Source organism: Odontesthes bonariensis, chromosome 4 (assembly GCF_027942865.1).
Source record: "Odontesthes bonariensis isolate fOdoBon6 chromosome 4, fOdoBon6.hap1, whole genome shotgun sequence".
Taxonomy (NCBI): Eukaryota; Metazoa; Chordata; class Actinopteri; order Atheriniformes; family Atherinopsidae; genus Odontesthes; species Odontesthes bonariensis.
In genome coordinates this window covers 25,362,741-25,416,206 of record NC_134509.1, presented here as the reverse complement: position 1 = coordinate 25,416,206, position 53,466 = coordinate 25,362,741, and the positions used below count along the sequence as shown (strand labels likewise).

Here is a 53,466-nt window from a genome sequence, read left to right as displayed (position 1 = left end):
TGCCTATTCACAAAGGTCTAAGTCACTCAAACAGTTTTAGTAATGCAGTACAATGCTGTGATAATGACAATTAGGTTTCAAGCATACTTTTGTTCAAACAAACTGTGTAGTAAGTGTTTTTTGTTCATGAATAGATGGATAAACTTGTCTTTTATCCTATTGTGGGCTTCTAACTGGTTTGTCAAGCTCTGTTTCATTCTGTAGATCCAGGTGTGTTCAAAGGACTTTACGAATTAAACTAACCCCTTAAAGATTGCCCATAGGTCACATTTTGCATTTGATTAACTATTGTGTCTTGATTGGTTTATCTCTAATAGAGCAGGTGGGAATGGATTCGCCCTTCACCTTGCTGACGAAAACCAAATTTTCCAGCCAACGCCACCAAAATTTGAATGGTTTGCGAGCTTTTTTGCATGTCATGGATTGTTAGAGCAAGAACAATAGTATGCCCTTGATGATCGGGTACCTTGGATTATTCATTACTACAGAGTACTCTGATCTAAAAAAAAAAAAAGTATTTTCTAAGGAGTAAAAGATGGAATGGAAACTATGTAAATGTTTTCTGAGCCTGTAACAGGTTTACTTTCGTGAAAAGGGCACCCTGAACGAGAACCTTTTGTAACATCACACAAACGCAGGTGCCTGTAAAGGGAGGGGCATGTTGACTGATGCCTGGGTCGGTCTGGAACATCACCAGAGAGTTCGAGAATCCTTTACAGTCGGTCAAGGATACAGTATTTGCAAGGCATATACGGAACTACAAGATATTTACTATGGACAGTGTCATAATATGACTTTTTAACCTTTTTTTTTCCCATTTATCTGCTCATCCAAGCTTAAGTATAAAGGTAAGAGTGTGATGTAACTTTGTGATCAATATTTACAATTCTCTTGTCAGTATATCGAGCTAAACCTTTGTCTGTAGGAACGTTGGCTGAGAATGATTATGAGGGTCAAAAGCTGCCTTTATTTGATAAGATACCTTTCAATAAATCTTGATAATAGCCTGATTATTGTTGAACCATTTACAAATGTTTCATAGTTAGACCAACTTTTAGATTCTTTCTCACTGCAGAACCACTGGAAAAGTGCTCAGCCAAAATACATTTAGAGATTTACTAACTTTGGGGGTTTTAAACAGATTAGAATAATTAGTTAACCCTTACTTATCCCAGTTAAAGGCTTTATTAGCAACTTAAAAAACAGATGTTTTTCAGCTCTGTAGTCTAAATGTTGGTGTAAACATTAACATTATTTATAAAGTATTGATAAAGGTTTAAATCCCATTCAGGTTCCATTCAGACGATGATTCCCACTATCTGGTCCTTTTAAGTAGAAGCTTTTACAACAATGATTTTCAGTGTTTGTGCAGTGGCCCAAACACTGGCATGCTGAGCTGTCTTTTCTTCCACTTTTTATACTTGTATTAAACTTCCAACTGTGCTTCTTTTCACAGATTTAACAGGTTCTGAATTAAAGGTCCACAACATCTCAAAAGATGGATAAATTTCGTATGATGTTCCAGTTCCTCCAGTCCAACCAGGAGTCTTTTATGAATGGGATCTGTGGTATCATGGCACTAGCAAGTGCTCAGATGTACTCTGCCTTTGAGTTCAGCTGCCCCTGTATGCCAGAATACAACTACACCTACGGGATCGGACTGCTTATTGTACCTCCTATATGGTTCTTTTTGTTAGGTTTTGTCTTGAACAATAATGTGTCAGTACTTGCCGAGGAGTGGAAAAGACCTACAGGGAGTCGAACGAAGGATCCATCAGTCCTACGCTACATGTTTATTTCCATCACACAGAGATCTTTAATTGCACCTGCAGTGTGGGTGTCTGTCACTCTAATGGATGGGAAGAGCTTCCTCTGTGCTTTCAGCATCAACTTGGATATTGAAAGGTTTGGAAATCATAGTCTTGTTTCAGGAATGTCAGAGACGGAGAAAATAAAACTGCTGGCGAGGATTCCCTGCAAAGACCTGTTTGAGAATCATGAACTAAGAGTGGCAGCATCAAGATACATCAAGTGTATATCACAGGTACCCTGATTTATTTTTTTTTCTTCTCTCCATTGTTTGTTTAATGGTTGTCTACGGTCAGCTTCTTCGTGACAAATTCCTGGAGACAAGTGATGTGAAACCATTTGTTACATAACTTGTTAGTTTTTCAGAAAGGTTCCCGAGTTAAAAGGCATTTCATGGTTTCCGTATACACCCACCCGTGAGGCCTGCATGATGTAAATGTAATTATTCTCACCAGTCTGCGAGGGTCTTCTAGGTTCCTCTGCAGCTGACTTCAACTTTATTGTCAAATCTGTATAGTACAGGACATACACAGGATTGAAATTATGTTTCTCTCAAACTCAATAGTGCAGCGCAGTGGTAGCATTTAACTTAACATTTAATATACAGCAGAAATAAACTATGGTAACCGGTAAACAGAGTGACAGCACAATGTGGATGTGTGTGTGTGTGTGTGTGTGTGTGTGTGTGTGTGTGTGTGTATGTATGTGTATGTATATATATATGTATATATATATATATACATATATATATATAAAGTCTCTGATATCAGTTTCCAGTCAGGAAATAAACAGGGTAGACTAATGGCGATTTTCCACTAGCTCGCTTCGGCTCGGCTCGGCGCGCTATTGCGTGTTTCCACTAGCACGCCGTACCTGCAACCGGGACGATTTTCCGTATCACCTCAGCCCTGGTTCCAAGCGGGCCGAAGCGTTACTAAAAGGTGACGTCAGCTAACTGCCTTCCACTGATTGGGCGATGAGTGTCGTCACTGGAAGCGTCATAACGGATAATTAAAACTAGCGTTAGCAACCGTTAGCTTACCTCCAAACGTCGTCTTTTTGAAGCTCGTAACAAAGCTTTCCGGTACTTTTCAATACTGTTTTGACTGGCGGCCAGGAGTCTTCTCTGGCTCTCTTCTCTTGCCTTCTGTGCGACAAAAAGCCACAGGGTGAGCAGCAACACGCGCAGCCGTGTCACGACGACCCCGCCCACGTCGAGGAGACACGAATTATACTCGTTCGTAATGGAAACACAACCAAACCGAGCCGTGGCGAGCTAGTGGAAAAGCCCCATAAGGTGGAGAATATCCTTTTTTGTTCACCATTATGCTCATGTTGGTGTCTGGCTTCAATAGTCTGATTGTTCACAAACTTGCCCGCGTACTACACATGTCATTGCTGGATTTCATTATGGGATTCACCAGTGAGCTTTGCAGGATGGTTTGCAGGATGTAAACAATGAAAATGGATACAACAAAGGAGGCTAGTACTAGCTTGATTGCTTGCAGCAAAAGTGTCAGCTGCAAGATAGTCGATGCCTTTTAAGGGCCCCTAAATCACAGATGTTGGAGGATTACATTGCCACTTATTGCATTTTGTGTATGTGTAGCTTTAATTTCTGAGGATGTGCCCAACCAACGCGTCACACAGATGCAGGGTATAAACACAAATGCAGAATTAAAAGCCAGTATATTTTTGGCTTCAGAAGATGAACAGAACAAGAACATGTGAGCTTGTTTGGTGAAAGAATTTGCAGGAAAATTGTCACTATCCACACCTCTAAAATGTACTGTAGACTGATAACATCCCCATGGACGGGAAGCTGACCCAAAAGATAGTATAAACAGCATCATGTGCTCTTCTGCAGAGTCGTAGTTTGGTTTGCTGATGTGGCAACCATGTACCCAGTCTAACCCTGACAACATGGCTAAAATTGTAATTCTTATTTATGTATTCTTTTTTTTATTGTAGCATTTTTATTCTCCTTTATGCTTTCACTACATTTAAGATTAAAATATTCTTTCTACTCTGTCAATTTTGCAGACGGGATAATAACTGGTGTTTGCAAAATAAAAAAGTTGGCCTCCAGTTCTCACAAAAATCAGCCCCATCTGGGATTTTATTCCATTTAAAATCATCTCATGGTTTCATTGCAATAAATGTTCATACATTATTGTTAGGGTTAGGGTTAGAAAGATAAGCCACACGTTCAAAAACTGAAAAAATATTTGTGTGTCAGAACTTTGTTTTATCTTCTGTTCTCTCCCAATTAATCACCTCACAACTCCCCAGTTTCACTGGTGTTTCTGTAGATAAAACTATGTAAAGTAGGTCAAGCTAGCTCCACATCCAGCTGCTACAGCAGTGACATGTTGCTAACAGTACAAACACTGTAGCTTCATATGTCATACATGAAGGTAGGCTATGTCAATCAGAAGAATAAATTAGTACTACAGTGCTTAGAAATCCCATTTTTTATTCATATTTCTGAATATCTACATGCAATAGGATTTTACAAGCAGGAATTTTACTCCATAACTCCATAATTGGAAGTAATTGTTTTCTGTATGACGTTGTCAATCTCTCACGTCGTGACAGAATTTTGGTCCACTCTTCTTTACAGTGTTGCTTCAGTTTGTTGATGTTCGCTGCCATTCATTTTTGCACAACTTTTCTAGGGTTCCACCACAGCATTTCAATCGGGTTGAGGTCTGGACTTTGACTGGATCATTACAACACCCTGATTTGTTTATTTTTTAAGACATTCTGTTATAGATTTGCTGCTGTGTATGGGATCATTGTCCTGTTGCAAGACCCAATTTCAGTCAAGCTTTAGCTGTCAGACAGATGGCCTCACATTTGACTCTGGAATACTTTGGTATCAAAGGGTGCGTTCATGCAGACAGACAGGGCTATCATTAAGTTGAATAATATGCAACTTCCTATGGTAGTTAAACAAATGCATGTGAATTGTAATGATGACATTCACACTGGTGATGGACGCATTGTACTATGACCTAACCTTAACCAAGTACTGATTTTATTTGGAACCTGGAACAAAGTGAAGTTCTTTTCAAAAACCAACCCGGATGTTACAATTTAAATTTAAATTTTTTTTTGTATTGTGTTTACATGGAACCAAGTCAACCAGCAAAATAGCATCCATGGAGGTCACAGACAGGGAAGAAGAATGTTTCCTAGTACTAATCATGTTTTATATCCTAAAACATGGCAACATAGTTTCATTGTCTAAACCCAAGCGGAATGGGATAAAGGTGTTTTACGAAAGTATCATCATGTTATTGACTGAATATAGCACTGAAGTTTAAAAAAATCTGTTGTCATATGTTGTTCTTAATCTCGTGTCACATGAAGGTATATAGTTCAAAGTACTGCACATAGCTGCACACGCTAATGTCCAGGTCCTGTGGCTGCAAAAACAAGCCCAGATCATCAGCCCTCCACCACCGTGCTTGACAGCTGGTATGAGGTGTTTGTGCTGATATGCTGTGTTTGGTTTTCTCCAAACATGCTGCTGTGCCTTATGAGCAAACATCTCCACTTTGGTCTGGTCTGTCCAAAGGAGATTGTTCCAGAAGTCTTGTGGTTTGTTCAGATGTAACTTTACAAACCTGAGCTGTGCTTTTTAGATAAAATAGGCTTTATCCTGCAACCCTTCCAAACAAGCCATACTTGTTCAATCCTTTTCTAATTGTACTGTCGTGAAGTTTAACGTTCAACATGCTAACTGAGAGAGTTCATCTCACAGTCTGAGCTCTTGTACGTTCATTCCTGGGAAGACTGACAACTGTCTTGAATGTTTTCCACTTGTGAATAATCTTTCTCACTAAAGAATGATGGACTCCAGATAATTTGAAAATGGCCTTACAACCCTTCCCAGATTGATGGGCCGCAACAATTGCTTCTCTACGATTATTACGAATGTTAAAGAGGTGCTCACACTTGCTGATGATCAGTTTATCGTGTGCATTTGTTCAGCAGTACCTGGCTGCTACTTACTGTCTTAATTAGTCTGGAACAATAAGGGGATACTTAGTTTTTCACACTGCTTATACCAAAATGCAGAAGCAGTTAGTCTCCGTTTTAATTTGCCCAATTTTCAGATCTTATAAGGACAAGATGTTTTCCCTAACATGTGTAAAATCTTAGGAATACAGAGGGTTAACATTTTTTTTTTTTTCATCTTCACTGTAGGTGTCTGCATTTATCGTTCATGGAACTGGGACCCATTTCAGTCCTCCATTAAAAAAAAAAAAAAAAAAACACCCATGCTGTTGTTTAGGTCTTTGAGTAGCCTGAGGGCCATCATAAAGACTTAAAAGGAACATGTCTCTTAAAAAGAAATGTCTGTCAGGAAGCTGCTAAATGTATTCTTCTCATCTGACAAGATGATTTCCGCTCAGCAAGATCACAGACACACTCAAGACTAGCAAGACGTCAAAGCCTAACAAAGCAACTTTTAACTTCTCTTTTCCATTTTTCAATCATGTAGTATTACTTTGACTGCTAAGAACTTTTTTGCTGCAATAGAAATACTAATGTCTGTATTTATTTGTCTATATTATTTTACAGGCATGTGGGTGGATGTTTTTGCTCTTGATGACCTTCACTGCCTTTCTGGTCCGAGCTATTCGACCCTGCTTTACCCAAGCTGCCTTCCTTAAAACCAAGTACTGGTCTCATTATATTGACATTGAACGCAAGATGTTCGATGAGACCTGTAAGGAGCATGCCAAGAGCTTTGCTAAAGTTTGCATCCACCAGTACTTTGAGAACATTAGTGGAGAGATGCAAAACTTCCACCATCTTCGCTCCAGGAAGGATGACAGTGGCGATGAAGATGAAGACAAGAAGAAAAGTGATGAAGACAAGCTCCTGGGTATCAGGGCACAGGATGACATGAACAAGGTTTTGTGGAACTGGCACTCCTGTAAGCCAGCTCTGGCTCTGAGAAAGGACCAAATTGATGGAGAAAACAATGGCAAACTGAATGGAAATATCAATGGTGCAGTAAATGGGTTTGCAAAGGGACACACCCCTGACGTGGAGAAAAAGGAATGGGCAGTGTATTACAGTAAGGTTTGAAGAGCTGAAAGAGAAAAGAAAAGACTGGCAAGTCAGAGTTGCCACAATCATTTTGTTCCAGGGACAACTTTGAGACTGCAAAATTAATCAATGCAGTCTGAACTTGTTTTATCTTCTGTTTTTATTCAATTTCAATGTACAGACAAGTTTGCTAATAATATTCAGAGTGCAACAGTCGCGTCAGAATGTAAGCCCATAACATGGAAACAACAGCATTTATATAAATTCATAAAGAGTTGTAAATATGAATAAATCTCACCGGCCATCCTTGAGGAGTAGTAAAAAAGTTTTGTTTGCACGCTCTTCCAACAGTATGGGTGCCATAACTAGGTTGAGTATTTCCAATTATGAAAAGATGTCTCACGTGGAAAATCTTGAGGGTGTTAAAGGGTAACTGCCAACAAAGTCTGGACCTGATTCTCTGAACACTGTCCAAAGTGTTTCAAGACAGCGTGAGGATATCTGTCTGAAAGGTAAAGTTTAACAGGAAGTGAACCTTTCAACAGGGTAATGATTCATAGCTACAAGACAATTAGAAATGGATGTTTATAAAAGACAAAAAACAGATTTCGATCCCTCTAAAATTGTGTTGAAAAATGATCAAAATATTTCACCAAGCAGATGTCAGAGACTCACGGACAACAAGAGCATTTGTATCTGAAACTGACTGTTGAGAACTGGTTCTTTCATCTACCTGAAGCCGGTTTGACTGCTTTAATGCTCTATTTGCAGGATTATACATTCACTCAGAAGAGCTCATTCAACATGAAGCAGCTCGAAGTCGTCTGTGCACATGCCGCTCTGGTGCTGAATCACTTTATTAGATTTTTGCATATTAGGTTTTTTACTGAGTAGTGTTCACTTAGTATGTATGCTTCATCAACTGAGACTCTGTATATGGCTTACCTCACTTACTTCACTGTTGTCTCTTCCTTATTTTTCTAATTTTTACCATTTATGTAAGTTTTTTCAATTTAAAACATAAAGTGTACAATAGCCATTTCCAAGATGCAAAAATGCCTACAACTTTATTTTTGCTACGGGTGGGTATACAAAACACGGGGTGAGCTTACTTTTGATTCTTTCCGATGATAATATGACACTTTAATATGATATTTTTGGCCAGTAAAAGATTTTAAAAAAAATTGAAAATGATCCTTTTTTATCCTTTTAATCTGAAGGCCATTTTAAAAGCAAATCTAATATCTTTAGACATGACAGACATCTTGCTCTCAAGGGCAGGAACATCATAAATACTCCCATAGCACAAAAATATGAAACATGGGTTGTATGGATAATGGTAAAAAGCTGAAGACACTTCTTTCCCTTTCTGCTCCTTGCTTTACACCAAGACTGTGTGTGAGAAATTACACAACATTTCACATTTGGAAAGTTGGACTCATAGTGGTAATCTTGCTTTGTCTGGTATGACCACTAGTTTTGTAACAATGGCTAACTTGACCTAAATATGGCTGTGCAAATAACATTATTGAGTCAGTTCCCTGTTCTGAGCAGAAAATTGATTCAGGCCTGAAAAGACTGAAAACTGTTGAGACCTAGATTTATGCAAAAAAAAACAGATGGTTGTGGCAGCCAAAACATTTACAAGTCCCAATGAAAACAAAACCACCATTTGCATCTCATTTGCCCCGTCCCTGTTTTTGTCGGTGGCACCCAGCTAAAGCCTATTTCACAAACACTGGGGGATTTCCTTTTTAGTCTTGAAAAGTGATTGATACATTTTAGATTGATATGTCTAGAGATTAATAAAAGCAAGGCAAGGCAAGGCAATTTTATTTATAGAGCACAATTCGTACAGATAAAAACATCCCCAATTCCAAAGCAGTTGGAACACTATCTCCCAAAGCTCCAACATCTGGTCTCCTCGGTTTCCAGATGTTTGCAGGCTGTTGTTAAAGGAGGAGGGGGGAGCTACACAGCGGTAAACATGGACCCGTCCCAACTTTTTGAGACGTATTGCTGCCGTCAAACTCAAGATGAGCTGAGGTTTTCATGGAATACTAAAATGTCTCACGTTCAACGCTTGATATGTTTTCTATGTTCTGTTGTGAATAAGATATTAAATTTCAAGATCAGCAAATCTTTGCATTGTGTCTTTATTTTCATTTTCAACCTTTGTGGACTTGGGGCTGTATATCCTGTAAACCTTTTCATAAAGTGATTATCTTCAGGAAAGTGTTGACACAGTGTTGTTTTCCTTAAACCGGGATTCACAGGAGAGTATGCTGTTACCAGAACCACCACCCCTCACATGCCAACAACAACACAACCCTGGAGTAACAACACGTCATATTTTATCCTGAAGCCTCTGAGGGCCCAGTAATACATGCAGAGTACCAAGTTCTGTATTTATGCTCATGCGTCTGTGCAGTCAATCCAGCTGTTCCTTAGTATTCATGAGTAATGACATTACTAGAGCTGGAGGGGGGAGGAGGGTAGGGTGAATGAAAATGGCATGTATCCCATTGAAACCTCCCCCACCCTCCCCCTTGCCCCCGAGGATTAGTGGAGCAGCACTCCCCTTGACCGTCTCACAGTTTGCCCAGTAGCCCAGCAGCTGTTCTCCTCCTCAGCGAATTGGCAGCCAGTACTGCTGGTGTGGGGGTGGGCGTGCACGCAGCGTCTTTGTCCAGGCTGTGATTCTTATGTTGGTATTCCTCACTTTTTTTTTTTTTCATCTGAGTTTTTCAAATTGATTTCTTCTCATGTCAGGATCTTCACCCTTCCAAGTGCTCTTTGGCTGCAAAACTGTGTCACGTTTCATTGTTACATCAAACAATGAAAACATTTTCAAAGATTCTCTGAAAAGCTCTAAAAATACAATCTGAGAATGAGTGCAAGGAGGAAATGGTGCATAAAGAGGCATCATTTCTTCTTTTCCTGACCTCTCTTTCACACAAATGGCTTTGTTTTGGTTGTCAGGACATCAGCCATGCGCATATTGCTGGCCTCCCTTGACTTTGCTGCAAGTGTGTCTCTCTTCTCCCTCTCACATATACATGCACAGGGGTGTGCGCACACAGACGCATACACATCAGCATGCTTGTAGGCGCCCTATTCGTCAGTGTCTGGCTCATTCTGCCTCGTTTCTGCCTACAGATTGGAGGACAGAGGCAGCGAGGGAGGGCTGAAGGAGAAGAGAGTTGCGAGGCAAAACGGGTGGTCACATGAGCAGAGATCTGTTTACAAACCCAAGGCAGAGCAGAGCAAGGGGAGGAAGGGAAAGGCAAATTGCAGGCTCTCTCTGAGCACCATTATGGAGTGAATGAGGAAGAGGGGAAGCCTGCCATGACAAAGCCAGCTGGAGGTGCGAGAGGCTGAATGCGATACACTTAGACACACACTCTGCCTTTGTTTCAGATTTTTTTTCTCAATCGAAGCAGCAGATGGTTAGAGGGAGAGTAGGATCCCCCCTACGCAGACACACACACACACACACACACACACACACACACACTCACTCACATACACATATCTGCTGACTGACACACAAACACAGTCACCAGCAGACCCAGCTAGAGGACTGTTGTTGACTGCATGGAGCTCTCCTCACTTTGTTTGGGCTTTAAGGGAAGCACATCTTTGCCTTCTAGACTGAACAGGAATATCAACTGCAAGATCAGAGGACTGGAGGAGGAGGAGACAGCAGAGGAGACGAGAGAAGTGTGAGACTTGTGAAAATCCCCTGCTAAAAAGCAGCTTTAGGAGGAAGACAAAGCACAGATTAATGTTGGATAATTACCTTCCTTGGGTGAGGACTGTCATTTTAAACACTGTATGCCATTGAAATTGGTGAAGGGACGACACTGCAGACGCAATAAGAAGTCAAAGAGGCCCTCTTCTGCTTGATATGTAAGTATTTCCTGTTAGGAAGCTGCTTGTGTTGTTTACAGCGTTATGATCAAGTGAGATACAACATTTCACAATGACAAATCCTCAGTCGTAGATGTTGTCAGGCCTCTCGAAAAGCAACCATTTCTTCTCAACAACATTTCTTTTGTTTCTTCTTCTCTCTGTTGTGTGATGACATCATTCTTGCTGGGCACATGAGGTCTCCAGTCCCGGTCACGACCTCACTCCCAAATCTCCAAATCTTAACACAGAGCGGTTAATCCAGATTTGGGAATGTTGGACGGTTCAGACTGCTGAGCCAACAAAACCACACCTCCTGAGGATTTCTGGAATCTGAAAATCTTGATGACTGTTTCTGCAGGAGCTAACGTAGCCAAACAAAGGAGCGATCCAGCTCAGGATAGCTGAATCCAGGCAACAAAACAGATTCAGTGTCCGAGGATCCAGCCCACAAGTTTGGCTTGTCTCCAGCCTTCTCCTGATAGGGCCTGAATTCATTGCTGCTGCCTTGGGAGTCAAATTTCATGCAACCATTCCAATGGTGTAACGGTAAGTGAGTGGATTTTGCTGCTGTTTTTTTTCCAAATACATGATAGTGCAGAGAGTGTCTTTAACTCAGCCAGAGGTATTCACACGATGGTAATTAAGTCAGAGCAGAGGCACAAGTAGGTGTTTTAAAGTGTGAGGTGAGAGCACAAAAAGGCTGTTTGTTTGACAGTTATCACTTTTCAAGATATTTTAGCCTCTCAACTTTTCCAGTGTTATACATCAGTTTCTTTTTTTTAACATGCAAAATACTTAATTCATAATTGCGCCTCTCATCATGCTACAACTAGTCTTCCCTACACTACCCCCAACCCTTGTAAATCCCCCAACCCCCAGCCACGTCAAATGGTCCAACTCATGCCCCCCACAGTGTGCAAGCTGTACCCATTCACTCAATTTAAAGAGAGTCACATGGACATTTAGAGGCTGGCAAAGAGCATCCTCGGTGCAAATTATTAGGAACACGTGGCCTGTGGAAGTGGGCCATCCTCTTCTATTGTTTTACCAAATGGTCCTCACCCCCGGAGTTCATTCTGTTTAATACACCCCCTGCAACAAATTTGCACATCTCTACGTACCACAAAGACACCACAGAGACCCTTCCATCCCCCAGCGCTGTTACACACACACTCAGACTGTGCTGGTCACCTCTGCAGAGTCTGTGGAACAGATGGTGGCTTGACGGAAGGGGTGTCTGTCCTTCATGTTTGTCTTGTTCACAGCCAATTAACGCAGAGTCCTACGAGCATCTCAGTTGCCACCACAGTGTCAGTCACAGCTCCATGGACATACCTGCATGTAAGCAGTTATTAGTCCACCCCAAATATATGATACTGTACCTGCAGGCACCAAAGACCAAAAGCCTGGTTGTCCTAAATCCTCATGGGGGTATTTACATTCATCTACATTTCATGGTAAATGATAAACAATCTCCCATCACTAAAATGAAGAACTCGGTGTTTGCAGGTTAGATAATATTATTGTGACACACTTTTTCCTTCATAGTAAAATGATTCTTGCTGTTCACAATTAGAGCAATTGCACACTGTAAAGTCTTACATTAAAGCTACCAGTTTAAACTTGAATCGTATTATCTTGGTTATAATTGAAACGTAAACAATTTTGCAAGATAGGATATTACTTTTTCCAACAGCTCTCTCGTTTGAAGATATAATGAGGCTCGAGGACATTGGCTGTAAACTAATTTCAAATGTACACATGTACAAAGAAAAAGGATTTAGTATTTTCTGTCATGGGAATCCTCACAGAGTTGGAGTTACTCAATAAAAAAAGAAAAGAAAAGCACACCAAGCAAATAAGGACAGAATATGAGTCAATAGGCGTATCTAAGCTAACATGTTGAATCTTTACCCTACAAGGTGACAAAAGCATGTATTTGCAAACTCTTCCTGGCAGGATGCCTTTGTGGTTTGGGTTCTCAACGCTCTGAACACTACTGCAGCATGACGTCTGACATCTATCACCTCCCACTCAATGTGTATGTCATTGTGCTGGGCATTGGCCTTTTCGTCTTCATGCTCAGCCTCATCTTCTGCTGCTACCTTTTCAGGTAGGTGGAGCACGTTAGTAGTAAGGAATTTCTTGCACTTTGAACAAGAATTGCAACACAATGTGCCACTGCGGTGTAAAATGAGCTCGTACCCTGGTAATGAGCTATTATCGCATTGCTGATGTTATGATAAGAGCACTCTTGCTTCAAATGTCTGCTTTTTTGCGCTGCAGAACTGCCTAAGCTGCGATCACAGTTTTTAACTTTTCAGTAGAAAAACAAAAATGTAACCACTTCTCTGTATATACGTATAATACATACAGCATAACTTTTTCAACTACAGAGCCTTCTGAATTGTTTGTCCTAAACTATATTGCAAAATCAAATTTATGCAGAAAATGTGAAAAGGATGCTGATAATGATCAGCGCAAGCGGTTCTCATCAACTCTGCAGTAGGACATGTTTCCACTGAGTGAATTAACCCCTTTCAAATAGTTGTTTTGATTTACAGCCACATTTTTGCTGCTTTGGTTCACTCTCACCGCTCTCATTGGTGTTAATTTCAAATGCAGCATGCAGCTGTTGTCAGTAAAAACCCACTAAAAGCCACCTGTCCAGCACCAAACTGCAGACAAAGTTAGCAACCAATTTGCTGACTGACTATTTTGTCCAAAAAAAAAATATTATAAGAACAGTGAACAGTATTTTCAAACTCTGTGTAAATGCCAAAATTGCAAACGCTTGTTGAGCCAGAGATGTTTTGGAACCAACCTAGTGGCTGTCAGTGGTACTGCAATTAGAGTACGTCCATCTTTTACAAACATGGTTAAGGACAGAGATGTATAGTAACGAAGTAGAACTACTTCACTACTCTACTTAAAGCGGAACTCACCCTTTAAACAACATCGTGCCCAATCACTATATTTGACCATAATATAATAGTGAATTGTGCTAAAATGCTGTATCTGTACTCTACTAGAGTATTATTTTTTTCTCCTACTTCCACTTTTACGTCAGTACATATTTTCAATGAGTTTAGTACTTTTACTCCGATACATTTTTTATGTGCTGCATCGTTACTCGTTATTATAAACATGTTAGGAATCATTCCAAACCCCACAGTCACGCTAGTTCAAGTCTAACGTCCCGTTCAGAGTTGATGGTTGCTATAACAACCGTTGCATCCAATTTTACTGTGGCGCGAAGTTATACATGACGTAGATCTAATGTGTGCAAACTGAAGGGTGAGAAGACCGCTCGTGCTGCTCTCTGCTCAGCCTCTTTCGCTCTGCTGCCTGCCTGCGTCGAGAGAAAGTGCTTTGTTTGAACCAAAGATGGAAGAACCAGAATCACCTTCAACTTCGAGTGATCGTGGTGGTGGCGGTGAGGAAGAAGACCACCCCTGGCCCGACTTACAGTCTCTGTTTTCATTCGCCGGAGCAATGCCGGTTTGGCATTGGTATTATCCGGGACCTATCCCGGCCCAAACCATCGACCTAGGCTGCTTGGCCCATGGGGAAAATAGTTGTAACTAATTTTTGTCACTTATCTTATTCTTGCATTAATATCAATTCAACTGTAGTCTGCATAAATTCACCATTGCAGCGCAGCCGCCTGCTGCATCACAGCAGATTAAATAGGTTTTACCATGTAAGGGAATTCTCTCCTCCCAAATGTTTCAGATGGTTTGGCCCATGGCTCGTCTTTTAAATAACAATGGCGCGACACAGAGCGCGTCAGTGATGGAGGGTAAAAAGAGGCCAGGTGGAACAGAGAGGGCTAAGCTCAAAAAAAGACAGGAGGTGGCAGCCAAATTGACAGATATCTTCTCAAGACAAGCTGGTAGGTTACTGAGAGATATGGATAATAGGCCTGGTTGTGAATTTGATCAAATAGGCTATAACGTGGCAAACGTTTTGCAATGTCAACTCAACTGTCATCTGACAGCTTTTGTTGTTAAATATGTAAAATCTCACAATTTATATGATTTAGAAGTGTATTCCTATATTCAAAGAAGATCCGAACACTTTCTTTACATTCCAGTTCTAATGAACAATTAACGCTTTATCACGCTTTATCTCCTCATCAACTGTAGCCTGCATTCCCACAGGCGCGCACATGTGGTTACTAACGCAATATTAAATAGGGGCGATCACATTTGTTGTTTGATATTTGTTATTAAATGCATCTCAAACATGCAATTAAAATAAATATAATTATTTAGAAGGGCTGTATGCAAATATTGTACATGGTTCGCGTGCGCAGGGACAGGGGCAGTATGGCAGGAAAGGGGCAGCGCGAACACGTTGGGGTGTTTAGTTGCCTTTTTTAATTACTGGAGAGTCTGCACGCGCGTTCTATCCGCGGGAATCAGCATCATGTTTCATGTTCAAGCCTTCCCCTCCCATTTATTATAATGTGAGCTGAGCCCGCTCTAGCCCGTGCAGGGAATAGACTGTTCTATTTTCAAGTTGCAATGAGCACTTATCCGGACACCGCGCGGGCACGACGCTTTGATGTGAAAGGAAGAATCTGTTTTCTTGTTGATTTCTATCCATTTCCGACTGAACACGAATGTTTTTTGTTTGTTTTATCTTTTTTCATGGACTCAAATTCCTCCTCCATATCAGAGTGGCCTGAATTTGAATTAAATTCCTGGACTGAGAAAATGGCCCACCCCGGCCCTGCGCCGGAGTGAAAGACAATTCATACAAAATAAAGTGCCTACTATGCCTCCCGAGAGATTGCGAAATATTGGCCTTCAATGTTTTAAGGTGCTCTTGTACATTACAGCCAAACATTTTGAATAATATAAACAATTTGATTTTCAAACTTTCGACTGATTTCTTTACAATACTTAATACTTTTACTTTCAGTACTTGAGTAGTAATTTTAAAAATAAACTACTTGCAGTACTTAAGTACAAAACATGTTTAATACTTTAGTACTTCCACTTAAGTACGGTGCTTAAAGAGCACTTCTACTTCTACTCAAGTCACTTTTTTGATAAAGCACTTCTACTTCTACTCAAGTCTGAATCGCTAGTACTTTATACATGTATGGTTAAGGACTTACAGACAGCTGGGAAAAAAAACAAGTAAACAAATACACACTTTATTTAAAAGACATTTAAAATAGATTATGTGCTCAATATAGTATAGGTAACTAATCACAGGAATACAATTAAGTTGCGCGGTTCAGATTTGGATTTCAAACATGTAGCAGAAGTAAAATAAATGTAAGCTGGGGCCAATTTAACCAGACTGTCGTGTAGTTATTGAAAGTGTGAGAAATTTAGTCAAAAATTGATTGTTATGATCGCATATGATTTTTAGTCCAAGTCTAACAGTCGAGGAGCACCCACTTACATTCTGCACAGACCTCTACTTGCCGTGATGGGAGCTACTGAGTGATGATACAGTTACGTCTACTGTACAAACAGCAGTGTTGTTCTCTGTGTGTCCCTCTCAGGTTGAAACAACAAGGAACGAGGGAGCAATTCAGCTACAATGAGGTATGCCACTGCAGCTTCTATCACTGTGGGTGAATATGTAACACGAGCCTCTTAGGCTTGTTATAAATACTGGTTGGCCTATAGGATCTCACACTGTTATTGCCAGCTGTGAAACTTAACACCACCCTTCATAGATGACCTTGACTCCATCCATGCACGATCACTCTGGTTTTGAAATGTTAATCCAGTTGCAGTGTGAAGCGGCTTCATATGTTAAACAGGTAGCAGGGTGTGACAGTGTGGTGTCTTGACAGGAGACAAAAATGTTTTCAGCCTTGGGGAAGGTTGAACTCCCACTGCAGCTTTCTGCAGCATGTAGATGGTTCTTTTATCTATGCAAGCAACAAAAGAGCACATACCACACATGCTTATGTTTAAAGCTAATGTGAGATAACAATGAACCCAGCTGAAGTGTTTGTTTTACACCACGGCTTTTTTTGTTCTGGTGTCTGATTGGAATTGGGAGAGCTTTAATAACAACACAATCCAACAGCTCTCCCCCTCCTCTCACTTTCCTTCACTGTAGGTGGTGTTGAAGGGAGCAAGCAAGAAACTGAGCCTTCTTGGAGTAAGTAACTTTTTCTGCTAAATCTTGTTCTTAAACAATGACAAATGTGCACATTCAGCGTTACCCACGATGTTCCCACATCAGTTCAGATGCTCCATAATGAGATGGGAGGATTCATTCGGTCGATTAACTCAGTCAGTTTCTCCTTTCGGATGTTATAAGCAGGATTTATTGCACATACTCAGGGTGCAGATGCCCTGCAAATGTCTTAAAAAATGCCAGTGTGAGAGTGCCCTGCAGAATGCAGGACTCCAGGAATAACTGAGCTCATTCAAAATGCATTATACGAAAGATCTTTCTCTAGTGATTCTAAAGAGACTGCTTTTATTATTCCTTTTTTTTACCAAGACTAAGGGGAAATTCTGGCTTTAAACCCAATGTCCAAATTCTGCTGTTGCTTGGAAACGCAGCAAAAGCACAACACTGGCATATCTGTGCTTCAGTGTTGAATTAAATTACTGCGAAATAGAGGCCACAAATGAAAGCTCATGAGATACAAGCCGATTCAATAAAGACAAAAGCAGAAGTGGAAACAGTATCTTGATCTTAAGTGCTCGTAATGTGGTATAGAAATGTTCTCTCATACGTAAAAGTAACGTCTTTAAATATTTTTTCAAGTAAAACGATATTAGAATCGAAATGTACTTCAAGCTGCCAAAAGCAAAGGTACTCATCATGTTTACAAGATATTAAAATTAGATAGATACAATCTCAGATGAGAAACAGCATATTGCACCATGTCATTTAACAAAAAACAATCCAAAATGCAGAGACTGTGTGAAGAAAGTAAAACTTTTATGCTTTCAGGTAGCAACCAGGTGCTGCTAATCAAATGCACAAGTTTGTGACAGTAAAACTGGAAAAAGACAGAAAAGGTGTCTCTTATTTGGAAGAGTTGAAGGAGAAAGCCTCTTCTCTCTAAAGAAAAACATGGCAGCACGGCTTAGGTTTGCAAAGTTGCATTTAAACAAACCACAAGACTTCTGAAATAATGTCCTTTGCACAGATAAGACCAAAGTGGAGATGTTTGCTCATGATGACTAGCAGCTGCAACATAAGCAATTTCTTCCAAACTTCAGTGAACTGAAGCAACACTGAAAAAAAATCCACAATAATGTGAGACAGATAACTTTATACAGAAAAGTGATTACTTCAAGTTACTGATGCTAAAAGTGGTTCTACAAGCTGCTGGATCATGGGGTAAAAGCTGTTTTTCTAACACTGCTTCTGCATTTTGTCTTAGTGTTAACTAAAAAGTAGGCTACAAGATCGGCCTCTGAATGAAAGCTAAATAGAGGTATAAAGTAGCAGAGAGCTGAAATGCTCAAAGAACATACAGGTGACTCAGAATTGCACTAAAGTACAGTTTCTGAGTGAATGTTCTTAATCCTGGAAAGAAGTTACATCAACTAACCTTTTGTTGTTCATGATTGTGCAGCAAACTTGTGCGGTGTGTCTGGAAGAGTTCAGGACTCGAGATGAACTGGGAGTGTGTCCATGCTCACACGCATTTCACAAGAAGTGAGTGTTCCAAAGTTTTTCAGGAATATTTTGATATTTAGGGAGGACAGCCAGCTGATTTTCTTTCTCGCTGTTATATACAAAGCTTAATGCCATTCTCACACCTTTATGACAAGCTGTCATAAAATGTCAGTTAAGCTTAACAGAAAGACAGATTGTGCTTTCCAAAAATCCCGGCAACCATGGTCACCACAAATTTGCATATTTGCAAAATTCTTCATATTTCCAGACTAGCGCTATGCTAAGCATACCAACTTCAAGAGGTATTTTTACACAAGAAAGACTTGTTTCCAGGTCTCTCTAGGCAGTGAGTCGTAATTCTTAATTTAACTCGTGCAAAAAAATTAAAAGTGCTTCACCTGTCAAACTCAAACTGGAGATAACTTTGTTCTTACTGATTAATGTAGCAAAGCTTTTCTGATCCCATTTAACACAAAATATTTTTACCATTAAAGTCATTGTAAAAGATTCTTCATAGAAGAAAGCTTTATTTTACTTTGACCTAAACAGTTCTATTAAAGACCCAATGTTATGCTCATTTAAAAGTTCAGAATTATACTTTGTGGGTGTACAAGAATAACTTAAATCTCTTAAATCAGTCAGTCACAGAATAGATTTTAAAAGCCTGCTGATGGTTTACAAATCCCAGAACAGTTTAGGCCCAAAATACATCTGTGATATGTTCAGAGAATATAAACCAAGTAGAGCTCTTAGATCCAAGGACTCAGGTCAGCTGGTCCAGTCCAGAGTCCAGACTAAACATGGAGAAGCAGCATTTAGCTGTTATGCTGCAAACAAGTGGAACAAACTGCCAGTGGAGATTAAACTTTCACCAAATGTAGACATTTTTAAATCCAGGTTAAAAACATTTCTTTTCTCATGTGTCTATGCATGAAATCTGCACGATATCTTTTAATTTATCTGGACTGTTTGCTTGTTTTTAAATTCATTTAAATTATTTTATTTGTTTCTCTTTATATTCTTTTATGTATTTTTAATGCTTCTTCCACTCCCTGCTGCAATGCTTTTATTTTATGTAAAGCACTTTGAATTGTTTTGTACATGAAACATGCCATACAAATACATTTGATTTGATTTAAATGTTTAGACACATTTTTCTCATACTTTATATGTTTTCTTGTAGCTCCTCTCTCTTTAATATCCCCATCCCATTCTTTTATTGGTCAAAATGATAAAGACAGCTGCTTGTTCTCTGAAAGCAGTTGAAAAGCCTGAAAATGATCTTTTAGTTGTTTTTTTTTTCCATTGACACCTTTTTACCCAAATACCTGAATTAAACATCAACAGGTCAACAAATGAAGGGATTGTGAGTTGCTAAAAAGCGTAGGAAAAGACAACTGCTGCACCGAGAATACGAGCTGGGATGAAAACTCCAAAACTATTTTGGAAAACAGAAAGGGCAACAGATGTTTTGGCCATTGCAATCTTAAACATGCAAAACCCTGTAAAAGTACAACTGAATGGCCATGGTTGATAAAAAGCCACAAAAGTTAGTTATATTGCTAAGAATTGTTATTTAGACTCACCATCTTGACCCAATATTAACACAAATCTCAATTAATATGAGTGAATAAAATAAACCTGTGTAATTCTTAAATGTTGCACATATCAGGAGTGGGATGCTCCTTAGGATTTGGAGATTTTGACCATACAAACTACTAACGGCTACTGCTTTGATACTTTGGCTTAGATCCCTCTGTGGGAAACCTTCCACTGCCAATGTTTGCTGTACACGGTGATGTAGAAAAGAAGCAGAAAATGAGACGATTCAGTCAGGTCAGGAGCAGAATGAAAAACTCTCTGGTTCAGACTTTAAGCTTTATGACGTTGTCGACATTTAATTAGCACTAAAAAGCAATTACAGACTGAAGGGATTCAGTTAATTTGCTTCGCAAGATTGTGCATGAACTTTTCTGAAACAGTATTAAAGACTTATTAATTGTACTGATTATTATTTTATCCAAGTCTCAAACAAAATCATCATGCAAGCCATGGCATAATACTGATATGATTACTGCTTTTTTTTTGTCCTCTCAGGTGCCTGCTTAAGTGGCTTGAGATCCGCAGCGTGTGCCCCATGTGTAACAAACCCATCCTACGGCTCCACACAGATGCCCCCCAGGGTGCTGAGGGTCCCATGGACCCAGAGGAGGTGTGAGATAGTTGGGGAAGATAAAATCTGACTCCCCCTTTCAGAAAACACACATCTAAATACACTAATGATGATGAACGGTGGTGGTTCATAATGACCCCAAGTGGCAGGGTTGCTGCTGACCTTTCAGTAATATGCCTCAGTGGGAATTGAATATTGATAGCGCCAACATGATTTGGTCAGATCAGTCAGAGAGAAGCTGGGTGAGTAGGATCTTTTCATTTAAAAAAATGTTCCTAGTTCTACTTCCACGCTGCACTGTTCACCAAAAAAAAATGACAGGAAAAGGAGCCACATTAGAGCTGGATATCATTGCCACCGTCACTGGATGACTAATGCAGCACTGCCAGAGACAAACATCACCAGAAGCATTGAGCGGGACATTAGATACAGGACCAGAATGGATACCTCTATTATCTCAGGGGTGTTACCAATACAGCCAGCACAAACCATTTCAATAATCCTAAAACCCAGTGCCACACATGCATCTTCAATACTGCCAATGTAGGTGAAATGCTCCAGCAGCCAGAGGTAGCCACAACTTCAGGCTGAAACAAAGACCAACCGGAGTACAACCATGATGATTTAAGTAGAAAATGTTGTTACAGATTGTGTCCCAGGCCCTTCTCCTTTTTAAAGAGACTGATAGGAAACTAGTCTTGCCTGTATGTACTGTATGTAAACGTCTCCCTATATATTGTTATTTTGTATTTTAAATAAAGTGTCATGTAATGTATTGTGATGGTGTTGGATTTATTTAAAGATCAACCAATGAGTTCAGTCATTTTCATAAAAAGGGGACCATTTTATAAATCTTCCCTCCTCACACTATTATACAAAACAGTTAAAATGCGAGTTCATGAAATGTTAAACACATGCTTGTTTTTAACATTTATAGGTGATTACAGCTCACTTTACAAAAAGGTCTTTTGTGCCCTGCATCATTACGGCTTCAAACAGACTTTCAGATTTAACAGTTCGTAATGATAAAAAACAATCTGAAGCCACAAATGTGTTGCACGTCTCCTGAAGTCCACTTCCATTGCAGCAAATGTTTTCATATTTGCTCTTTAATTTGCCGCCTCTGTGCCTTTGGCTTCCACAAACTCCATGGCCTTTTCTTTGACCGCCTGGATGCTCTGAGGGGTGCCATGCTTCTTCTCATACTCCAGGTAGCGCTTGAAAAAGAACTTAATCTTTTTCACAGAAACACTGAGGTGGATCACTCGATCAAAGAGTGCCCTGCAAGAGGAAGGAGGTTGGAAAACGCACTCAGTTTTCATGAAAGTAGAAGGCTATTATTTGTGTTGACATAGAGTTAAATGTAAAAATGGGAAAGAAGCTGTTGAACTGGCAGAAGAGCTTTTGTTCACCTGACTTCCTTCTGTGATCCATGTTTGACCATAAGATCGATGAAAACGGACCAAAGATCTGTACGTTTTGGGTAGCTTGTCAGGACTTTGTCAAACATATTGCGTCCTTTCTCAACATCACCATAACGGAACTCCAGCTGAGCAAACTTGGCGATCACATCCACACCTGAGAGGATAAACAACAATACAGTAAGGTCCAAACCTGAGACGATTAACAGCTAAGAGAGGGAAACTTCATTAAATAGACAGCATTACAGTGAGAGAATGTCTACATTTAAATGGGAAATCTTACTTTCTTTGGCAGGAAGACTCTTCAGCGCCCTCTGTAGCAGAGCCGTGGCATCATCGCTCTGACCCTGCTGAAGCAGGAAGGTGCCGTAGCCAAACCACGCCGCCTTGTTCTGGCGGAAACGCTTCACCATCGTCTTATACAAGCCCTCCGCCTCCTGGACACAAGTACAAAAAGAGGCAAAACACACAAAGAGAAGCATTCAGACATTAGAGACTACAGAACAGTTTATTTTTCTATGTAGTAAAGTAAGGCGCAAGCGACTCAGTAGGCTGGACCTTGATTTTGTTGGATTTGGCGTAGATGTCAGCCAGCTGCTGATATACCGGCATTGGCTCACAGAACTGCAAGGCTCGCTCAAACACTTTTTTGAGACTCTCCTCTGTGCCGTACATGTTCTCCAGGTTCAGCAGGGCCACCCACACATTCAGCTTCTCCTGCTCTTCCCTGAACCCAAAGCAGGATTAGATTTTACACAACAGACAGCCATCGGTCATCAAAATAGATCCAGAATAATCAAAAAGTGCTCATTTCACATATGAATGAGATTTAATAGAGATGTCATCATTCTAATTACCTGAAAGAGATAGTTTTGAGGGCCCTCTCAGCCACAGCACGGGCCTGCTCGATCTGTGTGGCTTGCAGATGGTGAGCCATGTACTGGAGCCAGAGCAGCGAGCTGTTGGGTGAAGCTAAAAGGAGGCGCTCAAAGGCAGCCGCATCCTGAGGCTGTAGGCTTGGATCCATCAGCTCAGCCTCCCGCTGTACCAGGGCTTTCTCTGCTGCCTTTTTCTCTTGTTCGAGCTCATAGCGAGACTTCTTCTGGGCCTAGAAACAAAAGGAAGACAGACAAGAAAATGACTAATTATATAGAACCAAAATCTAGGGACAAGTCATAGATAAATAGCTTAATCAGATTATCTGTTGAAAGTTCCATTCAATCAATAAATCAATCTTACCTTGGTGCTTTTATCTAGATCTTCTCCATCACTGGAGTCCCCTTCCTGTGCTGCAGGCGAAGGCTTCAGGGAGCTCAGGCCCACGTCCCAGGAGAAACCTGCAGACACCTGCAGTCTGGATGGTCCTGCTGAGCTGGAAGTCACCTGCAGAGAGAATTTGTTTGAAGGCTGTGGAACGTGAAGTTCAGGAATGACACAGTTACTTAGCAGCTGCTTACTGTTGCAGGGTCAGGTTTTTCTTCATGTTCCTCTTCTTCTCTGAAGTACACCTCTACCCCGCTGTCATTTCCATCATTCTTTGCTCCCTTTCTTTCTTTTTTCTTCTTCTTTGGAATCTCAGACTCTGCTCGTTTCTGCCAAACGAATGAACAGCAAAGATTACCATCAAAGCTTAAATAAACCACAGAGCATCCTCAAAGATGAATGCAGCTTTTGTTACTCTCAGACCAAACAATTATAAATGGTGTGTAAATTAGGCTGGGATTGATTTATTGCCAATACTGAGCGCCGTTTACTTTGACTGTCTAACAAAATGGTTCAATAGTCATTTATAGATAAACGCACAAAAGAAGGATAAAAGGTTTGAATTGAACCGATATTTAGGCTGCAGTATCACCTGGTCGCCTTCAGAAAGTGTGCGTTTCTTGTTCTTTTTCATGTCATGTTTCTTCTTCTCCTCTCCAATGAGACGGAGGGGCAGACCAAGTGATTCTGGAAGGACGTCTGGCTTCCTGGTGTCCTCGGGGAGCAGAGAGAGGTTGACAAACTCCTCCTCTTTGTCAATACTGAGGAGAAGAATGGCAGAAATAGCAGACCAAAAATAACTAAACAACAGCTTGAATTCTTAAAATTACTGCCTGAAGTTGCAAAACAAAAAAAAAAAAAATAAATTGTTATCAGCACGTTGCTGCTGATCTCTTCTTGCTTGGTCAGATCAGTTTCTGTATTCAAACATGATACCTTATTTGTTCTCCTTCCGTTTCAAACCACCTGCTTTTGAGGAATGTCTTTCCTAAAACTAGACTGGACCAGATACATCTTGGACAATTTCTAGATCCTCATTATCCAAGTCTGAGCTGAAACGGGTTGTTTTACCTGAGGATTTTGGTGGTGAGGAGCATGTTGGGAGGCAGGTGTTCAGAAAGGACTTTGTGGTTGTTAACAAAGTACTTTGTGGACTGCTGAAGTTGGGCTCTTCCAGTGATGGTTCTTGACAACCTGAAATAGAACAAAAATAATTATAATAAAAAATAATAAAAAAAAAAAACACATGAGGAGGACAGAAGACATGCCAGGATACCAGTTGAGACCTTCCAGCACTTTCAGAAGCATACTGTTCATTCTGAAGTTCCTATATTTGTGTTGAGCTTGATTTGGCTAAATGAGTTACCTGATGAAGACTCCCTGCTCTCCCACAGACTTGACGTAGCCTCTGATGATCTGGCCCACCTCTAGTTTGTCTAAAGACAACACTTCAGGGTCTTTTCCTGGCTTGGTCTGCAGAGGGTTCAGCCTGGAGAACCATGTTGTGACATGTTTCTTTAAACCTCAGTCAGAAAGTCAAAAAAAAAAAAAAAACACAACCTTTACAGTGACTCCTCTTACCTTGATGGACGCAGAGACAGCTGCCACTTTCCTTTTTCATTGTCAAGCAGGTAAAACCTGAGGGTAAAGTTAACATTGAAACATTTTAACAACTTATATCTACTTCAAAGGTTTTGAAGGAATAATAATCGAGGTGGTAATCCATATTTGTGGTAATCCATGTTTGTGCTCAAAGATGTTTGCTCTCATTTTGAGGGTGTCCTTCCTCTTCCTCTGAGATCATGTTGCATCCTTATTCTGTTGCCTTCTGCATCTTGGTTGCTACTGCTGCTCTACCAAACAAGTTAATGCTTTACTTTAAGTGCACGAGCATAGGAACATTGTCACAGCTACAGGATTTAAATCTCCAGTGAACAAAACTGCAGCTTTAAAACCTGGAACAAATGAGGACATTTGTGGAGGGAAGGCTATGTTGGGCATAAAGTCTGGTCTCTCTCTGGCTTTTCATAAAGTCCATCTTTGATTGCATTCTGTTCATATTGAAAGGATATGACGCCACAATCCACTGACCTGAGGAGCTGGTCTTTGTTGTACATCTCAAATGGGTTTGGCCTGTAGGCATCCGCCAGATCAGCGACTGAAACGGCACCCACACCACCGAAGGGAAGTTTGACCTGGAGGCCGACTTGAGGCTGAATATTAGTCACTATTCCCAAAGTAGTGCCACCTTTCTCCAGTTTATGGACACCTGGGAAACAAAGGAAAATCAGGGATCGAATCTTTTTATCATTCATTAGTGGAATACTCGAGCCTGGGAATTCCCATGCTGCTTTGCGCGTGATTTCATTCACACTGCAAAGACAATACATGCCCAGTAATATTGTTGTAATGTTTTAAATACTTGAACGCAGTTTTTCTAGAGAAGATAATTGTTTTGTATATGGGAGTATCGTCCATTGACTCTTTTGGGCTTTCACATGCGCGAGCATACCAACAAGAGGTAAGTTACATGCTGTTTATAAAGTTGTTTTGTAACGTCCCCATGCCAGTAATGTGAGAACCATGCATATGGTTTTGATGGTAAGGCTTGTGACTTTATTGTCGGATGGTTTATAAAGTGGTGTGACGTTTCTGCAGTGTGCAAGTTGTTGTTCCCCTTTAAGTAGCTTAGAACGCAAGTTTACTTTTAAAAAAGAGCAACGTTTGGCGTTGAAAGATTTCATTGCCTTCTTCCTCGTCGAATTTCCGTCACTCTACATATGTCATCTGGTATAAGTGATACAATTGGCTATGAATCGCGCGCAAAGCAGCATGGGAAGAACCAGACGCCATTTGGTAGACATTCGTAGCGCCCAATAAACGGCTCTAGGCATTCGTAAACCACGCCTCAAATACGAGAAAATGCACACCTAGTTCCCAGACCACCATCTCATCGAGATGTGGACGAGTCAGCCAGGCTAGGAATACTCAACAATAACAAAAAAAGCACAAAAGTCTGAGCTTTTCTTACCTGTGAGTGAGAGCACAAAGCGATGAGGTTTGATGCTCGCGTCTACCACTTTAGCGCGGACCGCTTGGCCCAGCTTATACAGCTTCTCTGGGTGACTGGCATCCTGAAACAGCAACATTTTATTCATGACCCATCAAGTCTCATTTCATCTTCAGTCTTACACAATATTTGCACTTTTAAAATACATCACGTCATAACGTGCACACGGCGGCTTACTTTAAGATCAGAGATCATGGCAAGCAGTTCAACTGTCCCTGTGACACCAGGATCAGTGGTGATCTCCAAAGACTTCCTGTCTGAATTAAACTGGAGACAGAAACAAACATACTCAACCTTTAAATTACAGAAATAACCACATGTAAGCTAATGTCCCCAAATAACAGTTTCCAAAATTTACCTTTGATACAAAGCACGTAACGTCTTCCCCAACCTTATAGCTCTTCATTCTATCTTTTGCTGCAACTTGTTTGAAATCTCCACTCTTATCCAGTTTGCTACAGCAAGAAAAACACATTGGACAAAAAGTAAGCAGGAATGTATGAAAAACATAAAACCATACAACCATTAGAGCAGGTTAATACGATTGGAATCCTTTTTTAACAATAATACATCAGAACAAAAAGGTGGCAGAAACCAATAACCGGATGAGCGGTGTGAATAATTCAAGGTGAAATACTATTCAAGTACATAATCATAAAGATGGACTGTTCTAAAATTACCTTTGTATGAGTGTGAGCTCAGGAATGGTGTAGGTGAATTTGGGATGAGAGAAAGGCAGAAATCTGCAGTCAAACAGATGAGATTCATGTTGGGTACAATACAATTTTCATAGGAAAAAACATTGACAGTGATTTTAACACTTTCGTAAGATGAAAAAAAAACAACTTAATGTGGACAAATAGAAAGTATCAACATGTGCAGTGAAACGAGTGTTTACCTGTGGCTGGAGGCTTCTCGTCCTCCGATGACCCTGGCAGTGACCATGCTGCCCACTTTCACAGAGGATGTGGGGAAGGACCCCAGCTGCACCTCAGCAGCTTCCGCCACTTCAGACACGTGCACGCTACCCGTGCTGCCATCCTCCAGCGTGACCTGAATGCAGGTGGGCTTCACTGTTCGCACTTTACCTTGCAGGATTTCACCGAAGCGGTGACCCCTGGAGTTTGTCAGGTTTTCTGAGGTTGTGCGCTGGCGTCTCGGTGCGCCGCGCTCCCACGACACCAAGGGGAGCCCTTGTAATTCTTCACAGCTCGGTTCCACAACTTCAACTTCCAAAGTCTTGCCCCCCCTTAGCTTCTCTGACTCGGAAAGAATTACCTCATTCAGGTGGCTTCTGGTCTGAATCGCAGCCAGCTGTGCTGTATCATCCAGTGAAATGATGGCAAAGTCTTTGTCTATGTATTGCACCATTGCACTGTATTTTGATCCTTCAGTCAACTGTGAAAAGAAAACAATGGTCAAAACATTGCATAAAAAACAAAAAAATCATGTAATGCACCTCGAAAAAAATTCCTGCTACTTTAATGTGAAATTGTGTTTAAGTATGAGACAAACCAATAACGATAAGTAACACTTACAGATTTCTTCTTCGCCACCAGCTTGGAGAGGATAGAAACATGGACACAGGTCGACAGGGTGTCCACATGAAGGATGACAGCAGTAACTTTCTGTCCTGCAGTCAGGTTAACACCTGAAAAATACACCGCCAACAGACAGATATTGATCTCATGTGTAACTTAACAGAACCACAAAGAAACTCTGGTCTCCAGACATCACTACAGAGTAATTAAGGTTCCATTTTTAATCTGTTAGAGAGAAGCAACAGAAACTGGTTCCAATTGGGCAAAATCATTTCTTTCTAAAAATGCCCTGTGTGGCAGATTTTGCATCCAACAAAAGCCTTTTTTTTAATTTAATTTTTAATGGAAGCCCAGCAGAGCCGGTGCAGAATGGTGGGGAGCTCACAGTATTCATCCCTCTATCAGAGGTTGCTGTGTATAAATAAATCTATAAATATGCAGAGGGAAATAACACTTTAATTGTTTTACCTACTGATTCCCATTTTCTTGCTTAAAATTATAATAATGACAGTTCAAAACTATTTCTGCATCTTCTCTGATGAAAAATTCGACTGTACGTTCACACGAAGGCACCTGCTGTTGCACAACTCTCCAGGTTACTGAGTTGTATCCTAATCTGACTTGAAAATAAGTAAAGAAAAAGAAAAAAGAAAAAAAGTGCTGCAATTTACTGGCCTACTGGTTTAGCACAAATTAAATTAAAATTAAAATCAACTGCAGTAAACTTCATCTAACACAAAAGATGGCCATATCTCACTGTGGCACACTCATCTCACAGCCGGCTGCACACTAAGAAGAGTTAATTGTTTGTTTACTTGCAGTGGAACGAGCATCTGATCAAACTTAAAGCTGCGTGCCTTCTTGAATCATGTGAAGAACTCATACTCTGACAACGGCTTAGCTTAGTTTGTGTCCGTGTATGCTACATTAACCATCGTGGGGTTCGGGTGGAAATCTGACAAACACAGAATCTGCCTGTCTGAGGTCATGGCAGATCAACAATAAATCAATTGTTCTATGAAATGGGAACACACTGGCATTGGCTATCAAAATTTGAATGTTGAATAACACATTATTTTGGCTGATTATATGATGAACACCTGGCAACGGTTTGTGTCCATTACACATATCTGAGAACTGCAAGAAATGCACTTTATCGGAAAGACAAGAAATTCCTAAATGCATCACCTGTATACAAAATGACAGATCTGAAATTAAATCTCTTGACACACCACATAAGCTTCAAACTCTGAGGACGTTTCTGATTCAGTACATACCCATTATGTGGTACTTATCGGCAAGAACAGAGGCACCAACCAAATCATCAGATTTAAATGTGGCACCGCTGTCCTTCACAGAATCCACCGTCAGCTTCAGCTTCTGGCCAACAGACAGAGCAGCCAACTGCTGGCGAAGTCCACTGCTATCTGAAAATAAAGACAAAATTTCAAGCGCACCGCTGGTACGCTACCACTAGGTGTCCTCCTGAATGGATAATAACGTAGAAATCCTGAAACCATCTCTAATCCCTCTTTGCGAATACTGCATTCAGATTATCACTGCAACAGAAAATATCTCATCGACGAGATAAACAACACCAGCATACCTCTCACAGCCAACATCTCATTCACAGCTCTTCTCTCTTGCAGGCCATTAATGAGTCTGGTCTGGGCGTCCCCCTCTGGAGATATGACCTCTGAGATCTTCAGGTTGACTAGGAACCTTTGCTTCTCCTCATCCAGGTTGGTCACTTTAGCAAAGACTGTTTGGCCCAGCTGGAAGGCGGTTGTCGTATCATTGATGAACTTGTCGGTCATGGCCTTTAAACACAAAGGGTTGAAGAAATTTTTAATAATAGGGAAATATATCTTTTAAGATGTATTAGACATTTTCAGCCCTCAACCCACCGATTTGGGTGCAAGGCCAACAAGGCCGTATGGGAACTCTACAAACACGCCATAAGACATGATGTTCTTGATCCAGCCAATCAGCTGCATTCCAACTGTTATCTCAGAGAAATCTTTGGCAACCAATCCCTCCTCCAGTGACCATCTCACTGTTGGCTTCTTGGTGAGAGTCTAAGTGAGAAGTAGCTAAGGAAACAAGACAACTTTTTTTCTCATTTTCATACTCAGGGCTTATGACAATTTGCTTGGGTTAGAGTTAGCCCTTAACTCGAGGTCAGAACTGTGCAACATCTGTAAAGAAAAAGGATACAATATTCTGTTTGCTCTTGTTGAAGCAGATGAGTTTAGAGATGACATCTCCTTCCTGGAGACTCTCCCACAGCAAAGAGCAGTTGGACACGTGATCAGAGAGGTGCATTGTGGGTAGAACAGCACGGATTTCATCGGGGAGGATGGCCACCTCCAGGCCACTGACTGCCTTTTTCACCACTTTTGCTTCCAGCTTCTATATCACAAAGACAATGAAGGCAGAACATTAGAAAATGTTAGAAAACACATGACAAAAAAAGAAAAAAGAAAAAAAAGACTTAAAAATAACCATTTTGCCTTACCTTCCCCACCTCAAAGTCAACCTGAGGCTTTCCTGATTCCTCCGCCTCTCCTGCTGTCACCGCCTTGAATGACAGCACCATCTTTTCCTTTTCTGGGTTACACTGAAGAACTTTAGCCTTTAACACCTGGACCCTCACCAGAAACAAACAACTGATCAGACTCAAGACAAAAGTTGAGCTTGTGGTTCTGGACACAATTCTCGGTATCCGTGCCGTTCGATTTTCTCACCTGCCCAACATAGAAGACTTCCTCGGGACTGATGATGGGCTCGGAGCTGAGCTCGTTGAGCGGGACCAAACCCCTGACGGTGTTGTAGAAACGAACAATGCAGCCAAAGTCTTTGATGCACACGATGTAGCCATGGGACACACGGCCGGGACGGGCATCGGTATAGCTGAGGAATAACGGCAGGGAGCTTTCAACCAAAGCCTTCTTTCGGGTCAGGTAGAGCTTTTTATTCTCTGCATCCACTGACAGCACCTAAAAGGCACATATTCACACACAAACACATGACATGAAAATCTGCACAAACTCTTGAAACTGCATGTTAAAGGTTTCATTCCTGAAGTCATTTGTAGAAAGTGGTACTAACCCTGCATCTGATCTTCATGCCCTCAATGTACTTCTTCTCTGGGTTCTTGAGGACGATGTCAGAGAGGTGAGTCCGAGGTACCAGACCTTTAATGTGGTCTGACAGATGCACCACCATCCCCTGACTCAGCAAGACTGACACAGTCCCCTTAAGAGGAAGAGACACATGCAGAAAAGAACGTAAGTCACTTTATAAATTACTTTAATTGTAAAAGAAAAAACTAACTGACTTGCATAAAATACTTCTCAGTAAAAAAAACTGTCAAAGTAGAGCTGCTTGCTCTTGCTCTAATGAATTCTTTAAAAAAAAAAAACATATTCAAGTCCCGTGTGTCCCACTTGAAGGGAGGGTAATGCTCTGTCCTCACCTCTACAAACTGACCAGCCTGAAGATCGTGGTATCTGTAAAAAGGCTTCTCAATCATACTCCTGGAATAAAGACAAGAGATTGTCAATGGATCAAAGCAGAGTAGTGAAATCCTCCATTACCACAGGATGAGACACATAAATGGGATCTGACATACTTTCGTACACTGGCAAAATAAAGTTGCTCCATTGGGCTAAAGTCCATGATCCTGCAGGTGTGCTCAGGCGTTGCAAACACCCTGTTTACATTGGCTGGCTCATTAGGCTCTTTCAGATGGTTCCTCTGTCAAGACAGACAGTAAAATTAGTTCAAACCAGGCTGATGCAGCAGAATACTTCCAAACAGGATTTTTTAGTTTTCATTAATACACCCCTCCCCCAAAGCACCAGTTCAACTCACATGTACAAAAGCCAGCGATTTGTCTGGCAGTTCCAACATGGCTCCTGACATGTGGTGCATAGCATACATCTTGCACTCTTTTACCACCTCGCCGACCCGGTCCCCTCCAGCAGAAGTCGTGTCGATTACAGTCCCGGGCTGAACGAGGTAGCTGCGCAGGCTCAGTCCCACCAGACGGGCGGACGGCTCCACGTACAGCACACATGCTCGAACCTGAAAGGATGGATGCAGAAGAGGTAAGAGGCCAACACAAGTTTATTCCCTTCGATTTGTTTCTCTTCAGTGGTGCCAAGTGCAGAACTCAAAATAAAGAGAACTACTTTTGTGATTGTGAATTGAATATCACACACGTCATGGAAAAAACAAAACTTTCTGCCAAACTCATCTAAAGCAACATTACTGAGGGCTGAAAACGTTGACAGACAGAGTTGGACATGACAGGTCAGTTTTACCTCGAGCCTCTCAGTGTAGCTGGATGTCTGATCTGGCTCCATGTGGAGAAAGTCCACCTGGCTACTAAAAGATGACAGGAAGTCCAGAAGCAGGCCATGTTTGGTCACCTGCAATCCAAACATGTGGACTTTATTAAGTGACAACAACACCGACAGAGCATATTCCCTGTATATAAATAAAGACACGCTGTAATACTTCATGTGATTAGATTACTCTTCTTTATCATATCCTAATATCTCAGAATTGAAAAAGGATGTGATTTTTTTATTCCCATGACTATAATTCATGACTGAGGGTAAAAGATGTCCTCACCTTTTTGATGGTAGCTTTGACCAGAAGGCCAGGCAGAAGATTGGTGAGGTTCCAGCCATGCTTGGTTTCAGCACAGGCCTGAGCGATAGTGGAAGGGTTCACAGAAAGGTAGACCACTCGCCCACTGTTCTTTACTTCATTTATTAGTGAAGTCACATACTGACCCACTTTCAGCTCTGGACAAAAGGAGAATACACAAATGCTTGACTTTTTGCATGTGATTGATTAAAAAAAAATAAAAAAAATGGAAACAATTGTTTGATAAAAGAAGCACAGTCCTACTCTAAAAGAGATTTTTTTTTTATAAAAAAGGTGAATAAGTAGCTGAGGTTATTCTCCAAACTTAGTGCAATTAGTTGTTTTTATACCTTCCAGTTTACTTTGTCTGGCTGTTATGACTGCCTTTGGAAGAAAAGCTTTGGTTCCACTGACGCCAATGTCAATTATGCAGCCATGATCTTCCACGCTCTCCACGCACCCACTCAACACCTAAATTGCATATCAAAATATTTAAACACAATGTTTTGCATTAAAGCATTAAATAAAAATAAACAGAACAATCATTTAACTGACAATGCTCATTATGGCTCACCATTCCAGCTTTTAGAGAGCTTGAGGTGAGACTCTTGTTGACCAGTTTTGGATTGACTGACAGCTGGATGCTAAGCGACCCTCCCTTAGTTATGTCCAGCTTGGCAACCACACATCTGATCACCATGCCGGGAGAGAAAAGATGCGGCAGAGAGCAGATCTCCTGTGAAGTAAAAAGCTCAGACATGCATCTCGAAATGTGTGAAATAATTGTGGACCAGTTCTCGCCCTCGATATTTTTCAAGTCATCATTTCACTATACCTCTGTGTCAGCTGACTCCAGTTGCTCACTGAGCAGCTTGGTGTACGAGTCGCAGATGTTTCTGATGCTGAGGTAGCCTTGCAGGCCACAAGGCAGGCTGACAGTCACCTCAAAGTCCGTCACCTCTTTCACACAGCCCAGAATCAGCATCCCCTCTTTTACATTCTGGGAGAAAAGAACATAGTATTATCACAATGAAAAGTAGTTTTAAAATTAATCAACAGAATACATCTAACAAATGATTAACTATACATTATATTAAGTGACAAATTTATTACCTTGATATGCAAAATTTCCACACATTTGGCCGCGGCATTGAGTGTCAGGCCACCTTCTGTTTTGCCATCTGTCTTTTGCTTCTTGAATTTTTTGCCATCATCTTTTGTGGCCCCCCTTCTTTTCTTAGTTTCTGTTTGTTCATTTGGCTGCAAGAGAAAATATATATATATATATATATATATAGTGGTAAATACAGATTACTGAAACCCTGTAATATAATAATTAATATATAAATATATAATATAATAATAATTGGATCAACACGTTGCATAATAAGGTGCAAATAAATCAAATGTCTTCCCAATTTTCGGGCTTTCAGCAATAAACATAGAGAGAGAAGTTAAATTCTACCTGAAACAGGTTGTCCACTTGTGTTCGTTCCACCTCTATTTTACTCTCAGTGGGTTTCTTTGTTGTCCCTCCTCGAGGAAAGTCTTCCTCAGCTGATGCCATGTTTGATGTTTTTTCAGAGGTCTGAGAAATTTAAAGTCAAAATCAATGAGGAGATCACGTTTAAACATCTAAAAAGCTGTTCGACACAAAAGTTAAATATACTCTCCGCGACTCGATAGTAGGAGATGACTGAGCACTGTATATATTTGGTCACTGCATTTGTGATTATTTCAGTTTCACTGATCAAATGCTCTAAAATATCTCAACTTAAATGGACAGTTAGACCATGTCCGCCTAAAATGCAAGTCCTCTGGCATTCGAGCGAAAGCCTTAACAGAGTACCACAAGAAAATAAGCCAGCAAATAAGAAACCGGTCTCGATCGATTTAATCTCAGTTTAAAATGAAAATATCAGAATTATCCCAATACTTCCTCAGATTTACTCTAGAATTGTGCATATCAAACACTCACATGTTGTTCAGCAACACGCCATCACCGTAACCCGGAAGAAAACCTCATGGGCTGTTCACATAATGGCCAATCACAGCAGAGACTGAATGATTGGCACTAACTTTAACCATTAGGTGATCGCGATGGAATTTAGATTTGAGTGACATAGCTTTAAACCAATAGAAAAGCCAAGTTAGATTACCAGTAATGGGCGGGACTTCCTACTGAATTTAGCATTGCGGCCTCTTGCTGAAGGGCACCTGTCTCATTCTGTTTGTACAGGGGTCGTGTGTTAAAGGTAAGCGTAGCATTTTTATAAATAACGTGGCTAATCGTTTTTGGTTATCTGCAGTCTGATTGGAACTAAGTAATCTTAGAAATGCCTCGGTAACGACGTACTATTTTGCTAAGGACCCAAAAATCATCTTAGTTAGCAGGCTAACATAGCAAGCTAACGTTTACTTGACATAGTGCGTTAGCTACTTTGCATTTACTCTGATGAGAGACGTTTCTGTAAGAAGTGACTAGAATTTGTGCGTTCATGGACAACATTAGAATATGTTAATATATATATTTAGCTATACTTCAATAGATAACGTTGGACTATTCAAGCTCTGAGCCTTAGTCATGTTTGACTACTGTCGCGTCAAGCAGTATAAAGATCATGATCTTAATTATATAATGTCAGTAAGAGTTTGAGGTTTCACTTCAGAAATGCAAGAATCCACCAACACTGTGCAAAAAATTACACACATTGGCTTTTTTTTTTTTAAATCCATTGTGTGATTTATATGCACCTCCATGTCCCTTCAGAGCTAAAGGTCATTTTATTTAAGCTTCAACTGTCTTTATCAATTTCATTTCCAAGATCTGGTGTTGGAGTGTAGGACCAGTTTAAGGGCAGTGTATTCCCTCTGTAGGCTGCGTAGTATCTCAATTAAATCTGCCAAGATTATTGTGTACGTCAAAGGCTGAATATTTACTACTACTGTATTGTTGTAATTCGATATGAAAATTTAAACTTAAAGGAATTTATAATAAAAATAAAAAGTATTGGCTGTGAATTCCTTTCAGCATTCCTTTTGGCATTAAAAAAATGGACATTTGTAGTAGTTCAAGGTTGATGGTGCACTAGTTTTACAGTTGGATAAAAACTAATATACTTTTAATTTTTATTCACTAACCCTGCTTTGAGGTTACATTTTTGAGTCAGATGTTGAACCTTTTATGCGGTCAAGACTAATTCCCGGGTTTATTGTATGTCTCGCAAAGAGTTAAATGGGCACAATGTGAAGTTTTGAAGGTAGAAGAAATGGAGCTTGTTGTAGATGGGAAGAACGCAGAGTCCTTGCTGCACTTAAAACTAGTTTAGTTCTCAATTACAGAGTATTAAATGCAGGCTGAAGATGAGTCGGGGCCTGTCATGAGGAAAAGAAATGGGCTTTGAAGTATTTTCATATGAATGTAACACAGTGAACCAATGATGGATGTCTTAAGGCAAATAAGAGAAGAAACTGCTACTTGATGTGTAAAGATATTATGCATTGCAGATCTGTTATTTTTGAAACCATGTTTTAAAGTGTAACGAAAAACTTGACTGTTGTGCTATTAGTCATTTACCGTTTTTCTTATGGTAGGACCATTAACTTATCCATCATGGGAGGACACGACGCTGGAGCTCAGCACCAGTTCACTGGCATTGCCAAGTACTTCAATGCATACACAATCACAGGAAGGAGGAATGTAAGTTGCGTTAACAGCTTTACTGTTAAGTGGCTTAAAACTACCTTTAAGATTCTTACTCTTTATTTTCACTTTTTTATCTTAGTGTGTTTTGGCCACATATGCCAGCATTGCAGCCCTCGTCCTTTTCTTCAAATTGAAGCCCAAGAAACAGGCTGCCATCACAGAAACGAAGTAATGTAAGTACGTTTTGGTCTTTTGTCACTGTACCTTTCATGCTACAGTGTTATTTTCTTAACTGGGCGCTGCTTTCGTCTCCTCACAGGTTTCCATTTGACCATCATTTCTAACAGCTGGCAGCGGAGAGAGAGCAGCTGGACGTGTTGTGTTAAAATGTGACTGTTTGGTTTTTCCCATGTTAACAATAAAGAAAATTTATGCCCAGAATGTAGAAAAAAAGGCTTTGTTTTATTTACAGTGTGCACCGGTATAAAAGTCTTATGTTACAGAAATGTCAGCCATGGATAGAGTTAAGCTGAAAAGATGGCAGTGATTTATAAAAACAGTCCTCAGTCTGCAGGAGCGGTTCTCTTTGACAGAACTGCAACAGATGCGTTCAATCTGGGCCCTTATCTGTCAGATGGTTACATGTGGAGCTCAGGGGGCTTCGAGTGTGTCATTCAAGCTTCCACTGCTTTTCTTATGGATTGTAGGCTCCTGCAGCTAGAAGCAGATTCCTCCGTGTGAAGTGGAGATGAATGACGGGTGTAGATTTAGTCATGTAAGTGCCTAGCAGAAGCTCCTGGGAGTTATCTTGTAGATGGACGTGTCCCGTAGCTGCTGTGAAGTCATCGGTCTCTAAATCGTCAAATGCTTTCGTTGCATTCCACAGGCGAACGGTGTTGTCCATGGAACCTGAAAAAAAACAATGAAGCTTTAGGCTATACAGGCTTTTGTTGCTTCGCTTTAGTAACTGCAGTTGACGTTAAACACCCACCTGAGGCGAGGATCTCTCCATCTCTGCTGAACCTGAGGGAATAGACGGTATCTGTGTGGCCTTTGAGCTCTCCAATCATCAATCCATGACCAATGTCCCACAGAAGAACTCTGCTGTCAGTTGCTCCCGAGGCCAGAAACTTCCCATTGGGAGAGAAAGCCAGTGTATGGATGGGACCCTGGAGGACACAGGATACAGAGACTGCGTCAGTATGGTGTCTGCAACATTCAGTTCAGCTTATGTGAACCTCAACTGTCTTCGACTCCCAACAAAACTGAAATTATGCACAAACTAAAAAAGCCAAATGACTGAATAACAGCTGGAAAGGCTCCAGGGACCCTGAGTTGGATTAAGCGGTTATAGAAAATGGATGACTGAATAACATTTTGCTCATCTCAGCCTATATTTTTAGAGATTTCCCAACTTTAGTGTGCAGCAGCCTTGATCATGCACATGCATGTACTGTAAGTCTGTTGTTGAGCACATTTTCCACTAACTGACATATTTGTTTTGCAGGCTATTAGCAGAGTGTTATTGGGGGCTGACATGAAGAAATATTCATTTAAAACTTTTTAACAGTGCCTTATCCGTTCATTTCTCACAGACTTAAGTTTCTGAAAGATCCAAAAGCTTTATACCACAAATGGCACAAGCACCTGGTGTCCCTTGTGGGTTTGTGAACATCTTGAATTTGGACATCATTATCCTTGTCTTTTGAAACTGGAAGGTACAAGCAAGCCTTGTGTGTGAGTGAGACTTAAAGGGACACTGTCATTTCTTCCCCCATCTAGTGGTGCAATTTTATTTTGCAAAGTCGAATGAATTTGCTCTCTAGCGCCTCGCGTTTTCAAATGTGCGTGTCAACTTGTTGAACTACGGCAGGCGGTATGTGTCAAGATTCTCTTTTTTGGCAACGAGGATCCCTTCTCCTGTGGCGTGGCATAACTATGGTCTTCCATTGCGAATAAAAGTGCAGGCCGTTCAGGCTGGTTTATACCAGAGAATGTCTAATGGCGTAGACTGGCTCTGTTTATACCTGCGTGCAAACGTTACGTCAAAATGACGTCATTTCCGCTTGCAGGCCTGGCGTTGGGGAAAACGCGATTCGAAGTGCTTTATGTCCCTCTCGGCACTTCGTCGTTTTTCATAGACCGGAAGGACATGGCAGCCTCCATAGAGCTTGCCCGCTCTATGGAGTGTGATTCTTCGCTCATGAGGATAAGTGAGATTGTTGACAGAGATAATTTTACACCAATGAGGACTAATTTATAAATGAATATGTTGATTTGAGCTAATAAATGACTTAATATATTACACAGTGTCCCTTTAAGGAAACTCCTCACTCCTTTTAGGTAGCAGCATAAAATTTAAATTTTTGGTGGCCAGAAATTTTAAAATGAACTTCATGTTGTATTAAAGTAGATCTCACACTTGCAATTGAGCCCATAAACTCTCACTTAGAAAATATTTACTGAGGTCACAGGTAAGGTGAGACGTAAGGTCTCTTTTGTTCACCAACTTTAATGAGAACAAACTTCTCTTTGCATCTCAGGAGTCGTCCCCTGCTGACCAACATAGAGAAGGCCGGTTTAAGGCACTTCCACATTTGCAACATTTCTTAGACCCGAGGCTGTGACTACTTTGTTAATAGAGTCTATGGAGAATCCACAATACCCCACATTGTCTGAAAAATGTCAGGCTCTTCCTGTGGAAATGATTTTTTACTTCTTATGTGATTACAACGTCCATTTAAGGGAAAACACTTGGAGAGCATAGCTCAAAACAAAAAAAAAAATGACCCCACTGACCAAAGTGTCACAATGGATGCACAGAGCTGCCCTGGTATACTGACCTTATGACCAGTGAAGATGCGGACACAGTTTCCAGTGAGTACATCCCAGAGGCGGATGGTGCGGTCAGATGAGCCCGTGGCCAAGTAATTGGAATTAGGGTGGAAACGAGTACAAGTGACATCAGCCAGGTGCCCAGCAAATATCCGCAGCGGCTGGTAGTGATCTGTTGCCCACAGACTGTTGGAAAATACACAAACAAAGACATTTGTGTAAAGAGCTTTGACACTCAGCTTTCCGGTGTTGTCCAGAGAACTGCCTCACAAAATTACAATTTCACGTGTTAATTAAATGAGCGCTGCAGTTTCTTACCGAGCGACCCGGTCATGTCCCCCGGAGACAAAATAGTATCCATAAGGGGAAAACTGCGTGTCCCACACTGGGTAATTGTGACCTTTGTAGCCCACCAGACAAGTGAATGTTTGGAGACTCCACAGCCTGACTGTGCCATCCTCAGAACTTGACAACAGATAGTTTCTGAAAGGCGAAAACCATCTGTTATTGACACTTACAGTGGAAACAAAAAATAAAGGGAACTCAGAAAAAGTTCCAAACCATAATGTTAGAATCTGCTGCCGTTTAGAGCTCAAGTCCAAATCTACCTGTCGGGGCTGAAGCTGATACCATACACTGGGCCGCTGTGTCCATAGAGTATCTTTGACTCACTGGCCGTCTTCTCGTCCATGATCCTCTCCAGCACATCATCTGACTCTTTGTCAATCAGATTCAAGTCTGAAGAGGAAAAATACAAAGCAAAACAAGTGAGGTTTTTGATCAAATATTTTTTCTAACAATAATCAAACATGTCGTTGCTCCCGGTGATATAATGTACCTCCTGCAGACTTGACCTTGCGGAGCTTTTTCGGCGTGACGCTCCACACTCGTACTGTGGAGTCAGCAAAGCCTCCGGCAATCAGGCTGGAGTCGTCAGTGAAGTCCACTGCAGTCAAACCCTGCAGAGGTTAAAGAGAAATAATGTTTAGTATAGTTCCCACTGGTATCGGTTCTTCCATCTGTCAACCGCTGTGAAGCGTAAACACAAACAAGCAGCAACTCATTGTGGTCACTTACCTGATATGCATTGAGAAAAGAGTAGAAGCAGACGGAGGGGAGGTTATCTGGTCCCAGACGGATTCTCTTGGTGGCCTCCTTCATGTACATGATCTTGTCCAGCTTGTCTGAGTCTTTTAGTTCTGGCAGAGGTATCCTAAATCACAGCACTCTATCATCAGCCACTGGCAAGTAAATCAAAGGTACCAGAATACAGAAGCTAACTGGATGATGTGGTTGTGGCTTTACAAAATCATTTTATGGAGAATATAAAACTCTAACTCTAAAGTCAGAGGCGCACAGTGTATCGTTGTGTGAGGAATCCCCACCTATTCTGTGAAGGAGCATTTGGATCCTGCTTCTTGCTTTTGGAGCCCATGCTGTCCTTTTTGGGCTTTTTCTTCTTTGGCTTGCCCTCCTCATTCTCTGCTTCCTCGTCCTCGTCATCCAGAGGCAGCTCGATTTCGGGCTCCTTTAGAAGTCCATAGTAAACCTACATCGGCAACAGGACATGTTATCGTTTCAACAGGGATGTTATTAGATTGTAGGGCAACATGGAAAACTAAGATCAGGTTATATCTGTGTAGTATTTATCCAACCTTAGCCTTATTGGCCTCACGCTTTCCCTCTCCTGCCAAGCTGCCAGACATGGCATCGATCTGGCTCTTGCTGCGTGGCATGCCATCGAAGATGTCAATGTAGAGATGCTCTTGGATAATATTCCAAATCTGGTTGTTCTGACGCTCCTGCAGGTGCCTCTTGAGCAGCTGATATGAGTCGCGGGAGATACGCAGGACAAACTTGCTGGTCCGGAAGTCCAGCAGGGTCTCATTGCCTCTCATGTGCTCCTTCTTTGTCAGGCTGGATAAAATACGCAAATCATCTTCATAGTAGCACTCCTGGTCCCCGCTGAACCTGAGACAGAGAGAGAAACGCATGAGATGAGGTTATCGAGATGTTCAGGATGAATCCTGGGGTTCATATGTGAGAGTAAAGCACGTTAAACACACTCACTTTCCAAAAAAGGTCTTAGCCTCATTTTCATGATTGTTGTACACCAGTTCCAGGTACATGTGGACAAACAGCGGGTAGAAGACCTGAGACAGTTCTGCTCTGTGACAGTCCAGAACCGTTTCTATGAACTTCTTTAGATCTCTGTAGTAAACCTTGTACAGAATTGGGTCTCCCTGCTGGCTGTAGGCTGACAGCACTACACTCACATCTGGCTGATCGTCCCCAGCTGCTGCTGAAAGAAACCCAGTGTGAAGTACTGTTCTGTCACAAATACATTCGTTTTGGTCATTTTTAGATATTCTTTTTTTTTTAATTGATATTGTTAAACATATTCAAACACATTTTTTTTCATTTAAACAATTTATATATTAGCAATAAGACCAGGAGTTTGTAAATGAAACCCCAAAAGTAAATCATGAACATTTACATCGGGTAATAAAAATGCAAGAAACCTGACAATAAAAAGTATTAAGCTTCCAAAACAACGCTTAACACAATAGTACTCTGAGTTTCAACTGTAATGAACGACTATTTACATTTTCATATCTAGCTACAATTCGTAGAAATTAATAAACACGTTCATTCGTAGTTCCTTAATTTGTTATTCGTAGTTGTCGGTGTTTCCTGCATAAAAACTAATTGTACCCTTGGTTGGCGCCGGAGCTACGGCGGAGGATGAGACGGTCACCCGGCTGAGTAGAGAACTTGCATCCGCGCCATCTACGTCCGCACTGCCCGCAGCACCTCCCGGTCCTGATCCAGAAGAGTCAGTTCCCTTCGGATCTAGCGCATCTTCCGGCAATCCCGCTTCACGTCTCAAAATTTCAGCCGACTCAGTCAATTTGTTCTTCGCGAGGAACTGCAAGACTGCCAACAGCGTCTGCTGGTCCTCCGGTGCTCCGCTCGCAGGTTTGGCGCTTCCAGCCGCGGTACTGGAACCAGGGGATGTCGAAACCACTCTGCTGTCGTTTGCGTTACTATTTCCGAAGCCATCACTTTGTGGCTCTGATTTTATGTCTATCTCGTCTTTCGCGTCGACCATACTACCTTGTACGGCCGCCATTTTCCGAATGAAATGCGCATGTGCGAGGTTGAAAAACGGAAAACTCCAACGGCACAATATCAGGTCATCTGATTGGTTCTTACTGTTCAGCGTCATGTTATACGGAGCAGAAGTCCCGCCTACTTCACTTCCGCCTATAACGCTTGAGAAATGTCTCTGACAGAGGAAGAAAGCACTCCATACACAGGGGTGGAGCAGTGATTTTAAATGTGGGGGTGTTCCAGGGTGGCACATGAGCGCCACATTAAGCCCATAGACACGACGCTGAAGTTGGCATCCGATTCGCAAATCAAATGGATGGGCATAAAGGGCCATTTCACTGCGTTTTGATCACCCTAAACTAGATCCTGTATGGAAACTACAATAGTTACACTGCTCAAATCTGCATGGAATTATTCTAATGAGGCTATAGATTCATTAAAACCTTGTTTGGTATTTGTGAAACCTTTTTCTGATCTGTGAAAATGCAGAACAGGGCCATTTTACTGCATTTTTTGCATTTTGATCACACTAAACTAGATCCTGTATGGAAACTACAATAGTTACACTGCTCAAATCTGCATGGAATTATTCTAAAGAGGCTATAGATTCATTAAAACCTTGTTTGGGATTTGTGAAACCTTTTTCTGATCTGTGAAAATGCAGAACAGGGCCATTTTACTGCATTTTGATCACACTAAACTAGATCCTGTATGGAAACTACAATATTTACACTTCTCAAATCTGGATAGAATTATTCTAAAGAGGGTACAGAGTCTTAAAAAAAAACATTTTATGATTTGTTAAAACTTTATTTTGGTCATTGAAAATTCAAAAAGGTGAAATCATCTTGCTGTAAAAGTGGGGGTGTCGAAACACCCCCATCCCCCACGGGTGCGACGCCCATGTCCATACATATCAAAGTTTATGACCTAAACGTTTAATTGGCCACAGCAGTAATTAGATCGACCCTATGTATTTTTTACCACGTATAATAGTTAAACTTGTTGAAAATGTAACTCTTTAAACATGCTTTTAATGAACCTGAGTTAAAACTTTGGGAAGTTTATAGTATCCCCAGCTGCTTGTTCCTTCCATCATCTGACTCCACAGTTTTTAGAAATACCATTTAAAACTAAAATAATAAAAGCACAGTCATGTAACTTGGGTTTGGTTCAAAAGTTTTAAAAATTTGGTTGGAAAAGTTTGAGCATTTTCACACGCTCTGCCCTCCATACACAAAAAAAGAAAATCAACTTATTATGTTCTATTGTTCAATCTAGCCCAAATAACGAGGTCTCTTCTTCCAGTGTGTCCTGGTCAAGACAGCAGCCCAAACACAAGAAACATGTTCTAACATTAGAACACATGTAGTACATAAACACCTCACAAGAGCAACAGCTTAAAGACAGAAAATGTAGACACATAGTTATATCCATAACACATCCTACATCAAGTCAAATTATATATAAAACAGCAACAAGTTTCATAAGTGTCTTTTTGCTGAAGGCATTTAAAGATACTCAAAGAGGGTAGTGTTTCTAAGTGAATGGCATTTTAAAGCTAATTCTATGCTCTAGGGTGCAATTTGACCAAACTCAGAGTGTACCCTGGGAACATTTAAAAGCATTTGAGTGGTGGATGTTGCTATGGTTAATTAGGATGATGGGACAGAAAGCCGGACAAAGAGCAATCTTAGTTAATTATGTATTGTGTTTTTTTCCCTTGATATAGAGAGGACCATATAAAGATTCATGTAAAAAGCCAAGGGGTAAGAGTCACTGTTTATTAGAAAACTAAATGCACAATGATATGCTGGATCCAGTTGACAGTGGGAAGAATTTACATGTATATGAAGGCCATCATGTTAGTTTAACTTTGCACAGTTATTTCTCTGGCTGCAGATCCAAAAACATTTCAAGTGGAATAAAAGCCCATTTGTAGTCTAACATTTTTAAACAATTTGTCTAGCATATAGAATAATGCTGAACAGATCTTAATTTGTTTTCCTCATTAGATGATAAAAAGTGTATTACATTATGCTCCCAAGAAAACAAAAATGTTTGTTTTATCTGAGCAACTATCCAAACCCAAAGATACTGAATAAGTTCACATTAATGAGGAAGAAAAGCACCAAATACTCAATATGAAAAACAATTTAACCAGCAAGTTCAGCAGTTCAACATGTTTGCTTGAAAAAAAAACTAAAACAGTTAATGACAATGAAATTAATTTTCTGTCAGTTGACGAATCAACTAACAAATTAATCTGCATGTCTAACTTTTCTTTTGCGAAAAGGGTGTAATTCCACAGTCATGATTTTTTCATCTGTTAGTAGATATGTACCTTTTTGTACCAGACGGTGGCACTTTGTTCCCACACATTGAGCGTCTCAACCAGCCACAGCATTAGAGCAATCTTTTTTCCTACTGAATAAATACATTTAAAATCTAATGCTTTGTAAAAGGCCAGTAAGTAAAATAATTACCAACTGAAAGGAATTCCTAACTGTAATTGCTGAATTAATGACATATTAACAACGGCATCTTGCTGGATTTTATGATAATTGTAAATTACAGTTCGATGTGCTCATTGCGTGTAATTCAACAAACAATGCAGTGAGTAACCAATAACAGCAGATAATTGTAATTCATTAACTTAAAACGTTCAATCAGCCTCCCCCATGAGTGCAGTGGTTGGCTGAATTGATGCAATCACCATTTGAACACAGAGGGGTGTGTTTAAATGTGAGCTCTGTCCTCAAAATGATGTATTCTTTCAAAACAGAAAGGAACATGTTCAGAGAGTTTGTTTCAGGGTAAATTAACCTCTTGCAACACTGGTTACTTATATCATAAGTTCCTGGAGGCTATTGTAATACTTACATATAACTTATTTTGTGCTAACATTAGCTTAAACATGAAAACTATTCAATCACAAAAGTAATATTAAAAAAAGCCTGATGTGTGGAATGTTAACATAAGGGCACCCATCTTAAATAAAAGGCTTAATATTACTATGTTGATTAATCAATGGCATAATTAGTGAAGCTTTAAATTGACAAATAGTAAATGTCTAAGCAAAGCACATTGGGGGCCGTTTTAAGTTACTATTTGCACTGTCAACAGAGGCATGTGGTGCAAGAAAGGTGGAAAACATGCAGCAAAAATCTCCAGTACTGATCCAAGGACAATGAAGATACTGGAATAGAATTTAGCTCATTCATTGATTCTCCAAACCACCCAATAAACAGACAGTTTTTACAGTTTTTCAGTTTTTTTATGGTTAATCATTTTTCTAAAAGTCAATGTTTAGGTTTGTGAGGAACATATATGATCCCAACTGTTACATCCTGCAAAGTTCAAAGTTTGTTATGAACATTTTTGTATATTCAACTTGTACCAGAGAGGAAGCTCAAGAGTGACAGAAACTGTTGAAGGCAGCACCGGTGTTCACTTTGCATTCTGCTGAGGTTGGATTTGTGCCTATACGGAATAACACACCTCCTCCTTCTGTGAACATGTTGTCAGACACACCCGTGTACTGCTGACTGGGCAGGTCTTGGGTCAGTGCGGCATCTGTTTTCATTTTACGGATGCTGTCAGTAGTAAATAAAAACGAAGCCATATTTCACCAAAGCTTCAAGTATCTTTTTTAAATGAACACCTTATCGTTTGTATCATGAGTACAATAGTATTAGGTGATGCTTATTTGTAATCATATTCCAACTAACTTACTGTGAAGCTGAACATGCAGCATCTCTCAGACACTCATTCATTCTGGACATCATGACAGCGATAACTTAGCTGGTCTATGCTGAAGGATGGGACAGAGGGCAGAGAGCGAGCAGGGCGTTGTGTAACACTGCGGCTACACTGCTCCATGTGAAGGAGAGGTGGGGGTGGGGTTTGTTGGTGGGTGTAGGGTATTTTAACATCAGCTGCTCAAGGCGTGCTGAACAATACAGGATCATTGTAAAACTGCTAATTAGAGGGGAAAGTATACTCCCTTCTGTGATGTGGAAAGATGCCAGCTGGTCAGAGCTGTAACACATGTGAGGCCAAAGGTTATTGATTTAAGATCTATAAGGGTTGTCTTCATACAGCAGGTTACATAGGCTACTCTGCTGTTTTTCTGCACCTCCATGAAGGGAGCAGTCGACGTGGTTTGTGATATTAACTGCACTGCAAATACAGCAAAGACAGACAGCATTTTGTTCCCGTTGGCGGCTCACCGTTGCTGACATTGAGTAGAATGGACTGCACCTGTATTGGAGCAATTTGTGTAAAAATAACTGGAAGAACTTAAACAAGTTGTGCACACTAGTACAACTTTAAGGTGGCACTGTTACAGTTGTGCTCAAATTGCATTTGCAAGCTTGGAAAATACAATGCGCTGTATACCACCAGGATCACGTGCTTACACTATAAATATCCACAGTTTTACAGTCCAAAAGGAATTTTTTCACCCTGACTTTTGCTTTGAACACAGTATATATGAAGTTTATTTCATCGTGTGTCTTATTTACCCAATCTATATGTCAATGGGATTTTCTTTGTGTAAGAAAAACTGATAATGATAATGACCCTTCTCACTTTATCATCATTTTTCACTTTCATTTTGTCCCCTTCAAGCCCCACCCTGATTCCCACTGATTCACTCAGAAGTTCCCCAATGCTGCCCTAATAAACAAATTGAAGAGATTATGTATTCATCATTTCAACTCTCCCAAGTTGCTATACTAACCACTTTTAAGTCAGAGCCTCGCTAAACAACCCCTTTGTCTTTGATGTAGTTATGTGAAGCCGTTCCAGTTGACTGTGTTAATGAAATGGGTGAGTGACGAGAAGAGACACACATGTTCAGTTTCATCCTTTCTTGACACCTCAGTGATGATTGGCTCAGTTCCTCAACGTGTGTGTGTGTGTGTGGAAACTGGAGGACTCTCCTGCCATCCCCCGTTCTGCTCTGTCAGAAAGCAGCAGGGCGTGGCTCTCCCACAGAGACAGGTTTGTAGGAGCTCTCACCGAAGAAAAAGAAACACCTTTATGTACAGTTTTATTCCTGAAATCCCTATTGCCATAAGGCCATAATGTAACACTGTATATCTTGATGGAGTAATTGTCAATAAAGAAATGATAACTGAAAAAAAAACATTTCTAGCCTTCAGCAATATCTGTACTATTGTTTTAGTCATCATAATGTCAAGAGCTCTGCTTACATTTGAGTCTGCTCAAATCTGCTTATACCATTGACGTGCATCAGTAATTTAAAATAAAAGGATATTACGCATGTTCACATGGTTAAAGCACAGCAGGAGAAGCTGGGACTTTATGTCCCCTCCAGCAGTTACACTTGCAGTAAAAATGGAGGGGTGGTTTGATGTGCTAATTAAAACTAGCGCCACTGACATCTGACAACCATGAGCAGGTTCAGAAAAGGGTTCTTTTAGATTAAAATTTCAGGAAGATTGGACTGATATTTTTTCACCAAGATTTAAGGCATAAGCTTTTAAAGAGAAATGCAGCTGGCAGGGAAACCTGCATGTGCCCGTCATTGTGATGTGGTCTTGGGAGAGCAGAGTTGGGCGTGGCCCATTTCTCTGCGCTTTCTGTATTTTTTGCTTTATTTCAACATAAGGCAGCTTTTTTCCAGCTGCGTGTATCAGCCGAAATCCCCCATTCACAAAAGAAAATACCTGCTAACAGAATTATCCATAAAATCATTTGATCATAATCGATGCACTTTTGTTTTTGAACTCAACCTTGAACACCGTTAACACTCAGCGCTTCCCTGGCTTGTTAATCCTGCCTTGGTTTTTTATGTTCAAATGATCATTTAATTGCAGGTCTCAGCAGTGAACCAGCAAGCGACTATGCCAATAAGGTGATCTGTGATTACCTGTGTATCTGAAGGAAACACCACCAGTCTGTCCACTGAATTGGTCAAGAAATGCAGCAAAGCACCCTGCTGAGAAGCACAAGTAAATAATTCATGAGGTGTGACTCTGAAAAGAGGGAGACATGCCCTGAGAGGAAGAAACAGAGTGGGGAAAGGATGAAAGGAAAGAAAAGGATGGCAATGTTGGAAAGCAACATGGTGGGTGGGGTGGGGAGCGGGTCGGGGAGCTGGAAGGGTGGGGCAGAGCATCAGGAGCTGCAACAACAGGGAAGGGCTGGAACCTCAAAGCCAAGGGATGTATGGTTGAAAAGAGCGAAAGGGAATTGTGAGTGTGAGAGATGACAAACAGGGGTGAGATGCGGGTGTAAAAACAGCCGCGAAACATGTGAAGGTTGAGAAAAGGCAAATGAAAAGAGGTAACGGTAAAGCAGGTGTTATCCAGTTTCATCATCACTAAGAGATGCAGCAATACAATGGAGATGCTTTTTTTTTTGATGGATCGAAGCTGTTTCTGAAATCTGAATCTTTGCTGCATCTTGTTATTTTTTAAACACACAATAACCACTCTTAGTCTTACAATTTTTTATTTAATTCCACTAAACTTTGGGGTGGAATCCATCATTAAGTACAAGGAATCTTTTCTTTGCTATAAAAATATCAAGTTATTTCTGTGTATCATCTATTTTCTCATCCATCGTCTCGCAGAGGCTGCTGTTTTCTTTGCCCCATGGGAGTTAGAGCAGTGCCTGTGCACAAATACATTAAAGAGTCTTTTGCCTAACCAAGTGGAATAATGGGTGTGAAGGCAGAGAGTGGTACCGGAGATCTCCATTTTGGAGGAATGAAATGTGGGTACCTTGCATTATTCAGTGCTGAGCCAACTGGAAAGCTGGATCCGTCGCACACTTTTCCACACTGCTGGTTTTAAAGATTGGGGGTGGTGGCTGCTGCAGATCGTAGTTTTAGTTTTATTAATGTTAATCATTTCTTGTCTTTGTGTAAAGTGAATGATGATAATGATAATAATAATAATAACAGGCATTAGCGGTGGCTTCATACTGTATGTATTATACTGGCATGACATCTGTTCCTCTGACTCCTGCCAAGACAGTGAACAAGAGGAACGTGCAAAATGTTGAAATATTCATTCAATAGAATTCAGCTTTTATTGTAATTTGGAAAAGCATCTTGATATCTTGAAACAATAGCAAACGCAGCTGTTTTTTAGAGAAATAAAAGAGTCAAGTTTATTTATGGAGCACATTAGTTGACCAAAGTGCTGCACAAAGTAAAAAATGGCATAATAACAGCTATGAATAACCACTGCAATAAACAAAATGATAGAAACAATAATTATTATAGTGGAAGCAGCAAGAAATATTAAACTCTGCACACAGGATCTGCAATTTAACCCGTCGTTAAGTTGTGAACACATAGCAATGAACAGTTAAGCTCACACAAAAGAGGCAGTGGAATCAGTCAGTGGTGAACAGATTCCACTCATACGGGATGTTGACGGGACTGAATCTACATCTGTGCATCTGCCCCGAAATATATAGGGAGTGGTCTACATGTTCTCAATGATTTTCTAAAACTGTATTTCATATCAAGAAGTAATTTTACTCCCCCTACAGCCTCTCCTTTCCGCCTGCTGTTTCTCTCATATCCCTCCCACGCAGCCGCTGTCACTAGAGATCTAACCAGGCACTTAAGCAGCACCCAGCTACAGTTCCCTCACAGCACAGCATTGAGCACCACAGTTTCTTTATCACTATAAATGATGCAGATCCCATCTAGAACTAATAAGGCAGCGTGGCACAGTCCGGCAACATAACAAACTCCTGCAAAGAAACTAGTGGAGTCCTATTGAAATATTTGGATTCAAAGCATTATCTAAAAGTGTCTATCTTAATATATCAGCACATATTACATCATCAGTATGATAGCTGTTGCAAGTCATCATTGTATGTGGTTCAACCAGGCCGTCTTGTTATAAATTGAAGCTTTGTGTAAGAGACATTTTCCTTTGTTCTGATCAAAGCCTCTTCAAAATAACCTCTCCCTACCAATTAGCCCTCTCTGCGGTCCAGTGAGTGTGTCTGAAGATTATCATACACACACACGCACACACACACACACACACACACACACACACACACACACACACACACACACACACACACACACCTACACTGACTGACAGCTGCTGTAGGGATAAGATAAAGGAGTGACTTCTAATTTGGTTTCACATTAGATATCAGGACAAACCCCACCTTCTTTAGAATAAGAAAAAGGGCAAAATCACTAATTTAAATTTGTAACCCGTGACAATATTAACATCATACTGAAAAAATCTTTGACACAATTTCATAATTTCTGAATTATTTGCAGATGTTGATGCCATTTTAAGTGCACAACACCCTCACTGCTGCTTTACAATAAAGATAATCTGTTCCAATCAGTTACCTCCATGTGTGTTGGTGTGGTGGTGGAGTGGGGTGAGCGTGCATGGGCACAATAATGAATAATATAAAAAGATATGATGATAGAGACATTTTTGTATTTTGCTGAAGACGTTCATTGCCCCCTCTTAACTTGGAATAATTTATTCTGGATCATCACATCCCTCCTGACTTGCGTGCGTCACATTGGCAGGAAATTTTCTCCTGGACGTCCAGGACAACAGACCATCTGATAAAGCTCCTGCTCTCCTAAAGATGGTGACCTTTAGTGCATTCACGAGATCAGTCAATGGCACATGGACTAAATCTGATAAAGCTCTGTAAGCTGTTTTACGGAATCACATTTTCACTAAACATTATCAGTAAATTTGTGCTTTGAAAGGATACTTCGTTTTCCATTCAGTTGCTCGTTTTCATGGCGGCAAAGTAGCACTCATTTTTACCTTAGTATTGAAATATACTGTACATGTATAGAAATGACACATATAAACCTCGTCATTGGGAATGTCTTTGTTCTCCTTGAGGAGTGTAAGAATGGGGGTGGACCAACTCCCTTTGTTAACACCATTTGATGTCACCGGGAGGGGAGGGTGGACAGGATGATGTCCTTGGAGACTGACCTGTGCAAACAGAACAACAGACTGAGTGGCACAGGCTTTGCAATGGTACCCATGCACAGATGTCAGAGAGGGCCCACATGTAAATTCACATATGTGCTTATATGCAGGAAATGATGTGCTGCTTAATTTAGTTTGGTACCTGTTTAGAAAAATACACTGTAGACTTTACTTATTTATCGGAAAAATCTTTTTGTTTCTTTTGTTAAATACAACCGACAACGAAATGTTTATGTTACCACACTGAACACCTAGTTTTCTTATTTAAATACATTTCTGAATTTACCTTTAAATCACTTGCCGACTGTTTTATTGTAATCAACCAACTGGGAAAGTTGGAAAAAATATGGAAATCAGTGTTTTCCGTATAGTTTGACAGCAATGACCTGGCAGCCCCTGACCCCAAAATTAGAGTCTTACGGCATTTTTCCATGTAGTTTTTCTTTTAATTTTCTTTTCAATTGCAACTGTCATTTTATCAGCAGGAGAATAGCTGATGCTTTAATATGGCGTTCCTGCCATCATATGCAAAACTCATCAACTATCCTTGTCACATTGTGAAATTTTGGCCCAACTTTCAAATATACTGGATGACCATGTGATCTCTCTTGTTATCACTTTTCAAACACAGTTGGGAAATCTTTATAACACTTAATGCAATGTCCCACACATACAGCTCAGATCAATTCAGTTAAAAAAAACTCCTGTAGTTTTGGAGCAGACTTTAACAATGCTGTTTAGGCTATGTTTGTCCTTCACAGACATGTGTTTCACCACATGTTGGAAAATGTTAAAAGACTTTCAACAAAATCCTGATAGAAGTGGCACAAAGCTCAGGCATGATGCTAAAGAGGAGAAGAACTAACAAAAATAGCACAAAAACATGGTAGATTCTTACATCTAGCTGAAATAAAATTGGTGGACACAAATTTGGCTGAATCTTTTCTGTAGTCTCACACTCTGCAGCACAAATTGCTTTTTTTCTTCTACTTTTGGTCTGGAGATGGAAGGTACTTATAACTCTGACACTGGAATTTTAAGAATCCACATCATCAAACTCCTCACATGCTGAGCCACAAATCTTGACACAGCACTACACACCAACTTCCCTTATTCTTGTCCTTTAAAGGTTTATACAAAAGGGTTGTTGTTTTATCTTAACCTTCTATTTCTGAAAACATTGGTTTTTTTTCTTTCTTTTCTCCCCGGTTGTGAGGGAACATCATTTTACAAACTGACTAAAAATGAAAATATGTCCAAATCCTCCAACATTGAATGAAGATTTTGAAATTTTGTTCTTAAAATGAATGCAATTTAAACACATTTAATGCAGAAATTTTATTTATAAACTACTCTAAAGATACTAACTTGTTACTAATGTCTGATGGTAATATCGATCAGATGTCATTTTTTGTCTTCCCTTAATTCAAAAGCACACCCAACTGATGGTTTACATGTCTTCCCTGTCTGCGTAAAACCTTTCTAATAACATGCTGCTTCATCGATTGCCACTCTAATTACGGGCTGCGAGCTCACTATAGATCTGCCGCCCCTGTAATGCATACACACACTAAGCCACACACTACATATGCAACCACACACAAGCCCATGCATGCCTTCACACAACCCAATTGGATGTTTTTTCTGAAAACACTTCTCTTTAGGAGGCAAATATTTTAACAGATTACTCGTCTAAATGAGTCTTCAGCCTGAAAGTCCCAAGAGCTCACAGCGCACTGACGTTTGGAAATACAATTAAGCCAAGATAATGGAATGCTTTTGGTGTTTTCTCGCCGATCAATAGCTGTTTATGTGTGTACAATGACACAGTGCATCAGCCTCTGGGCATACTGCCAGCAGGTGGGGAATAACTCCAGTCAGCACTTTGGGAAAGGGCAAGGATGGGGAGGTGGGAGGGGCAAACACATAAACATACACATACATGCCTGCATACTATAGGATACCTTACAACTGCAAGTAGTATCTGTGGTGCTGATGGAGACCAGTAATGAAGGTGGAGCTGTAGATGCAGAGTTGTTTGATAGTTTATTGGATTTGAATTATCTCTGTATCTCCAAACTGCAGCGCTGCAGGTTCGCAGCAGAATTGGGCTCGGTCTTTACAGCCTGGCTGCAGATTAAGATGTCCATGGTGCCTCAGGGGTAGGTGGTAAAACCCTCCATCACAATGAGTTATTGTGTCAAACTGACAGTCCGACTTCCCATGAGATAAATAAAATATAATATGTGGTGCACACTGTAAATGAAAAGAGAGAAAGAAGCCTTCTGAAGCCTTCAGTTTGCTGCCATCTATTCCTTGGAAGTGCAGTTTTATTTTTCACATCTGTAACATCTGACC

General features: G+C 40.6%; 5 protein-coding genes across 6 annotated transcripts; 3 read left to right on the top strand and 2 right to left on the bottom strand.

Moving 5' to 3' along the window:
• The first annotated feature begins 1,460 nt into the window (after positions 1–1,460).
• On the top strand, positions 1,461–10,099 carry calhm1b (calcium homeostasis modulator 1b). Its single transcript, XM_075463682.1, has 3 exons — positions 1,461–2,044; positions 6,403–6,904; positions 10,036–10,099. Exons 1-3 carry the CDS (start codon positions 1,499–1,501, stop codon positions 10,065–10,067), a joined length of 1,080 nt encoding a protein of 359 aa, XP_075319797.1. The 5' UTR covers positions 1,461–1,498; the 3' UTR covers positions 10,068–10,099.
• A 1,148-nt stretch (positions 10,100–11,247) lies between these two features.
• LOC142378797 (RING finger protein 122) lies at positions 11,248–21,356 on the top strand. Its single transcript, XM_075463683.1, has 6 exons — positions 11,248–11,337; positions 12,751–12,904; positions 16,316–16,358; positions 16,885–16,926; positions 18,365–18,447; positions 20,506–21,356. The coding sequence occupies exons 1-6, from the start codon at positions 11,313–11,315 to the stop codon at positions 20,624–20,626; spliced, it is 468 nt and encodes a 155-aa protein (XP_075319798.1). The 5' UTR covers positions 11,248–11,312; the 3' UTR covers positions 20,627–21,356.
• Positions 21,357–21,401: 45 nt separating this feature from the next.
• Positions 21,402–34,559, bottom strand: pdcd11 (programmed cell death 11). The gene is made up of 36 exons (XM_075463681.1): positions 34,514–34,559; positions 34,001–34,123; positions 33,649–33,795; positions 33,371–33,535; positions 33,110–33,271; positions 32,886–33,006; positions 32,518–32,693; positions 32,205–32,312; positions 31,753–31,965; positions 31,511–31,635; positions 31,355–31,415; positions 30,988–31,134; positions 30,624–30,875; positions 30,395–30,520; positions 30,094–30,288; positions 29,784–29,954; positions 29,483–29,696; positions 29,154–29,303; positions 27,874–27,986; positions 27,234–27,733; positions 27,016–27,078; positions 26,694–26,790; positions 26,513–26,602; positions 26,297–26,399; positions 25,357–25,534; positions 24,847–24,903; positions 24,632–24,754; positions 24,337–24,459; positions 23,858–24,026; positions 23,460–23,594; positions 23,242–23,385; positions 22,860–23,110; positions 22,561–22,729; positions 22,286–22,439; positions 21,994–22,159; positions 21,402–21,862 (listed from the first exon to the last, which is right to left on the bottom strand). Exons 2-36 carry the CDS (start codon positions 34,100–34,102, stop codon positions 21,691–21,693), a joined length of 5,442 nt encoding a protein of 1,813 aa, XP_075319796.1. The 5' UTR covers positions 34,103–34,123; positions 34,514–34,559; the 3' UTR covers positions 21,402–21,690.
• A 138-nt stretch (positions 34,560–34,697) lies between these two features.
• Positions 34,698–36,622, top strand: atp5md (ATP synthase membrane subunit k). The gene is made up of 4 exons (XM_075463680.1): positions 34,698–34,790; positions 36,130–36,235; positions 36,321–36,414; positions 36,501–36,622. The coding sequence occupies exons 2-3, from the start codon at positions 36,149–36,151 to the stop codon at positions 36,411–36,413; spliced, it is 180 nt and encodes a 59-aa protein (XP_075319795.1). The 5' UTR covers positions 34,698–34,790; positions 36,130–36,148; the 3' UTR covers position 36,414; positions 36,501–36,622.
• Positions 36,623–42,149, bottom strand: taf5 (TAF5 RNA polymerase II, TATA box binding protein (TBP)-associated factor). 2 transcript variants are annotated; one of them, XM_075463678.1, is made up of 11 exons: positions 41,732–42,149; positions 41,087–41,318; positions 40,672–40,987; positions 40,402–40,565; positions 40,094–40,229; positions 39,855–39,975; positions 39,625–39,754; positions 39,335–39,499; positions 39,025–39,202; positions 37,173–37,350; positions 36,623–37,090 (listed from the first exon to the last, which is right to left on the bottom strand). In XM_075463678.1, the coding sequence occupies exons 1-11, from the start codon at positions 42,147–42,149 to the stop codon at positions 36,876–36,878; spliced, it is 2,253 nt and encodes a 750-aa protein (XP_075319793.1). In that variant the 3' UTR covers positions 36,623–36,875. The 2 variants fall into 2 exon arrangements, with proteins under 2 accessions (XP_075319793.1, XP_075319794.1); XM_075463679.1 differs by having other exon boundaries at positions 41,087–41,315.
• Between the last annotated feature and the right edge of the window lie 11,317 nt (positions 42,150–53,466).

Coding starts and splice junctions, on each gene's coding strand:
- calhm1b (XM_075463682.1), top strand. CDS start 1,499: ATGGATAAATTTCGTATGATGTTCCAGTTCCTCCAGTCCAACCAGGAG. Junction 2,045..6,402: donor ACATCAAGTGTATATCACAG/GTACCCTGATTT, acceptor ATTATTTTACAG/GCATGTGGGTGGATGTTTTT. Junction 6,905..10,035: donor GGAATGGGCAGTGTATTACA/GTAAGGTTTGAA, acceptor TTCTGCCTACAG/ATTGGAGGACAGAGGCAGCG.
- LOC142378797 (XM_075463683.1), top strand. CDS start 11,313: ATGCAACCATTCCAATGGTGTAACG. Junction 11,338..12,750: donor ACCATTCCAATGGTGTAACG/GTAAGTGAGTGG, acceptor TCTTCCTGGCAG/GATGCCTTTGTGGTTTGGGT. Junction 12,905..16,315: donor TTCTGCTGCTACCTTTTCAG/GTAGGTGGAGCA, acceptor TGTCCCTCTCAG/GTTGAAACAACAAGGAACGA.
- pdcd11 (XM_075463681.1), bottom strand. CDS start 34,102: ATGGCATCAGCTGAGGAAGACTTTCCTCGAGGAGGGACAACAAAGAAA. Junction 31,966..32,204: donor GCTACACTGAGAGGCTCGAG/GTAAAACTGACC, acceptor CCATCCTTTCAG/GTTCGAGCATGTGTGCTGTA. Junction 24,460..24,631: donor GAGCAGGGAGTCTTCATCAG/GTAACTCATTTA, acceptor GTTCTATTTCAG/GTTGTCAAGAACCATCACTG.
- atp5md (XM_075463680.1), top strand. CDS start 36,149: ATGGGAGGACACGACGCTGGAGCTCAGCACCAGTTCACTGGCATTGCC. Junction 36,236..36,320: donor CAATCACAGGAAGGAGGAAT/GTAAGTTGCGTT, acceptor TTTTTATCTTAG/TGTGTTTTGGCCACATATGC.
- taf5 (XM_075463678.1), bottom strand. CDS start 42,149: ATGGCGGCCGTACAAGGTAGTATGGTCGACGCGAAAGACGAGATAGAC. Junction 40,988..41,086: donor GCTAAGACCTTTTTTGGAAA/GTGAGTGTGTTT, acceptor TCTCTGTCTCAG/GTTCAGCGGGGACCAGGAGT. Junction 37,351..39,024: donor GCATCTTCACTGGTCATAAG/GTCAGTATACCA, acceptor TGTGTCCTCCAG/GGTCCCATCCATACACTGGC.